This window comes from Atractosteus spatula, unplaced genomic scaffold (genome assembly GCF_055471065.1).
Source record: "Atractosteus spatula isolate fAtrSpa1 unplaced genomic scaffold, fAtrSpa1.hap1 Scaffold_147, whole genome shotgun sequence".
NCBI lineage: Eukaryota > Metazoa > Chordata > Actinopteri > Semionotiformes > Lepisosteidae > Atractosteus > Atractosteus spatula.
Window position 1 is genome coordinate 9,825 of NW_028296705.1, and position 70,869 is coordinate 80,693.

The following is a 70,869-nucleotide window of genomic DNA, read 5'->3' on the forward strand; positions in this document are numbered from 1 at the left end:
TTACTTTAGAATTCTACACATTCCTGTGTCCACAGCACGGAGGACAGTGTCCCAGATCTGAAGCAGGAAAATCAGACGCAACAGCTGGAATACAGATCGTATTGTACACTGTCACAAGAGGGGTTCCCGTGCGGATCCTATTCCTTCTGGAGGCAGACTCTGTCCTGAGGTTCCATAGTGTAGTGGTTATCACGTCTGCTTTACACGCAGTAGGGCCTGGGTTCGATCCCCAGTGGAACCAAGATCGTTGTTCCTCCTAACCCCGTCCCCCGAAAGCCATCGCATCCTTCCTTTAACGTGATGAGTAAAATAGTAAAGATGTCTCTACCGTGAAATACTTGCAGCGTTAATGGTGTCAGAGCAAGGTGATCGCTCGGACGTGGTCTACTCCTGCCTCGTGTGCGACTGCGCTTCCTAGCAAACACAAAGGGGCTGCTGGTCTCTCTCAAGTTTTCCACAGTTCCTGTTCATCTCCCAGAATCACCAATGCACACACTGACTAGAAAAAGACATGAATATCACACAAGTTCCCCTTTTATGTTCTAAGTACATCAACATTCACTATTACCCCAAGACACAGAAAACCAGCATCTGCAGCCCCAAAAGATACTTCCAAGGGCCACAATGGATTCCCACGGGTCAGCAGTCCTTTTAGGTAACAAAGAGAGGGCGTTAGAAAGTCTATGACGCTACAAAGAAGAGCAGCTGCACATAGAAGAGGGATGCCACACATCCAATTTCCCAAATCTCTCTTTGGGCTATGTGGGGAGTCCTCCTGCAGGCTGCACCATGCATTCCCCTCATTTCAATAGCGGTTCACCAGGCCAGTTTCTATGGTCCTTGCCTAGAGCTAATCAAAGTCTCTGCACAGTACCTCCATTCCACTGCCAATGGCTCTCGTGATCTGCAGTTCCTGGACCCATGGTTCCTCTCCTGTGTGGTCTCGCAGCCTGCGGTTTCCCTTGCGCTGCCTGTCCTGGGTCGAGGGCTTTGCGGAAAGAGAGAGTGCCCCTCTATTCAGGCTCCCATCTTCTTAGCCCTTCCGTTAGCCACTCCCCCCCCCCCACCCAGGGGGTTTTCCACTGCTTATCAGGAGGAGGCCTGGGTCGTTTGAGAACTGGGAGTATGCAGACCTTAGGTGTTATGGGCCCTATCACTTCTTTGTTTCCTGCCCCCTCCCCCTCTGCCCAAGGTGTGGTTCAAACTGGCTCAGCAGCCACTCACACCTCTGTGCCTCAGTACCTAAGGTGTGTTAATTGCTTCCTGTCAGGATGGCCAGTGTCTTCTTAACCTGTTGCTAATTGTGACCTGTTCGTCATCTGCATGAGGCGATCGTCAGTGCTCGCGGAACAAAAGAGAAGGGGGCGCTTTTAGGGCTTGGCGGTTGTGCTTCGACCAAAGCCATCTTCTGAGCACCTTAGAACACTCTCAGGCGCATCCAGTACACACCATAAGGAGAAACACGTTCCACAGCAGAGGGATGACACTTCTACTTGAAATGCGAGCTCTTTCAGAAAGAACGAGCACACTGCGAATTAGTGCAAAAGTCAACTCTGGTGGGACTCGAACCCACAACCTTTGAATGTTTTCACACACTCACCGTCTAGAAGTCCAATGCGCTATCCATTGCGCCACAGAGCCACTGCTCACCTCACCTTTCACCCGAACCTTTAACCCTACCGTTCTGTGACATCACCAGTTACTTTAGAATTCTACACATTCCTGTGTCCACAGCACGGAGGACAGTGTCCCAGATCTGAAGCAGGAAAATCAGACGCAACAGCTGGAATACAGATCGTATTGTACACTGTCACAAGAGGGGTTCCCGTGCGGATCCTATTCCTTCTGGAGGCAGACTTGGTCCTGAGGTTCCATAGTTTAGTGTTTATCACGTCTGCTTTACACGCAGTAGGGCCTGGGTTTGATCCCCAGTGGAACCAAGATCGTTGTTCCTCCTAACCCCGTCCCCCGAAAGCCATCGCATCCTTCCTTTAACGTGATGAGTAAAATAGTAAAGATGTCTCTACCGTGAAATACTTGCAGCGTTAATGGTGTCAGAGCAAGGTGATCGCTCGGACGTGGTCTACTCCTGCCTCGTGTGCGACTGCGCTTCCTAGCAAACACAAAGTGGCTGCTGGTCTCCCTCAAGTTTTCCACAGTTCCTGTTCATCTCCCAGAATCACCAATGCACACACTGACTAGAAAAAGACATGAATATCACACGAGTTCCCCTTTTATGTTCTAAGTACATCAACATTCACTATTACCCCAAGACACAGAAAACCAGCATCTGCAGCCCCAAAAGATACTTCCAAGGGCCACAATGGATTCCCACGGGTCAGCAGTCCTTTTAGGTAACAAAGAGAGGGCGTTAGAAAGTCTATGACGCTACAAAGAAGAGCAGCTGCACATAGAAGAGGGATGCCACACATCCAATTTCCCAAATCTCTCTTTGGGCTATGTGGGGAGTCCTCCTGCAGGCTGCACCATGCATTCCCCTCATTTCAATAGCGGTTCACCAGGCCAGTTTCTATGGTCCTTGCCTAGAGCTAATCAAAGTCTCTGCACAGTACCTCCATTCCACTGCCAATGGCTCTCGTGATCTGCAGTTCCTGGACCCATGGTTCCTCTCCTGTGTGGTCTCGCAGCCTGCGGTTTCCCTTGCGCTGCCTGTCCTGGGTCGAGGGCTTTGCGGAAAGAGAGAGTGCCCCTCTATTCAGGCTCCCATCTTCTTAGCCCTTCCGTTAGCCACTCCCCCCCCCCCACCCAGGGGGTTTTCCACTGCTTATCAGGAGGAGGCCTGGGTCGTTTGAGAACTGGGAGTATGCAGACCTTAGGTGTTATGGGCCCTATCACTTCTTTGTTTCCTGCCCCCTCCCCCTCTGCCCAAGGTGTGGTTCAAACTGGCTCAGCAGCCACTCACACCTCTGTGCCTCAGTACCTAAGGTGTGTTAATTGCTTCCTGTCAGGATGGCCAGTGTCTTCTTAACCTGTTGCTAATTGTGACCTGTTCGTCATCTGCATGAGGCGATCGTCAGTGCTCGCGGAACAAAAGAGAAGGGGGCGCTTTTAGGGCTTGGCGGTTGTGCTTCGACCAAAGCCATCTTCTGAGCACCTTAGAACACTCTCAGGCGCATCCAGTACACACCATAAGGAGAAACACGTTCCACAGCAGAGGGATGACACTTCTACTTGAAATGCGAGCTCTTTCAGAAAGAACGAGCACACTGCGAATTAGTGCAAAAGTCGACTCTGGTGGGACTCGAACCCACAACCTTTGAACATCTTCACACACTCATCGTCTAGAAGTCCAATGCGCTATCCATTGCGCCACAGAGCCACTGCTCACCTCACCTTTCACCCGAACCTTTAACCCTACCGTTCTGTGACATCACCAGTTACTTTAGAATTCTACACATTCCTGTGTCCACAGCACGGAGGACAGTGTCCCAGATCTGAAGCAGGAAAATCAGACGCAACAGCTGGAATACAGATCGTATTGTACACTGTCACAAGAGGGGTTCCCGTGCGGATCCTATTCCTTCTGGAGGCAGACTCTGTCCTGAGGTTCCATAGTGTAGTGGTTATCACGTCTGCTTTACACGCAGTAGGGCCTGGGTTCGATCCCCAGTGGAACCAAGATCGTTGTTCCTCCTAACCCCGTCCCCCGAAAGCCATCGCATCCTTCCTTTAACGTGATGAGTAAAATAGTAAAGATGTCTCTACCGTGAAATACTTGCAGCGTTAATGGTGTCAGAGCAAGGTGATCGCTCTGACGTGGTCTACTCCTGCCTCGTGTGCGACTGCGCTTCCTAGCAAACACAAAGGGGCTGCTGGTCTCTCTCAAGTTTTCCACAGTTCCTGTTCATCTCCCAGAATCACCAATGCACACACTGACTAGAAAAAGACATGAATATCACACAAGTTCCCCTTTTATGTTCTAAGTACATCAACATTCACTATTACCCCAAGACACAGAAAACCAGCATCTGCAGCCCCAAAAGATACTTCCAAGGGCCACAATGGATTCCCACGGGTCAGCAGTCCTTTTAGGTAACAAAGAGAGGGCGTTAGAAAGTCTATGACGCTACAAAGAAGAGCAGCTGCACATAGAAGAGGGATGCCACACATCCAATTTCCCAAATCTCTCTTTGGGCTATGTGGGGAGTCCTCCTGCAGGCTGCACCATGCATTCCCCTCATTTCAATAGCGGTTCACCAGGCCAGTTTCTATGGTCCTTGCCTAGAGCTAATCAAAGTCTCTGCACAGTACCTCCATTCCACTGCCAATGGCTCTCGTGATCTGCAGTTCCTGGACCCATGGTTCCTCTCCTGTGTGGTCTCGCAGCCTGCGGTTTCCCTTGCGCTGCCTGTCCTGGGTCGAGGGCTTTGCGGAAAGAGAGAGTGCCCCTCTATTCAGGCTCCCATCTTCTTAGCCCTTCCGTTAGCCACTCCCCCCCCCCCACCCAGGGGGTTTTCCACTGCTTATCAGGAGGAGGCCTGGGTCGTTTGAGAACTGGGAGTATGCAGACCTTAGGTGTTATGGGCCCTATCACTTCTTTGTTTCCTGCCCCCTCCCCCTCTGCCCAAGGTGTGGTTCAAACTGGCTCAGCAGCCACTCACACCTCTGTGCCTCAGTACCTAAGGTGTGTTAATTGCTTCCTGTCAGGATGGCCAGTGTCTTCTTAACCTGTTGCTAATTGTGACCTGTTCGTCATCTGCATGAGGCGATCGTCAGTGCTCGCGGAACAAAAGAGAAGGGGGCGCTTTTAGGGCTTGGCGGTTGTGCTTCGACCAAAGCCATCTTCTGAGCACCTTAGAACACTCTCAGGCGCATCCAGTACACACCATAAGGAGAAACACGTTCCACAGCAGAGGGATGACACTTCTACTTGAAATGCGAGCTCTTTCAGAAAGAACGAGCACACTGCGAATTAGTGCAAAAGTCAACTCTGGTGGGACTCGAACCCACAACCTTTGAATGTTTTCACACACTCACCGTCTAGAAGTCCAATGCGCTATCCATTGCGCCACAGAGCCACTGCTCACCTCACCTTTCACCCGAACCTTTAACCCTACCGTTCTGTGACATCACCAGTTACTTTAGAATTCTACACATTCCTGTGTCCACAGCACGGAGGACAGTGTCCCAGATCTGAAGCAGGAAAATCAGACGCAACAGCTGGAATACAGATCGTATTGTACACTGTCACAAGAGGGGTTCCCGTGCGGATCCTATTCCTTCTGGAGGCAGACTTGGTCCTGAGGTTCCATAGTTTAGTGTTTATCACGTCTGCTTTACACGCAGTAGGGCCTGGGTTTGATCCCCAGTGGAACCAAGATCGTTGTTCCTCCTAACCCCGTCCCCCGAAAGCCATCGCATCCTTCCTTTAACGTGATGAGTAAAATAGTAAAGATGTCTCTACCGTGAAATACTTGCAGCGTTAATGGTGTCAGAGCAAGGTGATCGCTCGGACGTGGTCTACTCCTGCCTCGTGTGCGACTGCGCTTCCTAGCAAACACAAAGTGGCTGCTGGTCTCCCTCAAGTTTTCCACAGTTCCTGTTCATCTCCCAGAATCACCAATGCACACACTGACTAGAAAAAGACATGAATATCACACGAGTTCCCCTTTTATGTTCTAAGTACATCAACATTCACTATTACCCCAAGACACAGAAAACCAGCATCTGCAGCCCCAAAAGATACTTCCAAGGGCCACAATGGATTCCCACGGGTCAGCAGTCCTTTTAGGTAACAAAGAGAGGGCGTTAGAAAGTCTATGACGCTACAAAGAAGAGCAGCTGCACATAGAAGAGGGATGCCACACATCCAATTTCCCAAATCTCTCTTTGGGCTATGTGGGGAGTCCTCCTGCAGGCTGCACCATGCATTCCCCTCATTTCAATAGCGGTTCACCAGGCCAGTTTCTATGGTCCTTGCCTAGAGCTAATCAAAGTCTCTGCACAGTACCTCCATTCCACTGCCAATGGCTCTCGTGATCTGCAGTTCCTGGACCCATGGTTCCTCTCCTGTGTGGTCTCGCAGCCTGCGGTTTCCCTTGCGCTGCCTGTCCTGGGTCGAGGGCTTTGCGGAAAGAGAGAGTGCCCCTCTATTCAGGCTCCCATCTTCTTAGCCCTTCCGTTAGCCACTCCCCCCCCCCCACCCAGGGGGTTTTCCACTGCTTATCAGGAGGAGGCCTGGGTCGTTTGAGAACTGGGAGTATGCAGACCTTAGGTGTTATGGGCCCTATCACTTCTTTGTTTCCTGCCCCCTCCCCCTCTGCCCAAGGTGTGGTTCAAACTGGCTCAGCAGCCACTCACACCTCTGTGCCTCAGTACCTTAGGTGTGTTAATTGCTTCCTGTCAGGATGGCCAGTGTCTTCTTAACCTGTTGCTAATTGTGACCTGTTCGTCATCTGCATGAGGCGATCGTCAGTGCTCGCGGAACAAAAGAGAAGGGGGCGCTTTTAGGGCTTGGCGGTTGTGCTTCGACCAAAGCCATCTTCTGAGCACCTTAGAACACTCTCAGGCGCATCCAGTACACACCATAAGGAGAAACACGTTCCACAGCAGAGGGATGACACTTCTACTTGAAATGCGAGCTCTTTCAGAAAGAACGAGCACACTGCGAATTAGTGCAAAAGTTGACTCTGGTGGGACTCGAACCCACAACCTTTGAATGTTTTTACACACTCACCGTCTAGAAGTCCAATGCGCTATCCATTGCGCCACAGAGCCACTGCTCACCTCACCTTTCACCCGAACCTTTAACCCTACCGTTCTGTGACATCACCAGTTACTTTAGAATTCTACACATTCCTGTGTCCACAGCACGGAGGACAGTGTCCCAGATCTGAAGCAGGAAAATCAGACGCAACAGCTGGAATACAGATCGTATTGTACACTGTCACAAGAGGGGTTCCCGTGCGGATCCTATTCCTTCTGGAGGCAGACTTGGTCCTGAGGTTCCATAGTTTAGTGTTTATCACGTCTGCTTTACACGCAGTAGGGCCTGGGTTTGATCCCCAGTGGAACCAAGATCGTTGTTCCTCCTAACCCCGTCCCCCGAAAGCCATCGCATCCTTCCTTTAACGTGATGAGTAAAATAGTAAAGATGTCTCTACCGTGAAATACTTGCAGCGTTAATGGTGTCAGAGCAAGGTGATCGCTCGGACGTGGTCTACTCCTGCCTCGTGTGCGACTGCGCTTCCTAGCAAACACAAAGTGGCTGCTGGTCTCCCTCAAGTTTTCCAAAGTTCCTGTTCAACTCCCAGAATCACCAATGCACACACTGACTAGAAAAAGACATGAATATCACACGAGTTCCCCTTTTATGTTCTAAGTACATCAACATTCACTATTACCCCAAGACACAGAAAACCAGCATCTGCAGCCCCAAAAGATACTTCCAAGGGCCACAATGGATTCCCACGGGTCAGCAGTCCTTTTAGGTAACAAAGAGAGGGCGTTAGAAAGTCTATGACGCTACAAAGAAGAGCAGCTGCACATAGAAGAGGGATGCCACACATCCAATTTCCCAAATCTCTCTTTGGGCTATGTGGGGAGTCCTCCTGCAGGCTGCACCATGCAATCCCCTCATTTCAATAGCGGTTCACCAGGCCAGTTTCTATGGTCCTTGCCTAGAGCTAATCAAAGTCTCTGCACAGTACCTCCATTCCACTGCCAATGGCTCGCGTGATCTGCAGTTCCTGGACCCATGGTTCCTCTCCTGTGTGGTCTCGCAGCCTGCGGTTTCCCTTGCGCTGCCTGTCCTGGGTCGAGGGCTTTGCGGAAAGAGAGAGTGCCCCTCTATTCAGGCTCCCATCTTCTTAGCCCTTCCGTTAGCCACTCCCCCCCCCCCACCCAGGGGGTTTTCCACTGCTTATCAGGAGGAGGCCTGGGTCGTTTGAGAACTGGGAGTATGCAGACCTTAGGTGTTATGGGCCCTATCACTTCTTTGTTTCCTGCCCCCTCCCCCTCTGCCCAAGGTGTGGTTCAAACTGGCTCAGCAGCCACTCACACCTCTGTGCCTCAGTACCTAAGGTGTGTTAATTGCTTCCTGTCAGGATGGCCAGTGTCTTCTTAACCTGCTGCTAATTGTGACCTGTTCGTCATCTGCATGAGGCGATCGTCAGTGCTCGCGGAACAAAAGAGAAGGGGGCGCTTTTAGGGCTTGGCGGTTGTGCTTCGACCAAAGCCATCTTCTGAGCACCTTAGAACACTCTCAGGCGCATCCAGTACACACCATAAGGAGAAACACGTTCCACAGCAGAGGGATGACACTTCTACTTGAAATGCGAGCTCTTTCAGAAAGAACGAGCACACTGCGAATTAGTGCAAAGGTCGACTCTGGTGGGACTCGAACCCACAACCTTTGAATGCCTTCACACACTCACCGTCTAGAAGTCCAATGCGCTATCCATTGCGCCACTGCTCACCTGACCTTTCACCCGAACCTTTAACCCTACCGTTCTGTGACATCACCAGTTACTTTAGAATTCTACACATTCCTGTGTCCACAGCACGGAGGACAGTGTCCCAGATCTGAAGCAGGAAAATCAGACGCAATACAGATCGTATTGTACACTGTCACAAGAGGGGTTCCCGTGCGGATCCTATTCCTTCTGGAGGCAGACTCTGTCCTGAGGTTCCATAGTGTAGTGGTTATCACGTCTGCTTTACACGCATTAGGGCCTGGGTTTGATCCCCAGTGGAACCAAGATCGTTGTTCCTCCTAACCCCGTCCCCCGAAAGCCATCGCATCCTTCCTTTAACGTGATGAGTAAAATAGTAAAGATGTCTCTACCGTGAAATACTTGCAGCGTTAATGGTGTCAGAGCAAGGTGATCGCTCGGACGTGGTCTACTCCTGCCTCGTGTGCGACTGCGCTTCCTAGCAAACACAAAGGGGCTGCTGGTCTCCCTCAAGTTTTCCACAGTTCCTGTTCATCTCCCAGAATCACCAATGCACACACTGACTAGAAAAAGACATGAATATCACACGAGTTCCCCTTTTATGTTCTAAGTACATCAACATTCACTATTACCCCAAGACACAGAAAACCAGCATCTGCAGCCCCAAAAGATACTTCCAAGGGCCACAATGGATTCCCACGGGTCAGCAGTCCTTTAAGGTAACAAAGAGAGGGCGTTAGAAAGTCTATGACGCTACAAAGAAGAGCAGCTGCACATAGAAGAGGGATGCCACACATCCAATTTCCCAAATCTCTCTTTGGGCTATGTGGGGAGTCCTCCTGCAGGCTGCACCATGCATTCCCCTCATTTCAATAGCGGTTCACCAGGCCAGTTTCTATGGTCCTTGCCTAGAGCTAATCAAAGTCTCTGCACAGTACCTCCATTCCACTGCCAATGGCTCGCGTGATCTGCAGTTCCTGGACCCATGGTTCCTCTCCTGTGTGGTCTCGCAGCCTGCGGTTTCCCTTGCGCTGCCTGTCCTGGGTCGAGGGCTTTGCGGAAAGAGAGAGTGCCCCTCTATTCAGGCTCCCATCTTCTTAGCCCTTCCGTTAGCCACTCCCCCCCCCCCACCCAGGGGGTTTTCCACTGCTTATCAGGAGGAGGCCTGGGTCGTTTGAGAACTGGGAGTATGCAGACCTTAGGTGTTATGGGCCCTATCACTTCTTTGTTTCCTGCCCCCTCCCCCTCTGCCCAAGGTGTGGTTCAAACTGGCTCAGCAGCCACTCACACCTCTGTGCCTCAGTACCTAAGGTGTGTTAATTGCTTCCTGTCAGGATGGCCAGTGTCTTCTTAACCTGCTGCTAATTGTGACCTGTTCGTCATCTGCATGAGGCGATCGTCAGTGCTCGCGGAACAAAAGAGAAGGGGGCGCTTTTAGGGCTTGGCGGTTGTGCTTCGACCAAAGCCATCTTCTGAGCACCTTAGAACACTCTCAGGCGCATCCAGTACACACCATAAGGAGAAACACGTTCCACAGCAGAGGGATGACACTTCTACTTGAAATGCGAGCTCTTTCAGAAAGAACGAGCACACTGCGAATTAGTGCAAAAGTCGACTCTGGTGGGACTCGAACCCACAACCTTTGAATGTCTTCACACACTCACCGTCTAGAAGTCCAATGCGCTATCCATTGCGCCACAGAGCCACTGCTCACCTCACCTTTCACCCGAACCTTTAACCCTACCGTTCTGTGACATCACCAGTTACTTTAGAATTCTACACATTCCTGTGTCCACAGCACGGAGGACAGTGTCCCAGATCTGAAGCAGGAAAATCAGACGCAATACAGATCGTATTGTACACTGTCACAAGAGGGGTTCCCGTGCGGATCCTATTCCTTCTGGAGGCAGACTCTGTCCTGAGGTTCCATAGTGTAGTGGTTATCACGTCTGCTTTACACGCAGTAGGGCCTGGGTTCGATCCCCAGTGGAACCAAGATCGTTGTTCCTCCTAACCCCGTCCCCCGAAAGCCATCGCATCCTTCCTTTAACGTGATGAGTAAAATAGTAAAGATGTCTCTACCGTGAAATACTTGCAGCGTTAATGGTGTCAGAGCAAGGTGATCGCTCGGACGTGGTTTACTCCTGCCTCGTGTGCGACTGCTCTTCCTAGTGTTAGAAAGTCTTTGACGCTACAAAGAAGAGCAGCTACACATAGAGGACCCCTATCAATTCTTTGTTTCCTGCCACCTCCACCTCTGCCCAAGGTGTGGTTCAAACTGGCTCAACAGCCACTCACACCTCTGTGCCTCAGTACCTAAGGTGTGTTAATTGCCTCCTGTCAGGATGGTCAGTGTGTTCTTATCCTGTTTCTAATTGTGCCCTGCTGTTGTTTGTTGTCTGCCTCAGAAAACTTGAAGTGTAAAATCTTGGGGTGGAGGCATACATTTCACAATCCTGGCTACTAACGCAACTTAATTAATCACAGCCTGTTCCTCCTTCTACAGTTTGCATTCTGTGACAATCTCAAATTCAAGCCACAGAGCTGTCTAAACCTTTACTCAGTGCGGTATGAGGTTTGATGTAAACTGTATTGACGGGAAAGTGTATTTTAAGGCCCACTGCCTAATGCCCTTACATTTCACTTAGGCGCTCGTTAGTGATCGCGGAAAAATAGAGAAGAAGGCACTTTTAGGGCTGGGGTCTTGGGTTTGCGCAGCCAAGTGGCATAAGGTGCTGATTTTTAGGTTTCAGGGGGGTGGGCTCGAATTCCACCGGTGTCAGAGCGCATTGCATCGCACGGGATGTGTTTTAAAGCAACTTCACAGAAAAATATCAGAAACAAGAGAGCCATGTAGAATCTTTCTAAAAGGAGGGCTTCTACACCAGGGAGGCTTTGCGTTTCTTTGGTCTTTCAGAGTCTTCGGGGCATTTTTTAAACTGCTGGTTAGATGACGCGATCAAGCTATCTAGTCACCAGGAATGATCCATTCAAACGCCAAAGTAGTGCATGGTAGTAGGTGACGGGGCAGAGAAGAAAAAAAGAACACTCCACAAGACTAAGCAGTCAGTAAAATAGTTTTTATTTGATTTCAGTTTGCCTCCCGACCTTTCTCTATTATGTCTTTAAATAAAATAAATGCAGTCTGACTACACCACCCTCAATACAGGTGAGGGAACTTTTTCTTATAATGCTCAGGTTCTTTTACTCCGCTGACCCATACTAATTCACAGGCAAGACACCAACTTGACTTAATCAGACATGTATTCAATTCAGATACACCAAACAACTCCTGCTACTGTAAGACTAAGAAGCAAATGCTTAAAATTAGATAGCGAAACAACCCACTTGCTCCTGAAGGACTGAATGCGTCGACCAAATCCATTTGTTGAGCACCTTAGAAGACTCTCAGATGCATCAAGTACGCACCATAAGGAGAAAGGCAAGTAACAGCAAACGGTGACACTTCTACTTGAAATACAAGCTCTTTAAGAAGAGCAAAGACACTGCAAGTTAGTGCAGAAGGTAACTCTGGGGGTATTTGAACCCACACCCTTTAGATGCCTTTTTTAACATCAATGTTCAGAAATCTAATGAGCTATTCATTGCCCCACAGAGCAATGCCTTTCCTGGTTTTTCACCTGACCTTTTAAACTTACCATTCTGTGACCTCACCAGTTACTTTAGAATTCTGTAAGCAGTTTTAATGTCTACTTTTGACGCAGAAGAGCCTGTTCAATCCCTGGTGTGAGCATGTTTGTTGCTCGTCATAACATTTTAATTCCATTTTAATCTCCACTGTCCAATCACATTACATCACAATCAGATGCTGATTAGTTCTTGAAGAAAAAGATAAGAAGGCACTTTCATGAGTGTACCTCAGGCTTAGTGTGGCCCAGTGGTCACGTTTGCTAGTTTTTTAACTTTAGTTCCTTCAAGTTAATGGGTTGGAATCCAACCACTGCCAAAGCACATTGCAATGCAAAGAAGCATTTTAATGATACTGTGCAGAAAAACGAATGAAAACAGAAAAAAGCCTGAAAGAAAGAAATCTTTTACACTCGTGAAAGCATGCAAATTTTGCATTTGTTAGATTACACATGTAATAATAATAATAATAATAATTTCTTACACGTATATAGCCCTTTTCTGGACACTCCACTCAAAGTGCTTTACAGGTATTGGGGATGCCCCTCCACCAATGCACAGCATCCACCTGGATGATGTGACGGCAGCCATAGTGCACCAGAATGCTCCCCACACATCAGCTATCAGTGGGGAAGAGAACAGAGTGATGAAGCCAATTCATAGATGGGGATTCTTAGGGGGCCATGATTGGTAAAGGCCAATGGGACGCTGGAGTTCCACCCCTATTCTTTTCAAGAAAAGCCCCAGGATTTTTAATGACCACTGAGAGGCAGGACCTTGACTTTACAACTCATCTAAAGAACAGCACCATTTTACAGTATAGTATCCCGCTCACTATACTGGGCCATTAGGACCCACACAGACAGCAGGGTGAGCACCCCCTGCTAGCCACACTAACACCTCTTCCAGCAGCAACTAGCTTTTTCCAGGAAGTCCCCCATTCAATTACTGACTAGGCTCACAACTGCTTAGCTTTAGGGGGTTGCCATTTTTGAGATGCAGGGTGATATGGCTTCTGGCGTTTACAGTACTCTATATAACTCTTAAAGGCTTTTAAAACATCTTGAACAAATTTTCTCATCACCAGAAATGATGCTTTCAAATACAGTTAGTATTGGAAGGTTGTATTTGCTCCTAACAAGTTCCAGATTTTCCAATTTCCTATGACAAAAGTTTAAGAGAGATTATCGCTCTCTACAGACAACAACAAAAAAACACAAGAAACACAAGGGACGTGTATTTATTGTGAGTCCAAGTTGGGCAGCACACACTTAAGGGTCTTTGCTGCAAGTGGATCCCCAATGTCACCACACCCCTTTCAGACCACTGGGCAAATTTTCTGCTCTACCATTGGAGCTAATTCCCCTTTTCATGTACTCTCCTCTGAGAGTAGTGCTGTATATGGCCCCCCTCCGGGCCTCTCTTCCATAGTAATACACTAAATGAGAGCCTTTTGGACTTTTTACCTGCCTTGTTATTGTTTTTGACACATTCCATCTAAATAATAGCTCGACTGAGGGTCTCTGACCCATATTATTTGCAGTTCCCAAAGCCCAGAGACCAGTCCGCCCAAGCTACACCACCCTTGACCAGTCCCCTGTACCAGCTCCACTCACTGTTTTGTCACTGTCTCAGCCCTGGCCTGTCACATGGACTTAGGTCATCATGGTATGGACAGATGCCTTATGGGAATAGGAGTTCTACTGCTACTAAGTCCCTTATGGGTAGTATCAGTGCCAGGATACCCTTCAATTTTGTGTCAGTTTTACAATATCTGTGTTGGTGTGACAGATGCACACCAACCTCTGTCAGTGTCTAGGTTCTGTAGTGTCCTCACTGCCATAGCAGCCACAGGCTAGGACTCTGGTACCTTCTGGTATCTCCTGAACCATAGCAGACACCTATCTCTATGGGCAGTGTACAGCACACATTTTACAAAGACTTCTGAGCCTTGGCTCAGCAAAGTCTTCACCTTTTGTGGTAGATACCCACATCTCTTGGTCTTTGACCTGAGTTTAACAAAAAAGTTTCAAGGAGAAATTCTTATATGCTACATAGTCCTATCTGTTCTGTTCTATATCATGTCCTATAAAAGAAAATCCAACGTGTTTCACCATTTCCAAATCTGTTCAGTCTTGTTATCTAGGTATGCTTCCTTCTGTCTCCCTGAGGAAGAAAGACAGCACAGTTCTTCGGTTGTCTGTAACATCCTTTTCAGTCTCCAGAGTCCTACACAACTTGTTCTTTTGTACTCCCTGGATAAGCTCTACAAAAATACAGGATAGAAAAAGAAAAGAGCCCCCATGTCTCCTTGCTCCAGCCTCTGAAATCTACTCTTCAGTGGCCAAAGCTTATATATCCCCTCTCAGACCAGAACTCTAGGGTTTGAATAAGGGGCCAGGGTCTCAAGGTGATCACAACAGGGAAGGAGTAAAGGGGAGACAGGCATCTTTCAAACCAAATAACTGTTAATGATCAGGAGGCACAGAGCACTGTCCCAGCTTCTCCAGGATAATCAGGTAGGATGCCTGGAAGGAGGTGTCAATGAAATACTGATCACACTGTACGGTGCCTCACTACGTTAGTGCATTGTAATGTGCAGGGCAATATGTACAAATTGCAAATACCTAACAATGAATTATCTGATTGCAAATATTGACAGTAGTATAGCAATGCACTGTAATATTGGTTGAAATCATAAGTGACAACAAAGGCAACCGCTGAGCTTGGATGAAAAGTGGCCTGTGGAAAAAGTGTTTACCCCAGTCTATGGAAGTAGGCATGAGAAGTTCAGTAAAGTCAGTTCACTCTGATAATCACACCATGTGGTGACAGTAGCCCAGGCAGCAGGAAGTGAATGTGTCAAACCAGTTTCTCAGTATCTGAGAACAGACAATGCTCTTCTGGATCTGAAGAGGTTTGTCCAAATGTAGGAGAGCTGAAGAGCCTTGATAGTTGTAACAGTTTATTAAGTATAGTTGTATAGCTATAGTTGTTGTTAAGGATTGTTGTAACAGTTTATTAAGCACTGGAAGTCTCAGGACATTCAAAGACATGACAGAGAACTGGTGTTTTAAGGTTTTATGCTTCTCTGCAACTTTGAACCTGGTGATTTGTGGTAAGCTTCCCCACGTTGTCTGAGAGATCTAAATGATGTGTCAACATAAACACTCAAACACACACTTAGATCCTCTTCTCGCTCTAAGCTTCCCCATTTGTTTTTAAAGTTTGTGCTTTCTACTGTTGTGGAATTTTATCGAAGAAGAGCCAGGAGAGGTATTCTCATTCACTCAGTAAGGTATTTATTCATATTGCAATATGGGAAAAAGCCATCGCCCGTCTGTGCAGAGAAGTGAAAGCTGATTCAAAAGCAAGCAGGGAGAGCCCTTGTTTTATATCTTTTTTAAGCTAATGCAACACTTCAAGGACAGGCAAAGCAGTAATTTTCCATTCCTTATAGGTTTCTGCTTTAAGCAAAGAAGAGCAGTTATTCAAATAGTTTCTCATACTCCCTTCTTCAAGCAGCAGAGATAAACATTATTAAAACATCCCGTGCCCTTGACGAGTTGGGTGCTATCACACTTTGTTCTAAGTATCCAGCTGCTTCTGCAGCACAGCTCTGTCCGTAAACAACATTTTTAGGATAAAACACCTTTTCTCAGTAACTTTCCATTACACTACCTACAGAACTAAGTGCATTTGTCTATACTAATAATAATCTGTCAGGTGTTAGACCAGTCTTGAATTTTATCTAAAAAAAATATTTTCATTTGCTGCTTCTATGGTATATGCAAATCCTCTTAATCAGGTGTCATCTGAAAAGTTGACTAGTTTAATAACTATCCATATCCATATCAAAATCCATATCTTTGGCATACATTAGGAATTAGCAGAGGTCTTAGTACATATCCCTGTGGTACATATCCCTCACCCCAATTTGAGCATTCTTCATTTATCTTTTTCCTTTATCTACATCTCCTGGTTTCCATTTCAGTAAATTTTTTGTGTGTCATTGGAGGAAAGCCTCAGTCGATGTATTTAACTATGACTAAACTTTTGGGAATAATTTAATTCCATTCATATATTGTTCTTTACAGAATCAGGTACACACAGTAGAAGAGAGAGTAGAGTACTTTACTTTATAAGAGTATAAACTTATTTTTCCTATGAGAAAATCCAATCTGCTATAGAGTAATTTATTTGGTTACTATGAACCAAAAGACAATACAGTAAATCCTAAAATCTTACAAATGCTTATATTAAATGAGGCATCATAGAAACAAAAAAACAGAAAGCAAGACTGTTGAGACCCCAAGTTTCTAGGGGTAAAGGGGTGTAACATTTAGGATGGATTTGGATGCAGGTGGATTTCTGGTGAGGACTTAGCAAGCGTGACAACAAGTTTGGTGCAAAAAGGATTTATTTTAAAGTGAATACGTGAGTGGTACGTAATAGGACACAATAACACACAGGGAAAGGGAACTAGAGTGGTGCAAAGAGAAGAAAATAACAAACAAAATGGAGCTGGCTAATAAAATGAGGGGAAGCTGATCTAACTACAAAACAAAACCCGAAGCATTCGGTCTTCTGTGTCTTCTAACACCCTAGCTAAACCTTCAGTAACTACTCAAAACCATACAAGACAAAAGGCACTCACCCGCCCTAAACTAGTGTTACTAATACAAAGATCAACTACGTGTGTACAATGTACCCAACAACCTAAACTAACCCTTAACACAAAAGTTCACACAAATACACAAGTGACTATGAATACAAATAAGTGAAAACAAAAGAAGACACAAGGAATAGGATACAAAGGAGCACAGAGGTTGATATAACACGTTTGGGCAAGGTAATGGCGAAATAAAGGAAAATACAAACAAACAAACGTACAAGGAGACAAATATAAAACAACAAAGCCGAAGCTGTACGAAAACACACACACACAAAGCGAAACGAACGAAAATGGAGAAGCGAAGCCGAAGCAAAACGAAAGTGAAATGAAGCTGAGCCGAGCAGAACCAAAGTCAAGCGAAAGGGCCCTTCATTCTGAAAACCTCCAAGTTAAATATTGAATAAGCTGACTTCTGGTTGGCCGAGAAGCTGATTGATGATGATGTAATACGGAAACAATGGTGTAATGATGGACCAGTGGGGAGGGAGAACAATCAAAGTCAGGAAGTGTGGAACATAGCGACAAAAACACACATGGACCACACACTGGAACGTAACAAAGACAATGAAAATAAAATGAAATAATTGCAGGTAAAATAGTAAAAAAATAAGGGACTGTTTTACTGAGAACGAAAAGAGAGTCACATACACCAACCATTTGCATTTACAATACCTGCTGAACATATTGGGATAGCAATTTGTATTTGTGATTATGAGATCCATATGAATGAGTACAATATATGTATTATTTTGCCAATTCCAGGCAAACGTGACCATCTTACAACAAAATCATAGTTGGTGTTCGACACAGTAACCATAACATCTAGAAAACGTTCACTTTAAATGCATTTCAGAAATTAAAAGTCACTGCAGAAACTTTGACGTCTTGTCTGTTCTTGGCATCTTCTTCCTTTAATTTTCTCTTCTGCTGTAAAATGCTGCTCAATTGGATTTTAATCTGGAGATCGGCTTGGCCAGTCTAAGGCATTCTAACATTTTTTCTGATAATATATAATATAATGTTTTTTAGCTCAAGTGAGCCATGTATGACATTATCTCCTCCATGCCTCTCAGATGAGCCAGTGTTTTTGGAAGATTTGCAATTCTTTTTTCTCCACACCCTAACTTCTCCATCACTTTGGTAGAGGTCTATCTTGGTCTCATATGTCCATGAAACATTATTCCAATGTTTTGTCTTAGTGTTTCCAACCAATCAGTACTACCGTGATAGGTTTAAATCATGTGATATATCCTTCTGCTGTCTTACTTTTCTAGGAACTTTGGTTTTAATAATAATAACTTTTATCTATAAAGCAAATTTCCAAACTCAAAGATGCTGTACATTGTGAGTAAAGAAAAAGACAAAAAAAGTACAATTAAAAGTAACCAAAGAAATAAATAAACAAGAGCATACAGGTTTTTATTGATGTGGGCGATCGGCCGTAAACCTGGAATGTGTTGATGAGCTGCTGATGAGGCAGCTTCAATTCGAAAGGAACAAACAGAATTTATCAACAGTAAATCCAGACTTTGCAAGAACTTCATTCAGATTATAGGAAAAACAGTTACATTACATTACAGGACTTTTCCATTAGCAAAAAGAGGATCAGTGGGAGTTGCTCCTTGAAAGACGAGAAGCTGAAGATAATAGAGTAGAGGTTCTTAAGGGCTGATGTAGAAAGGCTTAAATTGGTCATACGCAGATCTTATTTTACATTAATTTTACATTTGAGAAGAGGTGGAAGGATGGAAAACATCTTAAGGAAGTCCAGTAGGAACTGAGGGTGTGAGGTGCAAATATAGAGTAGTATTTTACATCAGCTGGAGGTAGTGATGGAAAGGGCGATACAGGGGAATACAAGATCTGAATAAGGATGACCTGGACGGGGATCTTGTTAGAATCCAGGGATAATATCCTAAACTTTGAAAACATGAAAGAGAAATCAGAAATATTATTGAAATTACATACAGGGATGTGAGCTGCACCAATTAGAAATTATTCTTAAGAGAAAGCCTTTGAGATGACTGAGGAATTTCATGATAAGTTTAGAAGATGTTTCTTTGTTAAGTATAAACGGCAACATTATATGACTTAATAAGCATTCATTGTTTCCAATTGTGGCCTCAAAAGAAGCATGTATGAAAGCTGGAAACTGTTTGAATAAAGAGGAGCAATGATAAGAAGGAGAGAGCTGTAGCTGTAAAAAACTTTTCGGAAAGAAGATTCATCATAAAAAACAACTCATTCCATTTTTTAAAAGAAGCACCACCACCAAAGTTTTACCTCAAATTGCAAAGTAGGACTGGGGTAAGGATCATACTAATGATGCAAGTTTGAGAAGATGTGAACTAAAAGGTATAGCCTGCATGGCATAGTTTAGGTGGCCCAGCAGAGACAGAAGTTCCTTACGTGCAAAATGTAACTGACAGCAAGGTGGGAAAATACAATGGGATGCAGTCACGAGGAAGGTAGGATGTCAGTCAGAGCTGGGGCTGAAGTGATGGCATCAGGAGCAGCAAGGGCTCTTTTTTAACTTTTCTGCGTGTTTTTCGGAGCACGGCCCGATGAATGTGAGGAGAGGCTCAGTCGGTCAGCAGGCAGACTCTTTGCATCTGATTGGATGACATCATCAGGTGATGCATAAGTTTACTGGAAGCCCAGGACTTGTTTGTTGGACACCTTTAATATGTAAAAAGCTGCAACTCTCCTAGTTGTATATTGTGAACAGATTTTGGGTTAAAGGAGAGTATGATGAGGGTTTTTCTAAATCCAGTTAATAAAGGCAGGAAAGGTCTCATCCACTTTGAAACATGATCTGCAAACGTCACAGCAGGTTTGTGTTCGTCCAGAGCAGCCTGGGTTTGCAGGAGAAATAAAAGAAGGGCTGTGAGGCTGGATTTTTTTATAGTGACTGAATGACAATGGCAAATTCCAGTCTTTCGAAAGGCATGGAATCTTGGAAAGGGACTGGGGGATGAGGCTGGATGAGGTTCATAAGCAAATGACTGAGATGGCAAAGCAGCAGATGAAGCACCTGCAGGTACAGGGAAAATGTGGATTATGATTGAGATCCAAAAATATTAATTGGAACAGCAAGCTGGAATATCCATTGCAAAGTGAAAATAAACAGCAGTATTAATAAAGGTAGGGAAAAACAGAGTTGCAGAAAGATGTATCCCAATGAGAGAAGGGGATTGTGTACAGTATTTCTAGTATTTTAGGTGAGATGATGTCACAAGTGATTGCGAATGACTGGCAGCTGAGACTGATTGAATTTGGTTATCATCCCTCCCGAACTTTCATTATAAACTCCATTTACTGATACAACCTTGTTCTCTTGGTCTCAGCAGTTAACCCATTTCCTGTCACCATTTACCAAAGGGACACAAACCCACCCAGTGCAGTGATGAAGAGCTCTGGTAACTTCTTTGTGAGCTGAGGGTCTGAGTCAAAGAGCCAAAGAACTCAATGGTCATTGATTATTAATTTGGCTCAACCTTTTATCAAAAGTGACTTCATGTGCACAGTCTGCAACTGTACTGCAAGCAACTGTGTTGCTAAAGGGTACAACAGTAATGCTCCTCCTGTGATCTGAACCCACAACTTACCAGTTATTAGTCCATTGCATGGATTATTAGTTCAGTCCTGCATAGATGGTGCTACAACTATTTAATAGCTCTGAATTTTAAATGTATTTGCATCTTTCAATACTGTGTTGATGATTAAAATACTGAAGGAATGGAAATCTAAAAGATTTTAATTCATTAACAGTCAGTTTAATGCCCTGCATATGTTAGTGAAGTAATCAACAATGCTCAGTCTTAGTTACAGTAAAGTACTACAGGGCTGGATGCTATCGTAAGCTAAAGAAGTGCTCTAAGCAGTAATCATTCACTTTGACATTAAACAGCTTTCACTGTTTATTTTCAGCTTCTGCTGTGTTATGTCAGATAATAATCAACTGTTTCCATATAGTTTAGATGGTAATATAATGATTTACACCTTAACAGCACTTAGTGCCGAAAACCACAACTTCCTGCAGTGACTATTTTTTTACTTTTGAAAGGTTAAATGGTATCAAGGCAGGAACTCAATTCACTATTTGCAACAGATGACTTTTAACAGGAGTGGAATTTGGAAGAAACATGGAGCGGTTAGCTTGTACACCACAACAGCCTTAGTTTGTGACTAAGAACCACATTCAGGCTCAGAGTTCTCACTGATCTGCTATCATGTTTCTTGTGCCTCAATGGACTAATTACTGGTTATTTGACTCACATGTTCCATGTGAGTCACTTTAAGACTTTGAAGAACACAAAACTAACGTTGTATTCTCTTTTTCACGCAAGAAGTTTCAACTAACAAATATGAATAATTGTAAAGGTTGGAATTTTACACTTAAATGAAATATTACATTTGTGATACTGAACATTATCATTGTGAGACAGGTCATGGTCAGAACTCTTTAGCCAATATCTGTTTTAATTTTAAAGTAGGAGTTACCTAACTTGTGCATAACCTTTGGGACACCACATTGCTCGATCAGCTCAGACTGCTTTTTAGGAACTTTGCTATCACAGCTCACCAAAGATATGAAAAGGATCCTTTAAACCATAGTTGTATAATGTCTTTATGACCTTTATAAATGTTGATTTCCAAAGCATTCTAATTTGACACTTCTGCTGAATATTTGCCTCTAGATCAGGTCAGGGATTTGCAAAACACATTGAATATTGTTACAGGCTGAGGTAGATGAAAATGAAGGTGTCTCTAAGAGTCTAGACACAATGGGTAATACCTACTGTAACCTAGTGTTGCTCCACTTCCACTTCTACTTCCCAGAGCTTCAAACCAAGAGATGTTTACTTAGTTGTGCTCAGTGTGAGACATACTGGTCAAAATAATCTTCTGGTTTACCTTAGTTATTTAAGTTCTGGGTAAATGGTTAAGTGTCAATCAACAGTCCAGACATATGAGATCAGATCAAGACAGAGAAAGGAGGGAAAAAAGAGAAGACCATGAGGGAAATACAGACTGCAAGAGAGAGATGAGACAAGAGCAGACAGAACTTAAAGCATGTGCCAGGCAAACGTTCCTCGTTCGACAACATCCAAAAACACCCAATTGAAACGAAGTATTTGAATCTTACTTAAGAGAGTTACTGTAGCTATGCTGTAATTTGTAGGGAACTTGGTGTTCCTGAGTGAAGAATTTGTCTGTTTAGACTGCTTCTCCTGCTTAGTGGGTGCATTTTAGAATAGGGAGATAGGCTCCAGGATATAACTTTGTGGCGTCCGGGTTAGAGAAAGACAGATTTAATTGTAGGTTATATTCTATTTAGTTTAGAAGTCAGTCTTGGGTGCCAACAGAAAACCTCTCCTGCGCATAGTCACTGTCTTGACCCTTCTCAAGAGTTCACCTCATTTAGTCTTCCACACTAGCAGTCAAGTGCCTGATTGATCTGCCACTTCATTCTCCACTACTATGTACCATTTACAAATGCCTAAAATTGAATTGTCTGATTAGTAATATTAACGTCACTGTAGCAATTCACTGTATCAGTAATATAGGTAACAACAAACGTGACTGCTGAGCTTGGATGAAAAGTGGACAGTGGAAAAGTGATTACCCCAGTATATGCGTACAGCAAGTAGGCTTGAGAAGTTCTGTAAAGCCTGTGCACTCTGATAATCACACCACGTGCTTATAGTGGAAAAAATAGCCCAGGCAGCAGGAAATGAATGTTTCAAGACAGTTTCTCAGTATCTGAGAAGAACAGACAATGCTCTGCTGGATCACCAGTGATTTATCTAAATATAGGAGAGCCTGGCTGACTCGGACAGTTGCCTTGTAACAGTTTAGTGAGCACTGAAAGTCTTGGGACTGTTGAAGACATGACAGAGAACTGGATAATTAAGATTTTATGCTGCTTTGCAGCTCTGAGTGTGGTGATTCATGGTAAGCCCATGTCTTTCTCAATATCCCAGGTGTATCTAAGATGTATATTGAATTCTCATGTACTTTTTGTGTTCCTTTGAGTTTAAACAGAGCACAAAAGACTTGTGATTTTCAAACTGGATTTAAAATGTTACTGTCAAGTATTTTGTTATTTTATGTTGGATTCTCATTAACAAAACATTTTTGACTTAGTATATTTTAAGTATTTGAGGTGCATGAAACATCTCAGTAAATCAATATGTATATCAAAGCTCAGTGTCCCATAAAATTTACTGTTTCTTCACAATGACATTTTAGAGGAATGGTCACAAACCAGAGGGGACCATTTGACCCATCTAGCCCATTTGGTAGTGAGAAGTTAATTGATCTGAGGAACTCATCCTGAACCAGAGGGTATCAGCTTTACAATATGCCTGGGCAACTTGTTCTACACTCCCCTCAACCCTTTGTGTAAAGTCCACTGTTTTGACTTTTTCTGTGACTTTGATGATTTTGAAAACTTGTATGACTTCCCCTCATAGTTTCCTCTGTTGAAGACAGTTATTTCAGAAAGTCAGTGTAGGATATTCCTTAAAGTCCCTTAATACAATTGTTTGCTCTTTACTGGACTGATTCCAGAGCACCATCATCATTATTGTAACCTGGTAACCAAAATATTAACATTCTAAAACTCTAGAATATTCAAAATATAGCAAATTCTAAATGAGGCCTGTCTAGTGCATTGTACAATTGTAACACGGTATCCCTTAATTTGAATTACATACTATTGACCATATAGCCTAACAGTTTGTTTGCCTTTTATTGCTTCCCCATATTGTCTGGGAAATGGAAATGATGTGTCAACATAAACCCTGAAGTGTCTTTTTGTTTTTCATAAGTAGCCTCTTTTAGCTCAAAGCTTCCCACTTTGTATTTATTGTTTTTGTGTTGTACTTGCAAAACTCATTGAAAAACTTGCATTTTTCTACATAAAAAATAATCTGTCAGGTGTTTGACCAGTCTTGACTTTTAGCTAAATGTTTTGGATTTTCATTTGCAGCTTATACAGTGCTTGCTATTCGACTTAATCAGGTATCATCTGATAAAATGACTAGTTGAATAACTATACCAGAATCTATAACAGAGATATAAATTAGGGAAACAGCAGAGGTCCTAGTAAATATCTGTGTGGTACTCCACTAATTACATCACCTTCATCCCTCATCTACACCCTCTGTTTTTATGTATTAACCATTTTAAAACCAAATGCATACATTTCCCTTCCTGTTGTGAGTTTTAAATGTACTTCCAAATAGTTTTCACTGGTGTCCCCTAGTTCATGTTTCACTGTTGATTCTGAAGATGTCCACTTGGTCAGCTTTGACTAATATTGATTTCCCTTGTAGGCGATGCTGCTAATGTCACTGAAGAAAAGCTACAGTCAACACCCATAACATCAACTAAACCATTGGGAGTAATGGGTAATCTTTCATTCCATTCACATGCTTTTATTTGCAGTATCAGTCATATACAGTAAAATGTAATGAATTTTCCCCTCAAAAGAAAAAATTGTTATGTTTATGAATTTATTTTAATGTGAAAATAGAATATGTTATAAGGTAATTCATGACAACAGAAACTAAATCAAGTAATTTCAGATTTAAAAAATAGGGACTGTTTTAATGAGAAAGAAAACAGTCACATTACATTTACACTGACAATTTGCATTTACATTGCCAACCAAACATATTGGGATAGCAATTTGTATTTGTGATTATTACATCAATATAAGCAATATAAATGAGTACAATATTTATTTTATTATTGGCAATTCCAGGCATACTTGTGACCATATCACAACAAAATCAAACTTGCTGTTCAACACAGTGACCATAACAACTAGAACACTTTCACTTTAAATACATTTCAGAATGTAAAAGTCATTGCAGATATTTTGACTTCTTATCTGATCTTGACATGTTTTGCCTTCAGTTTTCTCTTCAGCCTGTAATATACTACTCAATCAAATTTAAATCTGGAGATGGATCTGGACAGTATAATATTTTCTAATATATTTTCCTAATGAATATAAGTGAGCTATGCATTACATTACCTCCTCCATTACCTCCATTACCTCCTCCAAACTCCTCCAGTGTTTTTTTGGAGCATCTGCAGTTCCTTTTTTTCTCCACACCCTAACTGTAATGTGAGCCAGTCCAGGCTCCCATGAAGCGTAGTTCAGGATGTAAGTAAGAAAGTGGAGAAGGACATCAGGGGAAGGTTCAACAGGATAAGATGGGTAGACAGACAGGGGGGTGTGACGACAGTGATCCGGTGCTTGAGGGGTGTGGTAAGTGCAAACAAATCCAGACAGTCCAAAGGGGGAATCCGGGGCGCAGTCCAAAGTCCAAAACCGGGGGATCCATCCAAGACGATACAAACAAGGTTAAAATCCGGAACAGGATCCAGAACAGGGACAGGGAATAAAACCAAGGTAACGAGGCCAGGCGCTCCGAGCCCCAAATGGTCAGGACACAGTGATGAACCTACGCCGTCGGGTCTCTCCTGGACCCGCTGGTAGGCGGGCTTCCGGACGACCGTCTTCCAATGAAGAGCGGGGAATAGCGAGAGCACCAGGCTTAAATAAGGAGGCAGAACAGGGGGCAGGTGCACGTAATCAACTGAAATACGAAAGGGCAGGAGCGCCCTTAAGAGGAGGGATAATGATCATGACACTAACTTCTCCATCGCTTTTGTAGAGGTCTGTCTTGGTCTCATATGTCCATGAAACATATTCATCTTAGTGTTTCCAACCAATCAGTACTATCATAAGAGGTTTAAATCATGTGATGTGTGCATTATAGTTCTACTGTCTCAGTTTTCTATGAACTGTGGTTTTAATAATAATAACATTTATTTATAAAGTGCCTTTCCAAACCCAAGGACGCTGTATATTGTGAATAAAGAAAAAGACAAAAAAAGTACAATTAAAAGTAAACAAAAAACAAACAAGAGCATACAGGTTTTTATAGATGTAGGCAATCAGACATAGACCTTGGTAAAAATGTCAATTTTCAGTTTGGATTTGAAGAGAGTTAAAGAAGTTGTCTTTTGTAGAGTCTGAGGAAGGTCATTCCATAACACTGGAGCAGTGAGAGAAAAGGCACGGTCACCAAAAGTCTGTAATTTAGTCCTGAATACAGTGAGTAGAGGACCAGCCTCAACTGAATGGGGCCTACGGGAGGGAGTGTATACATGGAGAAGGTCGGAGATGTATGATGGAGCCAGATTGTTTAGAGCCTTGAAAATCAGTAACAAGATCTTATATTGAATACTGTATGTGACTTTATAGACCCACTCCTAGTGTAGGAGTCATATGTTGCCAGGGTCCAGTGTGAGTTAGTATTCTAGCTGCAGTTTTGAACATATTGCAACTTGTTGAGAAGAGAGGTTTGGATCCCATAGAGCAGTGGTTCTCAAACCTTTTGGACCAAGTACCACCCCTGATCAAAGCATCCAAGTACCATCTACAAGTCATCTTCTCATATGAACTAAAGAAAATCTCAATGACCAACATGAGCACGCTCACACACTCACACACACATATAATAAAAATAGTACTGAGCACTAATTTAATTAATATCGTACCACCTTGTAGCCATTTTCTGACACTTGCTAACACTAGCAGTGCTGTCTGTGTCAGGTTCAGTGCAAGAGCTAGTGTCCATGGCCAATAGGGTTACCATACATCTGGATTTTCCTGGCCATGTCCTCTATTTTGATCCTTATATCTCCGTCTGGGGGGAATTTTCAAATATGCAGAAACGTCCGGGATTTCAACCCCATTATTTTCACCATGAAGAATAATTAACAAAAGTTATAAAGATAGTTAAAAAGAGAGAATTTCTTAACTTCTCTAGTTCACTTCACAACCTATGTTATCAGTCAGTTTTCGTCCTGTACGTGTATGATTATGTCATGAGAGAGCGAATTTGTGCATCAATATCAGTGTCTTTACTCAGTCTCTGCAGTGCAGAAGCATTCCCTCGAAAGGCTCCCTATTTTGTTTCTCATTTTCCTACTCTCAAACACAATGTAAGTGTAAATTCACAGCAGAACTAAAAATAACATTTCCATGTTGTCAAAGTGGCAGAGAAGACTGGGAAGCTGAATGTTTGGTGTGTAAGCCTTGTACTTTTGTCTCCGTGACAGATAAAGGTGTACTTGACTTGCAAGCTCATGTTGACTCAGAAAAACACATAAAGGCAATTCGAGGAGAGAGTTTGTCAACTAAATTAACAGATTATTTTGTAAAATCTGGCAGCAAAACAGAGGATACTGCTATTGCAGCAGAGGGGACTTATGCATTTCACACAGTTAAACATCATCACAGTTACTTTACCAATGAACATAAAACATGGGATATTTTGAAAACCCTCTTCATCCCATCCCTCTTCCCAGATAAGCCATTAGGAAAGTTTCTCAGGGTGTTCTCTTTTTCTGATGTTCAAATATGGTAACCCTAGTGGCCGATGTATAATCCTCCTCGTTCTCAATGGGTGTGCATGATCTATCGGAGCTGGCGTCAGTACTCTTGGCATCTATTCCTTTCAGCCATGACATAATACTTGATTTTTGCGAGGTATTCATTTTCGATCACTTGTTCTGTTGGCGAATGTGGCTCTAAGCTGCGTCTCTGAAAGCTCGAGAGGAGTATGAACGCTCAAGTATTAGGGCGTGCTGTATCAACGTAGCTAAGTACGTAGACTGCGTATTTGACACATAAACCAATTTTATTAAAACAGAAAATATGAAAACCCGTCTCAAGCTTTCTGAAACCAATTAAGTAAACTACAGTTAAAAAATGTACATAATTTTTAATTATTCAATTTTTAATTCCCAATTTTTCAGTGCACACGACAAATTTCCAGGGTCATTTGGTGTACCACCAGGGGGCGCTCCACGTACGACAGTTCGAGAACACCTGCCTAGAGTAGAGTTGATTTTGATACCTTCATTCCACATTCTGGAGTTTTTGGTGATTTCTGGGACAGGTGTTTTAAGTTTTTCCCTTACAGCTATGACAATTTTCCTGTTATCAATTGCAAAAGCTGCAGGATATTCCAAATTTTTCATTTTTTGTATTTTCACTTTGACTTTGGACATGAAACACTGAAGTCAAAGAATAAACAGATTTATAGAAAGGTTAACAACCCAACAATGAACACCGGTCCATCAAGAGACATCTATCAGCCAATTGTCCCAATATATGCGCTCTTTCAAAATAACAGTTCAATGCAGTTAATTTATTTAATCAGCCCAAGTGGATAGAAGTGAATTGATTTAAAACTAGAAGAGTACAGTATTCATTGTGTAGGTTCCAGTTTAACATTCACTCTTTCAATACTTTTGGAGAGCACTGTACTTTATGTTAAGCTTTATGTTAGTGCTGCACTAAGTGAAATATCAGTAATGTAATGGTGCAGATAAAGTCCAGAATATTAATATTATGAGTGCATGAGATGCACAGTAATTGCAAACTGTACAACAAAAGTACAACAAGGAGAGATCATTTCCCTGCTCATTGATAAGAATTTTACAGTTTTACATAATGTGGCTTTTTTGTTTTTACATATTACTGTATATGCAAATTCCACTACAAAAATATATTAACTCCTCTGACAAAACTACTCCAGCACAACCTACAGCCTTGCCTCCCAGCATGCCTTGCAGCAATTGGACAGCTGAGATTGGGCCAGTGAGCTCTGGTGATGTCCAGGTCCCATTGCACCCAAACAGAGTGACCTTCTTGTTCAAAGAAAGGTTGGTCTCCTGATTCCCACAATAAATCAATGCATGAAAAAGTGCTAAGACCACTCATCATGATGCTAATTACAGTGGCCAAACAGAGATGCCAGTAAGCTTTAACACCTTTCTGACACTCCAGGGATCCCGTGGAAATACACAGAAATTGTAAATAGGAAGAAAGAAGCAGGAAAATCCATCCAAGAAATTCATTGTTCAAACATCTGATGGTTCTTCAGTACCTGCAGTACACGTACATCACAAGTCAGTTGATCACCTGACTAAGAGAAGCCCTTTATGATGATTTTTAATGTGAGTTACCAAGCTGGCTAGTATGAATAAAAGCAAGACAGCAGTGTAATAATGAAGAATGGTCTAAAAGACTGCAGATCGAGTCTCACTTTGTACAGAAAACTTGGAGAAAGATGAATCTGTAATACAAAAAAGAGAAAAGACATGGACAAGACACACCTAATTGCTTAATAAAAAGACAAGGAGATTAAAGCAGTGCAACATTAAGGAGCAGAAGTTACAGAAGTGTTTTGTAACAATTATAATAATATTAAAAAATATTATTTGTTCTGTGTAAATATATTACAAATGTCATCCCAAGAATAAAATGAAATCTAAAAACAACCATCATATGTCTTGAAAGTAGCTATTTATCAGGCAGCCTTCACTCTCTTACTTTTAATACTGTGACCATTGCCAATAACTATTATATTTTCTCATATTGATAATTTGTCAACTTTTCGTTGATGTCAGTAATATGATAATTACTGAAAATTAAATAATTATAATTGAATACTACAAAACACTTGTTGCCTTTTAGTCAAAACACTGAGACAAATACATTTTTTCGTCTTCCTAATTTAGTGTTTTAAGCACAAATTTGTTTTTACTAAGGAAGGACAGTGAACACCAGTCCATCCCGGGCACACACAGACACATGCAACACACCAGGTCCAATATTCCCAAAAGCCAATTAATCTACTGTACTAGTACTGTATGTCTTTCGACTGTGGGAGGAGACCAGCGCACCAGGAGGAAAACATTCAAAATCCACAAAGTTGGCACCCCAGTTCACTCTTCCTAGTGCCCCAGTGCTGAGAGGCAGCAAAGCTAACCACTGTGCCACCATGGTAGCTGAAGTCATGTGTTATTAATTCCATTTTATTTACACAGAACACAGAAGTGAGATTGTTGAACTGGACAGGAGTGTTGATCTGATGTGCACAAACCAGACCTGGAACAACATGATGTTTGTTGTCTGGAAGAAAAAGAAAGAAGGGAAAGAGGAGTGTAATATAGCAAAGAGTACCAGTGAGCCAGAAGTTAATTCCTGTAAGGATGGAAAAAGGATACAAAACAGACAGAATGGAACATATCTGCACATCCCTCATTTTCAGTACAAGGATGAAGGGATTTACTACTGTGAGGTAGTTTATAAGGGAGGCTTGCACGCTTCACAGATCAACGTGTCTGCTAGAGGTAAGAAAAATCTCTCTAATCGACGGATTTTAATAAAGTGTCTCCACAAATTGTAGGTTTTACTGTGACATTATGATGGAATGGAATACTTAGAAATGATTTGAAAGTTTTTGTTTTGTAAAAAATAACACTGTTCCTCACAGATCAGATTCCAGTTGTTTATGAACATACTTATCATCATTACAACCATCTCCATCACATTTCAGTATGCAAAGATAAATTATTCTGGAACTAAAACTCACGCATCCCACTGCAGTGCTTTCTGCACCTGCTTTGGAAAGCCTGAAATGTGACATTTAGCTGACATATTTAAATGCATTTCAAGGCGTAAGAAAGTTCTGTTCTTCTTGAAGGCAGTTCCACTGTGGTATGTACAGTAGTTATGTTGAACAGCCCTCAGAGTTCAACAGCTCAACGGGATTCTGGAAACTCCAGTGGTCAGTTAGAAAGACTGAACTTTTAAATGTTCATTTCACCTTACACAAGTGAATTGTAAGTATAATTTATTATGTTTTGAAAGCAGCTTTCCACAATAATGAAATGGACTGTATAAGATATTGTGAGAAAGCAGTTAGTCCAGATAAAATGGAGATTCCTATATGGACTTTCTGTGTTGCTCATTTGATGAGTCTGCAATCTGGAGGTCAGAAGGCAGATACTCTGTGCATGCTACTAGCCTGAGGGAGAAGAGCTGAGCAGGTACCTAAAGAACTAAGAGTTTTTGAGAACATTCAGTCAGTAGCTTATAGAGGAACGTAGGTTTTTTTTTGGTGTTTGTTTGGTTTGTGATGTCTTTTTTTGTTCCCTGCCCTGTAAACAGAATAGCTCTGGTTTTAACCTTACAGCTATTATAGCTATATGTGTGTCTATTGTCCTTGACCATGTGATCTAAACCCTATGTTAAAGATCCTGCTACAACAAGCCCAGTGGGCTGTCACAATATATTCATCTTTAGAACATATATTCAGAATATCCAGATGTGAACATTTTCTGGGGTAAGTTTTGAATTGACAGCTATCTTGCCTCTCTTCCTCAAGTTCCACCGAAGATAAATTTGGTGTATGACATCATCCAGAAGATGGCCACTTGTACAGCAGCGAACAGTAAACCAGCTGCCAACATTTCCTGGATTGGAGTGTCGAACTGGACCCAGAAAACCACCAAGAATTCAGATCACACGTACACTGTGGAGAGCTCGGCCAGCATCCCTGACAACACATCCCTGCAGAATGTGTCCTGTTTAGTTGAGCACCCAGTTTGGAAGAAGGGTGTACATAAGACCCTCGGACTACTTCTTGAAAGTATGTCACATGCTACTAAAAACTTTACAGTGAAGAGAATTGCTTAGTCTGTCATTAGTTTGTATATTGCAAGTTTAGAAGCAAACAAGAAGTTGATGAAAAGGAGTGAGATGACTTTTAATAGCACAAGTGTCACAGGGCTCAAATTACAAAGTACAGTAAAGTCACAAGTCTTTCAGTTTACCACTTTAATTTAATTTCTCAGTGTTTGAGTTTAATATGGGTTAGATTTATTATTAGTCTGTGTTTCTTATTCTGTACATTAGACACTGGAAAGTGCATTTGTGAGATTACGGAGTAATTCTTTCTCAAGGAAATTGTCAAAGGGATTAAGAAAGTGAAAATGTACAGGAAACAAATCCTAACCCTTCTATCAGTGTCACTTGTTCTGTGAGTCATTTTGACTCTATTATTTTTGGTGCTGAGAGACAAATCTGCAAAGAAACTAAAATGAGTTATAGCCAAAACCTTTCCAGGTTCTGAAATGTATTACCTTTTTCCACACAAGGAAAGAAAAATATCAACAATTAGTTACTTAATTCAACTTTGAAATATCCAAATAAATTGCATTTTTTTTTGGGGGGGGGCAGCACATATGTTGCCGTGTAGCGCTCGATACCTCCGTGCTAGCTGTGTGGAGTTGGTTCTCCCAGTGTTCACATGGGTTTCCTCCGGGTGCTCTGATTTCCTCCCACATTCTAAAGACAAACTGGTAGGTTAATTGACTTCTGGTGTGAGTGCATGTGTGTGCCCTGTGGTGGACTGGCAGCCCACCCATGGTGTATTCTGTCTTCCACCCATTGCTAGTCAGGTTAGAATCCAGCTTCGGCACAACCTTGTATTAAATAAAACATTTTTTTTTTAGAAAATGGCCAAATGTTTGTTGATGCAGCAATGACAAAGTACATTTTCTTTTAGATCTGGGTTTGTCTTTCTCATCTTTCCCTCTCACATGGACGATCATTTCTGTAAGCTTATCCAGCTTAGTAGTTCTTAGTCTTGCAGTGTCCTTCTTTGTGAGAAATCATCTGAGCAAAACCAGGTGTGTATCATTAGCCTTTTTTACACATTTAATTTATTATTTAAATTAGCATTCCTGTGAAACTGCTGCATGCTGCAAACTGTAAATGTAAAACCCATATCAGTTTGTGACGTAACAAACGTATTATCTTATTATTATTATACTGTTCTTGCAAGAGATCTATTTTCTTTTCATGGTTTGCAATTTCCCACAAAGGCAAAGCTGTCATTGGGTGACTCTGGCCCCATAACTGCAATTAATCCTCTTTAAGGAGGTCCATAGAATGTAAGATTTTGACCTGAAATGGGGTCTACATACTGTATACAGCAACAAAACAGAATGAAAGGGGGGAAACTGCTTGTTGTTTGCCAGAGATATATGGTTAAGTGCTTGCAAAAGGCTGTTTCTCCACTGTTCATTCTGTTTTGTCACTGTACTCCCTAAAGTGCTGCTGCTGTGATCATCTGCACATGTGTCAGTAAACCTTACCAACATGGATCTGAACTGCGTGACACTGGAATTTAATTTGTTCAACACTTTGTAATAACAAGTAAAGAAAACTGCCTTTAGTTTTTCCTAATTTGCAATATGTTATGTGCTACCATTTGCTAGTACAGTCCTGGTCCCGAAGTCCAGCAAGCTGCCGGTTTTCATTCCAGCCCAACTTAATTGTTCAGCTCTGAAGCCTTATGTGAACTTTTAAGTTGGAATTTTTTTTTTTTACTTCATACATGCAATAGTTAAAAGCCAACTTCTAACATATTTAAAAACAGAAAACAGTCAAACAATTCAATTCCCATTATTCAGTCCACTAAGGGTGCACACTCTGCAGGACAATCTGCTGGTGAACTCCAGGTCTGGATCAGCATTTTTTGGTTGCATTTGGAGTAATTTCTCCCTCTCATAAATAATGGAGGCATCAACTTGTCATGATCGTCATCCCTCCTCAAGGACGCTCCGACCCTTTCAAATTTTAGTTAATTATGTGCACCTGCCTGTTATTATTTAAGCCTGGCGCTTTCGCTATTCCTCGCTTAGCATTGGAAGATCGACGCCACAAGGCTTGCCTATTCCCCGGACTCGCGGGTAGCCCGTGGGTAGGCCTTATTCCCTGGCGTCCTGACCATCTGAGTCTGGGGCTGGGAGCGCCTGGCCTCGTTATCCTGTTTTTAACTCCCTTTTCCTGTTCCGGATCCCGTTCCAGATTTTAACCTTGTCTGTCTTGGATGGTTCTCGCGGCACCTTGACCCTGGACTGCGCCCCAGTTTCCTTTTTGGACTGTTTGGACTTTTTCGCTTGTGCCAAGCCCCCCAAATACTGGATCACCATCCTCACGACCCCTGTCTAACATCCTGTCCTGATCCTTCAGCGTTTTTTCCCAGTTGTCCTTTTCCAGTTATAATGGATATTAAAAGTCTACACACCCTTATTCAAATTGCAGGTTTTTCTGATGTAAAGCCAGAAATCAAGATAAATCATGTCAGACATTTTTCCATCTTTAATATAACCTTGCAACCAACAAAATTCAGGAGAAAAACAAACAGATAATTATTAGGAAAAATAATTGAAATTAAAAACCTACAACACCCTGGTTGCATAAGTGTGCACCCCCCAACTAATACTTTGTGGAAGCACCTTTTGCATTTAACACAGCAGTAAGTCTTTGTGAATAAGTCTCTATCAACTTAAGTCTCTATCAACACCTGGACTTTGCAATTTTATCCCACTCTTCCTTGTAAAAAAGTTCAAGCTCCTTCATATTGCCAGGGTATCTCCTGTGCACAGCCCTCTTTAGGTCATTCTAGGTTTTCTATGGGATTGAGGTCTGGTCTGATTGAGCCATTCCAAGACTTTGATCTTCCCTTTCTGAAGCCATTCCTTGGTTGACTTGGATGTGTGCTTTGGGTCGTTATCATGTTGGAAGGTATAATTCCTCTTCATCTTCAGCTTTCTGACAGAGGCCAGCAGGTTTTGTGCCAAAATATCTTGATATTTTGAGCTATTCATTATCCCATCTATCTTGACTAGAGCCCCTGTCCCAGCTGAAGAGAAGCAGCCCCAAAGCATGATTCTGCCACCACCATGCTTCATAGTAGGTATGGTGTTCTTTGGATGATGAGCTGTGTTGTCTTTGCACCAAACATATCTTTTAGAATTAAGGCCAAAAAGTTCACCCTTTTTCTCATCAGACCATAAGACATTTTCTCCATGTACCTATGTCAGAAAGCCATAGGTAAACTAGCTGGTGCTAAATTACAAATAACCAGAGGCGGAGTCGTAATCCATAAGGAAGCCGAGAGTCAAAACCAGAACGAGAGCAGAAGTACCAAAACCGAAACCAGGAGACGTAGATGGAGAACAAACCAGGGTCAGGCAGCCAAAAACCAAGTAGTAAATAACAATAAGACTGGGAGTAGCTCTAGCCAGGAAAATCCTACGTCCGTCTCCTGAGAGCATAGGCCTCATCCCCGACACCTCCCACTTCCTGAGCCCGGGGTCTGGAGGATCTCGCCCCGTCACCCTTGGGCCTCCATCTTTTGGCTGTGTTCGTGTTTTCCCCCTTCCCGGGGATTTTAACCTTGTCGCGTCCCAGGATGGATTACTCGCTGCTGGACTCCCAGACTGTGCCCTGACCTGCCTTTGGACCCGTTTGGGTTTGGATGCCATTCTTTGTCTCCCCCGTTCACTGTCTCACGGATTGTCACTATTATTTTTTGCACTATTAAACCCCTGTGTGTTTCCTTTTACCACGCCTCCTGTTTTCTCCAGCTCTTACAGCATCACATCATACAAGACCTGGCACGGATCTCAGTTCGTGGCCGTAACATTATTTTTCCTAATAATTATCTATTTGTTTTTCTCTTGAATTTTGTTGCTTGCAAGATCACATTAAAGATGGAAAAATGTCTGACATGGTTTATCTTGATTTCTGGCTTTTCATCACAAAAACCTGCAATTTCAATAAGGGTGTTTAGACTTTTTATATCCACTGTACTTCTGGATTATACTGTACCATGTCCATAGGGTCCTAAGCTATGCACTTCACGGGAGCCTGGACCAGCACCCGTAACACAACTATTGTAACAAAATATATAAACACAACCATCAACAACAAAAACACTGTAATGCTGCCATTACCAGTCAGTTCTTACAGCTCATGTCACTGTAGATAGCGCTGCTAATATAGTATTAACAGTTTCTTACAGCGCATGTTCATCACTTTACTGCAAAACATTTTCATAAATTTCCCTGCATTTCTAAAAAATAATCTGCAAGTACAGAAAACTAGCTCTTGAAATTGATGGAGAAATTGAAATGGAAAATAATGGCCACTTTGCTGACCTTCTAAATAATCAGGACTTTGCTACAGCAACCTACTGTGGTCATATCATAAAAGCTGAAACTTTCGTAACTAGACAAAACAGAAACGAAATCTGCTACTATCTATAGAGTTCCCCTGTTAACACACGGGGGGACTGAAACCACTGTGAATTAGCACTCTGATGTACAATTAGTCTGAAACTTAGTGTGTAAGTATTAGATCTTTAATCCTGGACTTTTCCTGAATGTTGGAAAAAACATATACCAATAGCAGTTGCATGTTCCTCTAATTAATTTAAATACAGGTATCAAAAGAATCATTTTTGCTGTCACAAGATGTTTTAAATGCATGGAGATAAAAACTTTTCTTCCATTAAGTGTGCCCTGCATTGCTACAGAGCTGTAATGAGCCTTCAGGTTCTCAATTTACCTGGAATAATTACTAATTGATAGTTAATTATTATTGCTATCTAATGTCCGAGCCCCCAACACAGAGCTCGTTCTAAGGCTTAATTGGATACAAAAGGTAAGATGGTATAGCAGCTCATCACTAAAATTAAACTCACAAAAATTAGAACACGGGATCTTACAAACTCTCGGAGTAAGGACGAATAGTAGCTTGTTTTTGTTTTTGCAGCTACTGAAGAAATTGGACCACTTCCTGATTTGATTACTGAAGTCAGTGGCTGTTTCCTTCTGATTTTACCACTGAAGACACATTGAGTTTGAAAGTTGGAGAGTACATGAGTTGCACTGACTGCTTTACTCAGGAAAATTGTTTTTACATTCAGTCTTTAATTATAGTAGATGTACTACTATTGTTGATGAAAATTATTTTTAAATTTGTATGTTAAAAAGTTGATTTTATTTATTTTCCAAATAAATATAATGATATCAGACTAATAGCACATAAAAATGGTGTTTGTATGAAAAAACACAGTTTAGAATAGAAAACGAGAAGCATCTTTACTTGAAAAAAAAAGAATTTTAGTTCATTTCTTGATATGGCACTTTCGCCATCAACGTCGGCATTCACCAAGGATCAGCCCTTTCGCCCCTGCTCTTTGTGCTCTGCATGGAGACGGCGACGGCCGACCTCCAGGCACCTCACCCGTGGTCGCTGCTTTACGCCGATGATGTCTTCTTGGCGGATGAAGAACGTTCATTATAATAAAGAACTTGTGCTGACATTCAGTGATGTGATTAAGGTATTCTCACACTGGGCACCTCTTTTCTTCTTTTGAAACATAAATACAGCACATGTTTAGGTTGGTTTTGGTAACCAGTCCTGGTTATGTTAGAACCTAAGGTGTGCAATTCATTTCGCAGTGGAACCTGGAACTCAATCCTCCAGAAGCCCAGGATAGAAAGGCAAGAAGCAGCCAAGTGTTTATCTTGCAGAACACTTCTGTAGTAACTGCACTTTCCTGCAAGGACTCACCCTGTTCACTCACTGTTTTGGTATAGTGATGCACTCCGCTGGGGGATTTTATTGCAGATGGCCTCAGTGTCTCAACACTGACCTCATCTCTTCTGATACAAGGAGAGATGGGCATCCAACAGGACTGCAAGAGGCTGAAATGAGACAGTATTGAAGAATTGGAGAGTAGGAGAAGGCAGTAACTCTGCTTAAATCCCATCCAGCACATTGGAGTTCAGTACATGGTGATCTAACGTTTACATTGGCCCAGCTGGAGAGCATTGAGGAAGATTACATTTTTGACAAAATTTCTGCTGAAAGGGATACCATCACCTGCCACCACCAGGCCCTCTGAGAGCACATGGGAGTTCTGATGAATCCAGTGCAAAGAGACACCTTTATCTTATACCTTCATCTTTAAACTCCCTCACTATGTTCCCTTACTCTACAACGTATTAGGCAGGAGCATTGTCATCGTACAGCCTGATCTTTATAGATGTCAGCAACTAAGCAGAACAAGGCCATGTCAGTAGTGGGTTACCATTAATGCCTTAAGCAATAATACTGAATGATAGTGATCAATTCAAAAGTACATTGAACATGAACCTAACAGTCCTGTAAATTTCCTGTGAGCTTCACCAAACCTTTGGTTATGCCTCTAAAAATTAAATTATCTGTACTCTTTTTCTTTTTACTCTTGATTTGTGAATATTGCTACACATCTACAACACATGGAAGAGAGTCGAAGATTGTACTGGAGACAAATCCGGAGCTGCAATACAATTCTTGTAAGATATAAGTTTTAAAGAGGCATTGGGGATGGCAGTGAATTGCAGAGACAACAAATTTGGGAAAGTAACAATGACTGCTTCACTGAGGCTGCTTTCACTTTAAATGATGCTTTAATTTATGGAAGGTGATACCCGTGGAAATTAAAATTAGAGAGACCCAACCCAAATGAGAAAACAATTGGAAAATGTGTGGTTTCGTGCCAGCTTCTTCTGGGGGGTGGCAATTTATCAGAATGATGGTAGCTTCTGTTTCTAACACAGTTGCTTTCATTTCTTGTTTTGTTCAGAAGCACAGTACAGAAAACTGTGTACTACCTTTGTTTTCGTCTTTTTTGGGCACACAGTCAAGAGTCTGAGCAAACCTGAAGCATGAGGCTATTAGAGGTTACGTAAAGTGAGAACCACAGTTTTCTTGAGCAGGACGTTCAAATTTCTATTCTGTCTGATGGCTTACATTTACTTTTATAGAGTCCAGTGACGGAGAAGCACTGAGGTCACACTGTGACTTGCCTGTGCAGTAGCCCTGTGCAGGGGTACGAGCTCCTGCTGTAAACTGTATGTCTCTTTTAATTCTGCAGTCACACAGCATGCGAGTGGACACAGTTGTCTGTGCTTTTGTTCTACTGCTGAGACAAATTCAAACTCAAGGTAAGAGAAACACCAGCTCCAGTAAATAGTAATAACAGAAAATATCTGTAGGAAGGTAGTAGCCTTATCATTGCTGTTAAGAGCAGACAGTACTGTATGGTTTTTAGCACTGCCCTTGGTCATGCTCATGTCTTTGCATAGCACAATATGGCAGAACTTGGTGAAACATAAAAGGAACTTCATAATTTAGAATAATGCAAGCACTGTTAATTAAAACTCAAAGGAAAATCTTGCCAAAAGACACAATTATTAAAATGTGCTCCCTTAAATGTCCAGAGGGAACACTGGAACTACACTGATAATTATATTTAAATGTTTATTTATTATTTCTTAATACTTATTTTGGTCACAATTCAAGTGTCCTTGCCATTTATACTCTATACTTTACACAAGAGAGATGTGCATTTAAAAACTGTTTTAGCAAAAAGACTGTGGGAGTCTGGAACACAGTACTTGCCATTTTGTTAAAGCCAATACTATGGTATCTTTCAAGAAAAGGCTGAATGAGATCTGTAGATCAATTAGTCACTAATTACCTAATGGGCTAACGGAACATTCGGCCCAAGTAGTCAATCAGGTTGATAGCAGTTAAATACTAAACTCCTCCCATTTGCAACATTACAAAAGTTATCAATTTGTTATCAATTTTTTCAACTTTCATTTTTAGTTCGTTTTTGGAGGAGATCATCATAAATTGCAGTCTAGCTCATAAACAAATGGTACATAATGGAAACGTTTAATTATGTCACAAAACTCTTTTTCGAAAACAATGTTTAAATTATTTTTTACAGAATTTCAGCATGTAAGTTTTATCACGGGGAAGGATGTGTCTCTACAATGTTTGAACTGGACAGTTAAGGGACTATGGCTTGAAGAATGGGTTTTCAACAGGACCAGCGGGACTGAGCGTTCAGTGCTTTTCCGGTCTGACAACAATACTGTAAACAGCAGTTGTGGTGATTCCAGAATAACAATAATGAAGAAGCACGACGGTCATGTTCTTCACATATCACACTTTCAGAGTTCTGATGAAGGGAGTTACAGGTGTCAGATTATTGACACTAATGGGATACATACGATGCATTTTAAAGTATCTGCACAGGGTGAGTAGAACACCATTTGTAAAAAGATTGTTGACACTTGACAATACCAAATACTCTGTGTGGTGATTGGCAATTGTTATTTTTTCTCTATAAACGGCACATCATTTTCTGAAGTCACATTCATAACCAAGAAATTGAGAAAACAATGGACACTCTAATAAAATACATTTTAGTTTAGATGAATGCAGCAGAGCATATGGATGAGACTTACAAAGTTAAAAATAACACACAAACACTGTTGTATTTTTTTTTCTGGCTGCACTACCTGAATGCAGAAAGGAGACCCACTGCTTTGACCCCTTAGACTCCTTGGCCTGGGACTGTATACTCAGTTACACTGTGTCATCAGTGTACATCACAAAACTTTTTATTTCATTACCCTGTCTTTCCTAGTACCTTGTGTGTAAAAGAAGTTTAAAAATGTTCATAGTAAGTTAAAGACAAGTCCATGTTTATGGGTAAAGATTTTAACAAAATTCAAAAAGTGTAATCTCAGAGTGTAAAGACAAAAGAATTCAGCGCTTAATCAAGACATATTTAGAAGATATTACAGAGTGACACATTGACATGAGTGTGTTTATAGGCCAACAATACAGGCAGTATGCCTACATTAGTACAATACAGGCAGTATGTGGTACAAAAAAAAGTATTAATCAGATCTGTTCACGACTTGGTTTGTATCATTCAAGGTGGTTTCCTTCCTGTGCTCAAAGAAAAGCAAATTAAGAAACAAATAAAAAATCACTTTTGAAATCTGAAATTGAAGTGTGTGTACATTATATACACCCATTAAAATCTGCTGTCCACATGTCCAGTTAGATTAACATGGCTGGCTTCCTTCCCCACAGGCAGAAACAGATGAAAAGTCTTGGATGGTTTAAGACAGGGGTGTCCAAACTTTGTTTATTGGGGGCCAGTTGGAGAACAAAATATGGTGCGGCGGGCCACAGGCTACCTCTAATAATAAAAATAAACAAATAATACCTGATATAAGTGCATTCCAATAGTCAAATTGCCATTTAATTTAGGGGACTACCCTAATAGGTGAATGTTACGCATTTTGTACTTTAAGGTTGAAATGACCTATCTAAATAATAATATTATTTACTTTTTATATACCAGTAAGATTTCACAAAGTTTACTAACTAGTGATGACTCTACTAATGGGAACAGTGATGCTGTGCCTTGGACTGCAGAATCGCTATTGAGTCAGGTGTGAGTGTTGTTGTGGAGATTCGGAGCACATCACAGACACTCTTGCCTCTGAACTCAGGGGAAAAGTATTAATTTTATCAGCGTGGCTGGAATCTCCTGCATTCGCTGTCAATTTTTTTGATTCTTTGGTTCTGCGATTTTGAAAAGCTTGCTAACCTTAAGGTACAGAAATAAAGTTTTGAAGAGGGTAAAGAGGAGGAGGGGGGTAGCTAATCAGTTTTGAGATTTGATTTTATGTGATGGTGACACTTAGTGTTCCAAATAGGAACTGCATATTTTACTTAATACTGGGCCAAATATAATTATAGTTTTTGTGGGCCATTTCAGTAACGGTGGCAGGCCGCAACTGGCCCATGGGCCATAGATTTAAGACTTCGGTCCAAGCTACTCAAATTGTAGTCAAATCCAACCCTTAACATTTCACTTTCTCAATCATTTAGTGCTCAAGTGTCCAATAACCATAGAGTGTTTCTACAATTGCAGTATCGTCTTACGGTTTGTGAATTTATCTACAAAATAAGAGTTGGGTGCCTTGACTCTACTTTTTTTTTCTTCAGGTAATGAAAGTGATGGAATAGTATTCAGTGAAACCAGTTCGGATGCACGATGGAGGATATATGCTTCTGCTGGAGTTATAAGTGTTGCATTGATTTTAGCCATAATTTTCCAGAGAAATATAAAAGCAGGTTAGAAATTCAGATTTGATTTTGATTAACAATTAAGTGATTTCTAACTTAACATGGTGTTTAAATGTTTGCGTGTACTAGAACACACAATGAACCTGTTACGGCCCGGACGTCCAGAACAAGACGAAGACAGAGGCGCTAATTACTTAACCTACCACCTTGCTCAATCACTCTCTCCCTATTAAAGTATTTAAGCAATATTCCTTTTGAGCTTTCTACCTGCTTTGGTGTTCTCTCTCAGTCTACACGGCTCCTGATCTTTCACGTTTCGAACTACTCTCCTTGGATCACGATCTGGCCTGAGGTTTGCACATTCCCTCAAGGTAAAGGACTTCTGACTCCCGTTTTCGACAACTCTTTAGATTGTGACTTTGTTTTGGCTGCTGTCTCGCCTCCTGAACTGGCACAGGATCCTACTCCATCTGCTCTGTAAACCCATCCGCAACAGAACCCTATTCTCAATTGTTCAATATTAACGATAATTGGTTGTAATGGAAAGTTACTGAGAAGAAGTGTTTTATCCTAAAAATGTTGTTTACGGGCAGAGCTGTGTTGCAGAAGCAGCTGGATTCTTAGAACAAAGTGTGATTGCACCCAGCGAGTCAAGGGCACGGGATGTTTTAATAACGTTTATCTCTGCCGCCTGAAAAAGGCGGATGAGAAACCATTTGCGTAACTACTCTCTTTCTTTGCTTAAAGCAGAAACCTATAAGGAATGGAAAATTCCTGCTTCTCCAATCCTTGAAGTGTTGTATCAGCAAAAGATATAAAACAAGGCACCCTCCCGACGCGCTTTGAATCCGCTTCCACTGTCTGCACAGTCAGGAGGTTGCTGTTCCCATATTGCAGTATGAATAAATGCCTTACTGAATGAATGAGAACACCTCTCCTGTCTCTTCTTTGATAAAATTCCACGACACAGTTCTCCCCTGGAATGCTGATTTAAAATTGAATAATGAAATTTACTCTCTTTGCAAAACAGCATTAGAATCCCTTCTTTCAGTTTAATTCAAATTTTGTATTAATGTTTAATGTATTAATTTAAATTACATTAACATATTAATGATGCATGCCTCACCTAATAGATTGCTTGACTGCATTTGTTGTCTTTTCATATTGCATAAGGAATCAAATGCATGTTTTGAAGCCTCAATCCATGATAATACTGGTCCTGAAAAACAAAACAGGCACATAGTTGGGCCTAAAGAGGAAATCAGATAAAATACCCATTGCTTAAACTGTAACAAATATATTACTATTGTTTAATGTCATTCTTAAATGACAATGTGAAAGCTGGAGATTTAGTTGGAATGTAAAGTGTTTTAAGAGCAAGAGATTGCAGCATCAAATCCATAGTGTGTGACCTACTGACAGCACTTAATTTTTTCAAGTACACTCCAAGCAGAATCAGCCAAGGAATATCAAAACCCTCTAAGCAGTGTTCGTCAAAGCAAAAACTGGTGATGGAATAGTTGCTGTAAGCAGAATAAAGAATCTTACGTTTGCAATAAAATACACAGATAGGATTATAGACTTGGATCTCCCCTGGAGGTCTGCCCTGAAAGGATGTTTTTCAGTAGAAACACAAGACATTAAAACCAATAATGAAAAGAAAAGAAAATAGTTTGATTATACATTCAATTATACATTCAAACCCTTAAGCAATTAATACTTAATACTTAAGAATTACAGCTGTATTACAACTGTAGTTGGAAATCTACGATTATCCAGGGGATAACTGAGTGAGATTCTACAATGAGACTGCACTGCCATGATAACAGTGAATTACTAATCTTACATTACTGATTAAGAAGCTGCATAATTATGTGTAATGTATCTCTCTGAAATATTTTGTGGCTGAAAGGTAAGGGAAACAGAAATGCTCCATATCTCCTTATTAAACTCAGGGCTGAAAGGCGGTAGCGGTTAGATACAGCTTAAGTGCTGAAACAACATAAAAGGCGCAAAATATAGAAAGCTCACTGGCGAAAAAAATATGAAGTAGCAAATGCACAGCAGATCAGCTAATGACAGAGCCCTGAGTGAAGGGTGGGGGAAGTATTTCAAGGAAATGGAAGTAATAAAGAAATAATAAACTAGTCAGAAGACCATTGTTAAAGTCTGCCTGAGTATGTTCTAACAGCTACAGAGGTGTGTGGTCCCACATGAGCAAGCGGGACTGATTAGCGGCACACACCCGGACATGACATAATTGTGAGGTTTCTGTAAAGATTATACTTTTCTGCTTTATATTAGATTCTTTTTCTTCGTGGAATGCCAATACAAAGTACTGTACTAGAGAGCTTTTTGGTAATCAAATTTCAGTTCCAACTGGTGAGAAAGCTGTTAATAATGAATAATGAAGATAGAAAAAGTAAAAAATTATGTTACCAAAATAATTTTAAAAACTCATTAAAACTCATTTAAAAAGATCAGCTGTGTTTTAAGTGTGATCCAAGACTGCAAGTGCGTCTAAATGCTTCAAGGTCAGTTTTTCATATTGAACTTCCACAACTTGTCAACAATCCCAGTGATGCTTCCTCTGAGAGTGCTCAGTGGGTGGTGTGCTGATTTTGTTGAAAATACTGTGATTTTTGCTGAATGTAAGCATGTTACTTTGATAAAATTGAACTATTGTAAATTTAAAGAGCAAATATAAATTCTTATACGGTATGATCAGTAGGAAGACAGTGCACCCAGAATTTACTGCTTGTAAAACTGGCTGTATGTGGAGGATCTCTCCACTATGCACATCATTTCCATACCTCCTCCCTCCTCATCCAAATTCTCTGGTTCCCTTCTCTCCAGCTTCTCTCTTCTTGACTCAGCATCCCTCAACAAACTAGTTACACGCATGAAACCCACCACATCTATCTTAGATCCCATTCCCACCACTTTATTCCAGTGCTGTTTCTTTTCTCTCTGACCCATTGTCCTCAATATTTTACATGAATCCTTGAGCACTGGCGTTGTACCAACGGTCCTCAAAACTGCTGCCATTACCCCCGTGCCAAAAAAGCCTAACATGGCTCTCGACAATCTTAACAATTTTCGCCCCATCTCCAACTTACCCTTTCTTTATAAAATTCTGGAACGTGCTGTCACACTTCAGTTACATAACCACCTCATGACAAACAACCTTTTTGAACCCCTCCAATCTGGCTTCCGTCAACTTCACAGCACAGAAATGGCCCTTGTCAAAGTCACCAACGATCTTCTAATAGCTTCTGATTCTGGTTCTCTTTCTATACTCATCCTTCTTGATCTCAGTGCTGCTTTTGACACTGTTGACCATAACATCTTACTCTCCCGTCTTGAGACTGTGTTTGGAGTTTCTGACACTCCCCTCAAATGGGTTTCTATACTCATCCTTCTTGATCTCAGTGCTGCTTTTGACACTGTTGACCATAACATCTTACTCTCCCGTCTTGAGACTGTGTTTGGAGTTTCTGACACTCCCCTCAAATGGTTCAAATCTTACCTCACTGATCGCTGTCTCTCTTAACGGGTACAGGTCTGAAATTGGTCTTGTTTAAGTCTGGTGTCCCTCAGGGCTCAATACTGGGCCCCTTGCTCTTCAGCATTTACATGTTCCCTCTTGGTCAGCTTTTAAGATCACATGGACTCAACTTTCATTTTTACGCTGATGATACTCAAATATACATCCATACCAAACCTGACACTGACATGGCTGTCTCTATTCTATCTAATTGCACCTCTGACATAAACATTTGGATGACTCAAAACTTCCTTCATCTCAACTGTGACAAGACTGAAGTCATGCTTATCGGTACCCCCCATCAACTTCGTAAAGCCAGTCCTGTTACCCTTTCTGTAGATGGCTCTGTACTTGAGCTTCAATCAAAATTGAAAAACCTTGGGGCTATATTCGATTCTGGCTTAACATTCGACCCACATGTGCAGCGTACTGTCAAAACATCTTTTTTTCACCTTAGAAATATCGCAAAACTACGCCCTATGCTATCATTAACTGTGGCTGAAAAGCTGATCAACACATTTGTATTCTCTCGAATTGACTACTGTAATGCTCTACTCGCAGGGGTATCAAAATCTACTCTGAACAAACTGCAGTATGTCCAAAATTCAGCAGCCAGAATCCTGACCAGGTCTAGTGCAAGTGTTCACATTACTCCTGTCCTGGAGTCCTTGCACTGGCTTCCGGTCAAATTCCGTGTAGACTTTAAAATCCTCATGCTCACCTATAAGGCTCTGCATGGCTTGGCACCTCAATACCTGTCTGAACTATTATCGCCCTACTCCCCACCTCGCAACCTCCGCTCTTCAAATTCTGCCCTCCTTACTGTCCCCCAAGCCCGTCTACATTGTATGGGTGACAGGGCCTTCTCCTATTATGCCCCCAAGCTCTAGAACTCTTTGCCCAAGGATATCAGAGAGTCACCCTGTCTAAACTCCTTCAAATCCAGACTCAAAACCCTCTTCTTCAGAAAAGCCTTTACTTAACTGCTTCCATTCTTCACCCCTCTGCTCTTCTTAGTACCACCATCCACAGTCTCCCCTATATATTGTAATTGTGTCTTATCTTGTGTATTCTCCTTATTTATTGTTATACTCTTATTTATTGTTATTGTCATCCTGTAAAGCGCTTTGAGAAGCCACCTTTAAGGCGCTATATAAAATAAAGTTTATTATTTATTATTATTATTATTATTATTATATGCACAAACTCCCTTTAATACAGGGAATATGGAACCAGGGCTGAGCCTGCACCAACCCTAGTCTGGACCTGCAAACTACTTGCCTTTATGTTTCCCCTCAAGTCTGAAACCTCTGACCTGATCTCTATTTGTCAGTGACACAGCAGGTGTTGGCTTGTACTTTATTTCTCACCATAAGACTGAACCTTTTCTCTGTATACTGTCTAGCTACAAGACCTGTCTGTCCCAAAACCAGACCAGATAACTCTTTCCAAGATTTGGACTTTCTGTACCCATAGGCTTGTGGTAGTGTGTTGATGGTGATACTCTGATTTTCATCAAGAAACTGCTGGATTCTTGTATAAATTAATTACCAACTACCAAATGGACTATGTGGACTGAATAAACTCCTATATATGACATTTTTTTTATCAGATTGCAATCAATGGATTTATCTCCTAACTTGGAACAATGTGAAAATCTAATTTCGTTCTCTCCCTGGACTATACCTCAACTGCCCTCTATTGGCGTAAACCAGCATTGACAATTCAGATCCAGCAGCTCTGTTACACTAGACGTCTAATCCCGTTTTTGCTTCAGTTGTGTGTGTGTTGATGTACAGCATTTTCAGGTGTAAAGCATTCTTAAATCAAATTATTTTATTATCAGTCATAAGCTTAATTAACTTACTAGAATAAGAACATGGATAGAAAACTTGTTAATAATCAGGAAACCTAAGATCATCTTAGAGACACAACCCTCAGTTGGGGTGGTGTAAGTAGTGGTGTGCTGCAGGGATCTGTTCTGGGCTTACTCATTTTTCTAGATTGATCTTTATCCGAGATGCTGATGAAAAATAAATTAAATTTTCAGATGATGCAAACATAGAGGTAGTGGCAAACAGAAATTGCAGTAAGGGAATTATAGAAAGTCTTAGATATAATCAAGTAGTGTACAAACAATGCAAGAGGAATTTAACTGTAATCTGTCAGAAGTGATCAACACAGTAGACAATACTGAAGATTTTGAAGATTTTACTGTGTACTTATTTCTATATCCTTCTGTGTCCAATTATTTTGGGGAAAGAAATATACTGTATAAGCAAACAGACTGATTCAACAAATAACAAGAAGTTTGGAATTTAATTCCAGACAAGTTATGCAAGTTCTACAATGCACTAGTAAAACATTATTTAGACTGTTGTGCTCTGCTTTGATCACCAGGCTCAAACTTTTTAAAATAAAATTATTTTGAGTTTTTTCCATGGTGTTGTGCCACACATGTTTTGAAGCTCTGCATTGTTGCCACCAACAATTCTTCCATACTGCCCATTTTACTTTTCTAATCTCTAATCATCTGTGCAGTTTTCCTACACTTTGACTTTAGAGTGTCCCCACAAAAAGTCACAAATCTGTTTTTGAAATCACTCAGTCCTCAAATTGGATCAAAAGTTTTGGTGTGAAACCTTTAGTGTTCCTATGCAAAAAGCAGATCAGCTCTTTCAATAGGACAAAATAAGCGGTTCGCTGTTTTCTTGTATCCTGTATGTAAAAAAGACACATGAAAGCACATCCCAGAATAAAGACTGCACCATCTGTGCAACCACTAGGTTCTTTTAACCATGTCCTCACACTAGTGTACATAAAACCACAAGCTGAGTACTTCCTCCTTTAAGAGGACAGTGTTCTGCAAAAGCATGCATCATTGAAGTAAACTTTTCTCCAGATTGAGCAGCTCTGCTGAGCAGACACCTACAACCTTCTTCTATCTTCAAAGACCTGTCACTAGCCACAGTCTCTACCAAGTGTAATCTCCAGGCCAATATAGGCTATTGCTTAGCCAATAACTTGCTGTGCTGGGCTCAATAACTGCACTCCACCCTAATCAAAGGCATTTTCTTAAATAATATGCAAGACAGGAGGCCAAGCTAAAAAGCAATACTGTTTTCCTGAGGCCGCTTGGTGGTTTTATTATTCCACGGCATTCTGGAAGTACACAACAGGAAGATAAAACATTTTATAAAAGACAATGGATTGCTGTGAGTTACATGACAGTTGTCATGAGAATTAATCTGCAAGTCTGCATGATTTCTGAGGCGAGAGCTGTCCAAAGATCACATGACATAAACGAAACCAAGTAGGTTTTCATTCTGTAACTGAGGTAGAGTTAAAGCTGACTTTGCCTGCAGCAGCACCTGTGGTCTGCAAATTACTTTATCTGCCTCATGAGGTGTGATCGCAGGTTTGCTAGTGTACTTGTATAAACAGTGTTTTAAAGTGTTTTCTTGCTTTATTCTTTCTCACTTGGAGATGGAAGGCCAGGGGAAGAGCTGGGCATTTTCATTGGAGGAGAGAAAGACACTCTGTAGAAATCACTTGATGATAAACAACTATTTGTGAAATCATTAAAAAAGAATTGAAAGGCTTAAGCAAACAGCAGAATTGTGCTGCTCATGTATTGCTGTTGTTTTATTTGGTTTGACCGACCCCTAAAAAATCATTAAAAAGTATTTTGCCTAAAGGCAAGTGCATAGATATGCAGAATAATGTAAGCAGCAATAACTATATCTTCATTTGCTTGTTGCTTTCATTGAGTGGTTAGTGAAGGGTCGAGTCACTTTAATTCTCTCCTCAAGGATATTGATTTAGACTAGAATCTATGAAAGAAGAGAGATACAACATGTTTCATACAACATGCATCAGTTAGAAACTGCTGATTTGGAGAAATAAGAAAATGCCCATTGCTTCCTTATTTATGGTTTATGGGTCTTTATGTATTTCATGCATTATAATCAGTGCATTTTAATTTAATTGCAGATTTGTTCAATCGATACAAGGAGCCCTTGGCGCAGCTCATTGCAATAAGAAGGGGATTTGCCAGTCCCACTAGGGTGAAATGATAAGAGAATGGCCACTAGAGGCCACCCAAGTTTGCCTAATTTGAAAACTCAATGTAATGTTAGACAGCTACAGTTACAATACACTATGTGCATTCACAGTTTCCGTTCACTGGAATGCAAGGAGGAAGAAATAGCAGAAAGAGATTACTGGGCTCATATTAACTAATGAATTGCAGCTAAGTAGGGGAGGTTTGAGCTCTTTTTTAACATGGGTGCTCAACTCCAGGAGGTTTAAATCTTCACCTCCACCTTTTTTTTGAGCAAAGAAAAGGCTTTTCAGATTGTAAGAAAAGCAGTAATCTTCTGTCCCCCCAGGAATCCCAGGATTGACGTTGTGCAACCCTGGTTTGTAAGCTCAGAGCTCTCTAGATCAGGGGTTCCCAGTCCTGGTCCCGAAGTCCAGCAAGCTGCCGGTTTTCATTCCAGCCCAACTTAATTGTTCAGCTCTGAAGCCTTATGTGAACTTTTAAGTTGGAATTTTTTTTTTTTACTTCATACATGCAATAGTTAAAAGCCAACTTCTAACATATTTAAAAACAGAAAACAGTCAAACAATTCAATTCCCATTATTCAGTCCACTAAGGGTGCACACTCTGCAGGACAATCTGCTGGTGAACTCCAGGTCTGGATCAGCATTTTTTGGTTGCATTTGGAGTAATTTCTCCCTCTCATAAATAATGGAGGCATCAACTTGTCATGATCGTCATCCCTCCTCAAGGACGCTCCGACCCTTTCAAATTTTAGTTAATTATGTGCACCTGCCTGTTATTATTTAAGCCTGGCGCTTTCGCTATTCCTCGCTTAGCATTGGAAGATCGACGCCACAAGGCTTGCCTATTCCCCGGACTCGCGGGTAGCCCGTGGGTAGGCCTTATTCCCTGGCGTCCTGACCATCTGAGTCTGGGGCTGGGAGCGCCTGGCCTCGTTATCCTGTTTTTAACTCCCTTTTCCTGTTCCGGATCCCGTTCCAGATTTTAACCTTGTCTGTCTTGGATGGTTCTCGCGGCACCTTGACCCTGGACTGCGCCCCAGTTTCCTTTTTGGACTGTTTGGACTTTTTCGCTTGTGCCAAGCCCCCCAAATACTGGATCACCATCCTCACGACCCCTGTCTAACATCCTGTCCTGATCCTTCAGCGTTTTTTCCCAGTTGTCCTTTTCCAGTTATAATGGATATTAAAAGTCTACACACCCTTATTCAAATTGCAGGTTTTTCTGATGTAAAGCCAGAAATCAAGATAAATCATGTCAGACATTTTTCCATCTTTAATATAACCTTGCAACCAACAAAATTCAGGAGAAAAACAAACAGATAATTATTAGGAAAAATAATTGAAATTAAAAACCTACAACACCCTGGTTGCATAAGTGTGCACCCCCCAACTAATACTTTGTGGAAGCACCTTTTGCATTTAACACAGCAGTAAGTCTTTGTGAATAAGTCTCTATCAACTTAAGTCTCTATCAACACCTGGACTTTGCAATTTTATCCCACTCTTCCTTGTAAAAAAGTTCAAGCTCCTTCATATTGCCAGGGTATCTCCTGTGCACAGCCCTCTTTAGGTCATTCTAGGTTTTCTATGGGATTGAGGTCTGGTCTGATTGAGCCATTCCAAGACTTTGATCTTCCCTTTCTGAAGCCATTCCTTGGTTGACTTGGATGTGTGCTTTGGGTCGTTATCATGTTGGAAGGTATAATTCCTCTTCATCTTCAGCTTTCTGACAGAGGCCAGCAGGTTTTGTGCCAAAATATCTTGATATTTTGAGCTATTCATTATCCCATCTATCTTGACTAGAGCCCCTGTCCCAGCTGAAGAGAAGCAGCCCCAAAGCATGATGCTGCCACCACCATGCTTCATAGTAGGTATGGTGTTCTTTGGATGATGAGCTGTGTTGTCTTTGCACCAAACATATCTTTTAGAATTAAGGCCAAAAAGTTCACCCTTTTTCTCATCAGACCATAAGACATTTTCTCCATGTACCTATGTCAGAAAGCCATAGGTAAACTAGCTGGTGCTAAATTACAAATAACCAGAGGCGGAGTCGTAATCCATAAGGAAGCCGAGAGTCAAAACCAGAACGAGAGCAGAAGTACCAAAACCGAAACCAGGAGACGTAGATGGAGAACAAACCAGGGTCAGGCAGCCAAAAACCAAGTAGTAAATAACAATAAGACTGGGAGTAGCTCTAGCCAGGAAAATCCTACGTCCGTCTCCTGAGAGCATAGGCCTCATCCCCGACACCTCCCACTTCCTGAGCCCGGGGTCTGGAGGATCTCGCCCCGTCACCCTTGGGCCTCCATCTTTTGGCTGTGTTCGTGTTTTCCCCCTTCCCGGGGATTTTAACCTTGTCGCGTCCCAGGATGGATTACTCGCTGCTGGACTCCCAGACTGTGCCCTGACCTGCCTTTGGACCCGTTTGGGTTTGGATGCCATTCTTTGTCTCCCCCGTTCACTGTCTCATGGATTGTCACTATTATTTTTTGCACTATTAAACCCCTGTGTGTTTCCTTTTACCACGCCTCCTGTTTTCTCCAGCTCTTACAGCATCACATCATACAAGACCTGGCACGGATCTCAGTTCGTGGCCGTAACATTATTTTTCCTAATAATTATCTATTTGTTTTTCTCTTGAATTTTGTTGCTTGCAAGATCACATTAAAGATGGAAAAATGTCTGACATGGTTTATCTTGATTTCTGGCTTTTCATCACAAAAACCTGCAATTTCAATAAGGGTGTTTAGACTTTTTATATCCACTGTACTTCTGGATTATACTGTACCATGTCCATAGGGTCCTAAGCTATGCACTTCACGGGAGCCTGGACCAGCACCCGTAACACAACTATTGTAACAAAATATATAAACACAACCATCAACAACAAAAACACTGTAATGCTGCCATTACCAGTCAGTTCTTACAGCTCATGTCACTGTAGATAGCGCTGCTAATATAGTATTAACAGTTTCTTACAGCGCATGTTCATCACTTTACTGCAAAACATTTTCATAAATTTCCCTGCATTTCTAAAAAATAATCTGCAAGTACAGAAAACTAGCTCTTGAAATTGATGGAGAAATTGAAATGGAAAATAATGGCCACTTTGCTGACCTTCTAAATAATCAGGACTTTGCTACAGCAACCTACTGTGGTCATATCATAAAAGCTGAAACTTTCGTAACTAGACAAAACAGAAACGAAATCTGCTACTATCTATAGAGTTCCCCTGTTAACACACGGGGGGACTGAAACCACTGTGAATTAGCACTCTGATGTACAATTAGTCTGAAACTTAGTGTGTAAGTATTAGATCTTTAATCCTGGACTTTTCCTGAATGTTGGAAAAAACATATACCAATAGCAGTTGCATGTTCCTCTAATTAATTTAAATACAGGTATCAAAAGAATCATTTTTGCTGTCACAAGATGTTTTAAATGCATGGAGATAAAAACTTTTCTTCCATTAAGTGTGCCCTGCATTGCTACAGAGCTGTAATGAGCCTTCAGGTTCTCAATTTACCTGGAATAATTACTAATTGATAGTTAATTATTATTGCTATCTAATGTCCGAGCCCCCAACACAGAGCTCGTTCTAAGGCTTAATTGGATACAAAAGGTAAGATGGTATAGCAGCTCATCACTAAAATTAAACTCACAAAAATTAGAACACGGGATCTTACAAACTCTCGGAGTAAGGACGAATAGTAGCTTGTTTTTGTTTTTGCAGCTACTGAAGAAATTGGAACACTTCCTGATTTGATTACTGAAGTCAGTGGCTGTTTCCTTCTGATTTTACCACTGAAGACACATTGAGTTTATTATTTTTAAATTTGTATGTTAAAAAGTTGATTTTATTTATTTTCCAAATAAATATAATGATATCAGACTAATTGCACATAAAAATGATGTTTGTATGAAAAAACACAGTTTAGAATAGAAAACGAGAAGCATCTTTACTTGAAAAAAAAAGAATTTTAGTTCATTTCTTGATATGGCACTTTCGCCATCAACGTCGGCATTCACCAAGGATCGGCCCTTTCGCCCCTGCTCTTTGTGCTCTGTATGGACACGGCGACGGCCGACCTCCAGGCACCTCACCCGTGGTCGCTGCTTTACGCCGACGATGTCTTCTTGGCGGATGAAGAACGTTCATTGTAATAAAGACCTTGTGCTGACATTCCGTGATGTGATTAAGGTATTCTCACACTGGGCACCTCTTTTCTTCTTTTGAAACATAAATACAGCACATGTTTAGTTTGGTTTTGGTAACCAGTCCTGGTTATGTTAGAACCTAAGGTGTGCAATTCATTTCGCAGTGGAACCTGGAACTCAATCCTCCAGAAGCCCAGGATAGAAAGGCAAGAAGCAGCCAAGTGTTTATCTTGCAGAACACTTCTGTAGTAACTGCACTTTCCTGCAAGGACTCACCCTGTTCACTCACTGTTTTGGTATAGTGATGCACTCCGCTGGGGGATTTTATTGCAGATGGCCTCAGTGTCTCAACACTGACCTCATCTCTTCTGATACAAGGAGAGATGGGCATCCAACAGGACTGCAAGAGGCTGAAATGAGACAGTATTGAAGAATTGAAGAGTAGGAGAAGGCAGTAACTCTGCTTAAATCCCATCCAGCACATTGGAGTTCAGTACAAGGTGATCTAACGTTTACATTGGCCCAGCTGGAGAGCATTGAGGAAGATTACATTTTGACACAATTTCTGCTGAAAGGGATACCATCACCTGCCACCACCAGGCCCTCTGAGAGCACATGGGAGTTCTGATGAATACAGTGCAAAGAGATACCTTTATCTTATACCTTCATCTTTAAACTCCCTCACTATGCTCCCTTACTCTACAACGTATTAGGCAGGAGCATTGTCATCGTACAGCCTGATCTTTATAGATCTCAGCAACTAAGCAGAACAAGGCCATGTCAGTAGTGGGTTACCATTAATGCCTTAAGCAATAATACTGAATGATAGTGATCAATTCAGAAGTACATTGAACATGAACCTAACAGTCCTGTAAATTTCCTGTGAGCTTCACCAAACCTTTGGTTATGCCTCTAACAATTAAATTATCTGTACTCTTTTTCTTTTTACTCTTGATTTGTGAACATTGCTACACATCTACAACACATGGAAGAGAGTCAAAGTTCGTACTGGAGACAAATCCGGAGCTGCGATACAATTCTTGTAAGATATAAGTTTTAAAGAGGCATTGGGGATGACAGTAAATTGCAGAGACAACAAATTTGGGAAAGTAACAATGACTGCTTCACTGAGGCTGCTTTCACTTTAAATGATGCTTTAATTTATGGAAGGTGATACCCGTGGAAATTAAAATTAGAGAGACCCAACCCAAATGAGAAAACAATTGGAAAATGTGTGGTTTCGTGCCAGCTTCTTCTGGGGGGTGGCAATTTATCAGAATGATGGTAGCTTCTGTTTCTAACACAGTTGCTTTCATTTCTTGTTTTGTTCAGAAGCACAGTACAGAAAACTGTGTACTACCTTTGTTTTCGTCTTTTTTGGGCACACAGTCAAGAGTCTGAGCAAACCTGAAGCATGAGGCTATTAGAGGTTACGTAAAGTGAGAACCACAGTTTCCTTGAGCAGGACATTCAAATTTCTATTCTGTCTGCTGGCTTACATTTACTTTTATAGAGTCCAGTGACGGAGAAGCAGTGAGGTGACACTGTGACTTGCCTGTGCAGTAGCCCTGTGCAGGGGTACGAGCTCCTGCTGTAAACTGTATGTCTCTTTTAATTCTGCAGTCACACAGCATGCAAGTGGACACAGTTGTCTGTGCTTTTGTTCTACTGCTGAGACAAATTCAAACTCAATGTAAGAGAAACACCAGCTCCAGTAAATAGTAATAACAGAAAATATCTGTAGGAAGGTAGTAGCCTTACCATTGCTGTTAAGAGCAGACAGTACTGTATGGTTTTTAGCACTGCCCTTGGTCATGCTCATGTCTTTCCATAGCACAATATGGCAGAACTTGGTGAAACATAAAAGGAACTTCATAATTTAGAATAATGCAAGCACTGTTAATTAAAACTCAAAGGAAAATCTTGCCAAAAGACACAATTATTAAAATGTGCTCCCTTAAATGTACAGAGAGAACACTGGAACTACACTGATAATTATATTTAAACGTTTATTTATTATTTCTTAATACTTATTTTGGTCACAATTCAAGTGTCCTTGCCATTTATACTCTATACTTTACACAAGAGAGATGCACATTTAAAAACTGTTTTAGCAAAAAGACTGTGGGAGTCTGGAACACAGTACTTGCCATTTTGTTAAAGCCAATACTATGGAATCTTTCAAGAAAAGGCTGAATGAGATCTGTAGATAAATTAGTCACTAATTACCTAATGGACTAAGGGAACATTCGGCCCAAGTAGTCAATCAGGTTGATAGCAGTTAAATACTAAACTCCTCCCATTTGCAACATTACAAAAGTTATCAATTTGTTATCAATTTTTTCAACTTTCATTTTTAGTTCGTTTTTGGAGGAGATCATCATAAATTGCAGTCTAGCTCATAAACAAATGGTACATAATGGAAACGTTTAATTATGTCACAAAACTCTTTCTCGAAAACAATGTTTAAATTATTTTTTACAGAATTTGTAATGTAAGTTTTATCACGGGGAAAGATGTGTCTCTACAATGTTTGAACTGGACAGCTAAGGGACTATGGCTTGAAAAATGGGAATTCAACAGGACCAATGGGACTGAGTTTTGGGTGCTTTTCCGGTCTGACAAGAATACTGTAAAGAGCAGTTGTGGTGATTCCAGAATCACAATAATGAAGAAGCACGGCAGTCATTTTCTTCACATATCACACTTTCAGAGTTCTGATGAAGGGAGTTACAGGTGTCAGATTGCTGAGACTAATGGGATGCATACGATGCATTTTAAAGTATCTGCACAAGGTGAGTAAAAAGATTGCTGACACTTGACAATACCAAATACTCTGTGTGTGGTGTGTGTTTTTTTTCTTTATAAACAGCGCATCATTTTCTAAAGTCACATTCATGACCAAGAAATTGAGAAAACAATGGAGACTCTAATAAAATAAAATTTAGTTTAGATGAATGCAGCAGAGCATATGGATCTGACTAACAAAGTTAACAATAACACACAAACACTGTTGTATTTATTTTCTGGCTGCACTACCTGAATGGAGAAAGGAGACCCACTGCTTTGACCCCTTAGACTCCTCGGCCTAGAACTGCATACTCAGCTACACTGTGTCATCAGTGTACATCACAAAACCTTTTATTTAACTACCTTGTCCTACCTAGTACCTTGTGTGTAAAAAATGTTCATAGCAAGTTAAAGACAAGTGCACGATTATGGGTAAAGATTTTAACAAAATTCAAAAAGTGTAATCTCAGTCTGTAACTGACAAAAGAATTCAGTGCTTAATCAAGACATATTTAGAAGAAGATATTACAGAGCGACACATTGACATGAGTGACTGTTTATAGGCCAACAATACAGGCAGTATGCGGTACAAAAAAGTATTCATCAGATCTGTTCACGACTTGGTTTGTATCATTCAAGGTGGTTTCCTTCCCGTGTTCAAAGAAAAGCAAATTAAGAAACAAATAAAAAATCACTTTTGAAATCTGAAATTGAAGTGAGTGTACATTATATACACCCATTCAACTCTCCTGTCCACATGTTCACTGAGTTAGATTAACATGGCTGGCTTCCTTCCTCACAGGCAGAAACACGTGAAAAGTCTTGGATGGTTTAAGACAGGGGTGTCCAAACTTTTTTTATTGTAGGCCAGATGGAAAACAAAATATAGAGTGGCAGGCCACAGGCTACCCCTAATAATAAAAATAAACAATACCCGATATAAGTGCATTCCAATAACCAAATTGCCTTTTAATTTAGGATACCACCCTAATAGGTGAGTTTTAAGCATTTTGTACTGTAAGCTTGAAATGACCTATATAAATAATAATATTATCTAATTTTTATATACCTGTAAGATTTCACAACGTTTACTAACTAGTGATGACTCTACTAATGGGAGGTTTTTTCTACTAAGTCAGGTGTGAGTGTTGTTGTGGAGATTCGGAGCACATCAGACACACTTGCCTCTGAACTCGGGGGAAAAGTATCGAGTTAAGGGCGGTAAGGGCTGAAGGAAACAGGGGGCGTAATTCGGGGGGAAAAACACACAGGGTTTTAATAGTGCAACAAAGTATCTGTGACAGTTCCTGAAACTGGCCCCCAAATCCGAGCGGGTCTGAAGGAGGGTCAGTGCACAGTCCATGAGTCCAAAGCCATCAGATCCTCAGGCATTCAGCAGCCTGGTGATAGGCGGGGCCTCGCGACATCCGAACCCTAATGCTGAGCCATGACCACTGGAGGCACTGGGAATAAATAGAGGGAGACAAAACAAGGCACACCTGGAGAATATACCAGCAATCACGCAGAGCTAATGATGGGAGAAGTGGAGCATCCTCTTGGGGAGGGATGTCGACTATGACATTTGTGTTCAAATTTGTATTTGTTGTTACTTTTAATACAATGGTGAATATAATTGAGGTTCTACCTTTTAGTTTAAGCTTTGAAAATCATGCAATGTTTAAGTTAGGCAGGGACATGTCATTGTTTCTTATTTTTGATTTTCTTTAAAAATTGTTTTAAAAATCAGCTTCCCACTTCTACCTTGCCGTAACTATAGTGGGGATGTTCAGGATCTTTGATTTGTTTTGTGGAGCCACTCTTTTTCCTTAGTTCACGCATGCTGCACTTGGGGTTGTTAATAATATTACTTATTATTATTGTTAGATATTAGTTGTATTAAGGGTAACTGTGGTGTCCATCATGGCATTCGGTTCATTTTACTCTGCGCCCAACTTTGGAGCAGTTTGAGAAATGTCGCAAGCCAGATGTTTTATCAATAGCAGGTTTTAGTCTCTCGGTTTACTGGGGATGTATCAGATGTTAAACTGAGGAATCGATATACCCCCACGCCCCAGAAAGGTAAAGGTGATAAAGGTGATAAAAATACATTCAAAAGTGTGCAGTATGTTAACACAAACTCTAACAGAGCCACTTGTGAGAGCAAGGTGACTTTCTGCTCAATTACGTGAGAGCTACAGCACAGTCAGATAGATCTTAAATTCTTTAAGCAACATTAGCTGTTTGCCAAATTCACCTACTTTGCACAGTACACGACTTCTGAGAAGATATCTTTTTCTCTCGTGCAATTTCACCCAAGGTTTATTTTTTATAATTCTGAAACTTGGCCAATTTGCCTCAGGGACTCATTCATAGTCTAATCAAAATAACCCCCCCTCCGGGTCTCATCTCCCTCTGTTCCATGAATCCATGAAGTCAGATCCACAGATATACCGAAACAGTAGTGCACACGGCAATGAATGGCAGTGAGTTCATATACTGTATAAATATACTGTATATACAGTATGAGACAGTACTATACAGTATATGTGAAATATTTTTTCTTAATCCAAATTTAAAGTTAAATAATATAACTGCAATGTAAAAAATATAGCCAAAAGGATCACTCTAAAGGTGAAATTCCAAGCTAAAAAGACAACTCAACGTGTCTTCTCTGTAACACTTCAGTTTACAGCTCGTCCATGGTCATTCATTATTAATAATATATTGCCTTTAAATTGGAACATTTTTACATATATAAAGAGGTGATACACAACGTGTCTCCTCTATAACTCTTCAGTTTACAGAATATATGGTTTAAAGTTTTAAATTTAAAGTTAAATTGTTAAATTCTGAAATTTGGATTAAGACAGAATATAGATTTTCTCAATTCGGATGTAAACCTCAAAGAGATACATCACATTTACAACAAGCTATAATAGTGGACTATTTTTATCTATTCAGCTATGTAAGAAACAAACCAAAAGTAATTCTCTGATCGGGCTTTGATTGGCCTGGGTGCAGCACGCTACATTACAGTCTATTGCCCATTACTACTATAAGGACAATAAAAGCTTTTTTTAAAAAAACAAATGTGAAAATGTTTCCAAAACATCCATTTTACCTGCTTAATTACATGAATCCATATTAGTATTACTATCAAGTGGTATCTTTTTTTTTACAATAATACAGTAACAGCAAGTGGTGTTCTTACTACGTATTCTTAGAAAAGGATAAAACGTTATAACTTTTTATGAAGTACAGTATAAACTTTATAATGTTAGAACAAGTACATTAAAACCATAACCCACTGTAAGTCACCAAGTTAAAGACTTTGATGCATAAAGTATTTATGAAGAAAGTGGAATACTGGTGTGTACTTTTTTATATTTAGCTACCACTACCATCTACTGTGTGTACATTAGGTACGTATTACTTTATACTACTGTTTTTATTTTCAGCTACCAAAATTTACCTTTGGATTTTCTGCAAGTGGAGGTAAACCTGAAAGAGGCACATCATGGATAATAATAAACTTTTTTTTATATATCCAACTGAGCAATCTTGCTTTTATAAAATATACCTACTTTTAATTAGTGTTTAATTAATGTTTAACATGCTGTAATACACAGTTTAGTAAAACTAATAAAAGTCTAAGCAGTATACAACTTAAATTCTTTAATTGGAAAAAGATTGTCCGGGATATGAAACCTGGTGTTTTCTGGCGAAAGCCCAAATTCTTCACATGCCACGTTAAGCTTTCACTGCTCCACCTGGCGGTTTTACAAAGTAGTGCAACCCTATTTGAAAAAACTGTGGTACCCGCAGCCCCTGAACTGCAAACTACTGCAGTATTCCCTGTGCATTTTGAATGGCTGGATCTGTACTTATTACAAGTGAAAATTATCCCTTTAGTTGAGCAATATCTCCAGCTCATTGATAAGACCTGAGTGCCGAATTCATGTTATCTCCCAAGGGGGTTGCTTTCTATTAGCAACATGCTAGAACAATTCTGGATATACTGTCCTTAAATATGCAAATAAAATCACTGCACTATAAAGATAACTTACAAATCCATATATAAAGTCACAACTATGATCACGTGCTCTGTTGACTTGGAAATTATGTCTCTTTTGGAAAAATCTCTGTCTTTAAAGTCAGCATTGACCTTATACAAGTAACATGGTTGAACATGTCTGTGCTAAAGGTCTTGAGCACTCAAGTTAAAGACATTTAGTAATCTTTACATCTCTAATGAAAATTATGTTTTTTTTCTTTCTTGCAGGATCTGCCTTACATTGAACCATAATATGTATATGTGGAAAAGACCAATACAATCTACAACAGGTCATTTTTGGCTGTGATTAAATCTTTCCTGCCTGATACTGTGCATCAAACAGCCTTGGTTTATCATTAAATACCACATTCAAGCTTATACTGCAGTTCTCACTGACTTGCTCTCTTGTTCCTTGAGTACTAATGGACTAGTTTTCACTTATTGACTGTTATGTTAAAAGAGTCTCATATTTAAAATTTGGAGCATGTGAAACAAATTTCCTAGTTTTTTAACTAGTAATTTTATTTTTCAATTAAGTAATAGATCTGTGGAACACGGCCCTTCCTGTCAATTTGATGTCAAATGGCTGGATGAAACAGAACGTTATCTCAGTACATTGGTCATGGTCAGAAAGATATCTGTTTCAGTCTTAAAGAAGTAGCTCACCACAGATAGGAAAATGATTCTTTAAGCACCTAGAAAAAGGAAAATACAGGAATCTACTTTGAGCTTCAAGAAGGAAATGTGACTATTTTCAGCAAATGGTAGCATTTCTTTGAAAGTTGCAGACACCATAGCTAGAGGCTTTCAGGAGTCTTTCCAGAAACTGATTTTGTTCAATCTGGCAGCACATGTAACAATTCACAAGACAGGTTAAGAGGAGCTAACGAGTCTGAAGTTCACTGAATCCGTAATTTGTTTCAGCAGACTAGAAGTGCTGAAGGTGTGGGGATTTATTGTGCAGTAACTGTTCACAGCTCTTATGTTATAAATATATAAAGTAGCTCTTTACTTGAACATGTTAAATGTTGTATAATAATAATAATAATAATTAATAATTGCTTACACTTATATAGCGCTTTTCTGGACACTCCACTCAAAGCGCTTTACAGGTAATGGGGACTCCCCTCCACCACCACCAATGTGCTGCATCCGCCTGGATGTATCATCGTTTGGATGGGAAATTGCATTTAAAGGCCCACTGCCCAATTCATTTACATCTTAATCAGATTTGGTTGTACTCAGACATGGGATTTAGGTTCCAGTCCCTTTGGGGGCATGGGTTTGTAATGCCACCGCTGCTAGAGTGCATTGCAGTGCACGGGATGTGTTTAAAAGCCACTTTGCAGAAAAATAGCAGGAAGAAGAGAGGCACGTAGAAGCCTTCTAACAGGAGGGCTTCTATGCTGGTGAGAGCACACTGGCTTAGAGTTTCTTAGGTCTTTCAGACTCTTTGGGGTGTTTTCTAACCTGCTGGTTGGAAGACTTGATCAAGCTGTCTAATCACCAGGAATGATCCTGTCAAACGCCATAAGTAGTGCATGGTTGTATTTGTGAAAGGTGACGGGGCAGAGAAGAAAAAAAACACTCCACAAAACTAAGCATTCAGTGAAATAATTTTAATTTGATTTCAGTTTGCCTCCCGACCTTTCTCTATTATGTCTTTAAGTAAAATATATGCAGTCTGACTACACCACCCTCAATACAGGTGAGGGAACCTTTTCTTATAATGCTCAGGTTCTTTTACTCCCAGACTAATTCACAGGCAAGACACCAACATGGCTTAATCAGACATGTATTCAATTCAGATAGGACAAAAGTACTAAACAACTCCAGCCCCATTAGGTGAATGCCTGTACACGAACACCAAGGAACAAAGAGTTACATGTGACTAATAAGCAAATGCTCTAAATAAAATAGCAAAACAACCCACTTGATCCACTTCAAAAAGGCTACCCAGTAATATTTTTGTTGTAAGGCCAGCCACACCAAATTAAACCAGAATAAGTTACAATCTCCAGCCACTTTCAGTTTATGTACGTAAAAAAGAACTAAAATGGAATTAAATTTGTACAAAAATCCCCAACAACAAACATTAAACCTCAATTACGATTTCAGCCTTATCCGTACAGAGAACAATAAAAACGGCATACTAAAAGGGACCATGAAATACAGAGAACCTGAACAGAGAGGGAAGGAAGTCCCGGAAACTGTCACTATAAAAAACTCCAAACCATCTGCTGTAATACTTGATCAATCCAAGCGGGAAGAAAATAAAACTAAATACATTACTGATGCCCGTCTTTCTCAGCACTCATCCAGTACACTCTCCCACCTCAAGTTCTTACAACAAAAATAGATGCAGGCCAGCAATTGCAAGACACAGATCCGTTCTACCCCGCTCAGTCAACTCCAGCTTTAAAATCTGCCATCACAACTTAAAAAAAGCCAGCCGTAGTAAAAACACAATCGATCCTGTGGCCACTCATATTCAGAAAAAACACCACAAAGAAAAAGCTACTGATTTCACTTGATTTCCCATTACAAGTGATCTTAAAGAGCTGTGGATTTTCAAATCTATTGCAAAACGCTTGTGGGGAGATGACAAATGATGACACTGAATCACTGTTCTCCTGACCTTTCACCCGAACCTATAACCCTACCGTTCTGTGACATCACCAGTTACTTTAGAATTCTACACATTCCTGTGTCCACAGCACGGAGGACAGTGTCCCAGATCTGAAGCAGCAAAATCAGACGCAACAGCTGGAATACAGATCGTATTGTACACTGTCACAAGAGGGGTTCCCGTGCGGATCCTATTCCTTCTGGAGGCAGACTCTGTCCTAAGGTTCCATAGTGTAGTGGTTATCACGTCTGCTTTACACGCTGTAGGGCCTGGGTTCGATCCCCAGTGGAACCAAGATCGTTGTTCCTCCTAACCCCGTCCCCCAAAAGCCATCGCATCCTTCCTTTAACGTGATGAGTAAAATAGTAAAGATGTCTCTACCGTGAAATACTTGCAGCGTTAATGGTGTCAGAGCAAGGTGATCGCTCGGACGTGGTCTACTCCTGCCTCGTGTGCGACTGCGCTTCCTAGCAAACACAAAGGGGCTGCTGGTCTCCCTCAAGTTTTCCACAGTTCCTGTTCATCTCCCAGAATCACCAATGCACACACTGACTAGAAAAAGACATGAATATCACACGAGTTCCCCTTTTATGTTCTAAGTACATCAACATTCACTATTACCCCAAGACACAGAAAACCAGCATCTGCAGCCCCAAAAGATACTTCCAAGGGCCACAATGGATTCCCACGGGTCAGCAGTCCTTTTAGGTAACAAAGAGAGGGCGTTAGAAAGTCTATGACGCTACAAAGAAGAGCAGCTGCACATAGAAGAGGGATGCCACACATCCAATTTCCCAAATCTCTCTTTGGGCTATGTGGGGAGTCCTCCTGCAGGCTGCACCATGCATTCCCCTCATTTCAATAGCGGTTCACCAGGCCAGTTTCTATGGTCCTTGCCTAGAGCTAATCAAAGTCTCTGCACAGTACCTCCATTCCACTGCCAATGGCTCGCGTGATCTGCAGTTCCTGGACCCATGGTTCCTCTCCTGTGTGGTCTCGCAGCCTGCGGTTTCCCTTGCGCTGCCTGTCCTGGGTCGAGGGCTTTGCGGAAAGAGAGAGTGCCCCTCTATTCAGGCTCCCATCTTCTTAGCCCTTCCGTTAGCCACTCCCCCCCCCCCACCCAGGGGGTTTTCCACTGCTTATCAGGAGGAGGCCTGGGTCGTTTGAGAACTGGGAGTATGCAGACCTTAGGTGTTATGGGCCCTATCACTTCTTTGTTTCCTGCCCCCTCCCCCTCTGCCCAAGGTGTGGTTCAAACTGGCTCAGCAGCCACTCACACCTCTGTGCCTCAGTACCTAAGGTGTGTTAATTGCTTCCTGTCAGGATGGCCAGTGTCTTCTTAACCTGCTGCTAATTGTGACCTGTTCGTCATCTGCATGAGGCGATCGTCAGTGCTCGCGGAACAAAAGAGAAGGGGGCGCTTTTAGGGCTTGGCGGTTGTGCTTCGACCAAAGCCATCTTCTGAGCACCTTAGAACACTCTCAGGCGCATCCAGTACACACCATAAGGAGAAACACGTTCCACAGCAGAGGGATGACACTTCTACTTGAAATGCGAGCTCTTTCAGAAAGAACGAGCACACTGCGAATTAGTGCAAAGGTCGACTCTGGTGGGACTCGAACCCACAACCTTTGAATGCCTTCACACACTCACCGTCTAGAAGTCCAATGCGCTATCCATTGCGCCACAGAGCCACTGCTCACCTGACCTTTCACCCGAACCTTTAACCCTACCGTTCTGTGACATCACCAGTTACTTTAGAATTCTACACATTCCTGTGTCCACAGCACGGAGGACAGTGTCCCAGATCTGAAGCAGGAAAATCAGACGCAATACAGATCGTATTGTACACTGTCACAAGAGGGGTTCCCGTGCGGATCCTATTCCTTCTGGAGGCAGACTCTGTCCTGAGGTTCCATAGTGTAGTGGTTATCACGTCTGCTTTACACGCAGTAGGGCCTGGGTTTGATCCCCAGTGGAACCAAGATCGTTGTTCCTCCTAACCCCGTCCCCCGAAAGCCATCGCATCCTTCCTTTAACGTGATGAGTAAAATAGTAAAGATGTCTCTACCGTGAAATACTTGCAGCGTTAATGGTGTCAGAGCAAGGTGATCGCTCGGACGTGGTCTACTCCTGCCTCGTGTGCGACTGCGCTTCCTAGCAAACACAAAGGGGCTGCTGGTCTCTCTCAAGTTTTCCACAGTTCCTGTTCATCTCCCAGAATCACCAATGCACACACTGACTAGAAAAAGACATGAATATCACACGAGTTCCCCTTTTATGTTCTAAGTACATCAACATTCACTATTACCCCAAGACACAGAAAACCAGCATCTGCAGCCCCAAAAGATACTTCCAAGGGCCACAATGGATTCCCATGGGTCAGCAGTCCTTTTAGGTAACAAAGAGAGGGCGTTAGAAAGTCTATGACGCTACAAAGAAGAGCAGCTGCACATAGAAGAGGGATGCCACACATCCAATTTCCCAAATCTCTCTTTGGGCTATGTGGGGAGTCCTCCTGCAGGCTGCACCATGCATTCCCCTCATTTCAATAGCGGTTCACCAGGCCAGTTTCTATGGTCCTTGCCTAGAGCTAATCAAAGTCTCTGCACAGTACCTCCATTCCACTGCCAATGGCTCGCGTGATCTGCAGTTCCTGGACCCGTGGTTCCTCTCCTGTGTGGTCTCGCAGCCTGCGGTTTCCCTTGCGCTGCCTGCCCTGGGTCGAGGGCTTTGCGGAAAGAGAGAGTGCCCCTCTATTCAGGCTCCCATCTTCTTAGCCCTTCCGTTAGCCACTCCCCCCCCCCACCCAGGGGGTTTTCCACTGCTTATCAGGAGGAGGCCTGGGTCGTTTGAGAACTGGGAGTATGCAGACCTTAGGTGTTATGGGCCCTATCACTTCTTTGTTTCCTACCCCCTCCCCCTCTGCCCAAGGTGTGGTTCAAACTGGCTCAGCAGCCACTCACACCTCTGTGCCTCAGTACCTAAGGTGTGTTAATTGCTTCCTGTCAGGATGGCCAGTGTCTTCTTAACCTGTTGCTAATTGTGACCTGTTCGTCATCTGCATGAGGCGATCGTCAGTGCTCGCGGAACAAAAGAGAAGGGGGCGCTTTTAGGGCTTGGCGGTTGTGCTTCGACCAAAGCCATCTTCTGAGCACCTTAGAACACTCTCAGGCGCATCCAGTACACACCATAAGGAGAAACACGTTCCACAGCAGAGGGATGACACTTCTACTTGAAATGCGAGCTCTTTCAGAAAGACCGAGCACACTGCGAATTAGTGCAAAAGTCGACTCTGGTGGGACTCGAACCCACAACCTTTGAATGTCTTCACACACTCACCGTCTAGAAGTCCAATGCGCTATCCATTGCGCCACAGAGCCACTGCTCACGTGACCTTTCACCCGAACCTTTAACCCTACCGTTCTGTGACATCACCAGTTACTTTAGAATTCTACACATTCCTGTGTCCACAGCACGGAGGACAGTGTCCCAGATCTGAAGCAGGAAAATCAGACGCAATACAGATCGTATTGTACACTGTCACAAGAGGGGTTCCCGTGCGGATCCTATTCCTTCTGGAGGCAGACTCTGTCCTGAGGTTCCATAGTGTAGTGGTTATCACGTCTGCTTTACACGCAGTAGGGCCTGGGTTCGATCCCCAGTGGAACCAAGATCGTTGTTCCTCCTAACCCCGTCCCCCGAAAGCCATCGCATCCTTCCTTTAACGTGATGAGTAAAATAGTAAAGATGTCTCTACCGTGAAATACTTGCAGCGTTAATGGTGTCAGAGCAAGGTGATCGCTCGGACGTGGTTTACTCCTGCCTCGTGTGCGACTGCTCTTCCTAGTGTTAGAAAGTCTTTGACGCTACAAAGAAGAGCAGCTACACATAGAGGACCCCTATCAATTCTTTGTTTCCTGCCACCTCCACCTCTGCCCAAGGTGTGGTTCAAACTGGCTCAACAGCCACTCACACCTCTGTGCCTCAGTACCTAAGGTGTGTTAATTGCCTCCTGTCAGGATGGTCAGTGTGTTCTTATCCTGTTTCTAATTGTGCCCTGCTGTTGTTTGTTGTCTGCCTCAGAAAACTTGAAGTGTAAAATCTTGGGGTGGAGGCATACATTTCACAATCCTGGCTACTAACGCAACTTAATTAATCACAGCCTGTTCCTCCTTCTACAGTTTGCATTCTGTGACAATCTCAAATTCAAGCCACAGAGCTGTCTAAACCTTTACTCAGTGCGGTATGAGGTTTGATGTAAACTGTATTGACGGGAAAGTGTATTTTAAGGCCCACTGCCTAATGCCCTTACATTTCACTTAGGCGCTCGTTAGTGATCGCGGAAAAATAGAGAAGAAGGCACTTTTAGGGCTGGGGTCTTGGGTTTGCGCAGCCAAGTGGCATAAGGTGCTGATTTTTAGGTTTCAGGGGGGTGGGCTCGAATTCCACCGGTGTCAGAGCGCATTGCATCGCACGGGATGTGTTTTAAAGCAACTTCACAGAAAAATATCAGAAACAAGAGAGCCATGTAGAATCTTTCTAAAAGGAGGGCTTCTACACCAGGGAGGCTTTGCGTTTCTTTGGTCTTTCAGAGTCTTCGGGGCATTTTTTAAACTGCTGGTTAGATGACGCGATCAAGCTATCTAGTCACCAGGAATGATCCATTCAAACGCCAAAGTAGTGCATGGTAGTAGGTGACGGGGCAGAGAAGAAAAAAAGAACACTCCACAAGACTAAGCAGTCAGTAAAATAGTTTTTATTTGATTTCAGTTTGCCTCCCGACCTTTCTCTATTATGTCTTTAAATAAAATAAATGCAGTCTGACTACACCACCCTCAATACAGGTGAGGGAACTTTTTCTTATAATGCTCAGGTTCTTTTACTCCGCTGACCCATACTAATTCACAGGCAAGACACCAACTTGACTTAATCAGACATGTATTCAATTCAGATACACCAAACAACTCCTGCTACTGTAAGACTAAGAAGCAAATGCTTAAAATTAGATAGCGAAACAACCCACTTGCTCCTGAAGGACTGAATGCGTCGACCAAATCCATTTGTTGAGCACCTTAGAAGACTCTCAGATGCATCAAGTACGCACCATAAGGAGAAAGGCAAGTAACAGCAAACGGTGACACTTCTACTTGAAATACAAGCTCTTTAAGAAGAGCAAAGACACTGCAAGTTAGTGCAGAAGGTAACTCTGGGGGTATTTGAACCCACACCCTTTAGATGCCTTTTTTAACATCAATGTTCAGAAATCTAATGAGCTATTCATTGCCCCACAGAGCAATGCCTTTCCTGGTTTTTCACCTGACCTTTTAAACTTACCATTCTGTGACCTCACCAGTTACTTTAGAATTCTGTAAGCAGTTTTAATGTCTACTTTTGACGCAGAAGAGCCTGTTCAATCCCTGGTGTGAGCATGTTTGTTGCTCGTCATAACATTTTAATTCCATTTTAATCTCCACTGTCCAATCACATTACATCACAATCAGATGCTGATTAGTTCTTGAAGAAAAAGATAAGAAGGCACTTTCATGAGTGTACCTCAGGCTTAGTGTGGCCCAGTGGTCACGTTTGCTAGTTTTTTAACTTTAGTTCCTTCAAGTTAATGGGTTGGAATCCAACCACTGCCAAAGCACATTGCAATGCAAAGAAGCATTTTAATGATACTGTGCAGAAAAACGAATGAAAACAGAACAAAACAGAAAAAAGCCTGAAAGAAAGAAATCTTTTACACTCGTGAAAGCATGCAAATTTTGCATTTGTTAGATTACACATGTAATAATAATAATAATAATAATTTCTTACACGTATATAGCCCTTTTCTGGACACTCCACTCAAAGTGCTTTACAGGTATTGGGGATGCCCCTCCACCAATGCACAGCATCCACCTGGATGATGTGACGGCAGCCATAGTGCACCAGAATGCTCCCCACACATCAGCTATCAGTGGGGAAGAGAACAGAGTGATGAAGCCAATTCATAGATGGGGATTCTTAGGGGGCCATGATTGGTAAAGGCCAATGGGACGCTGGAGTTCCACCCCTATTCTTTTCAAGAAAAGCCCCAGGATTTTTAATGACCACTGAGAGGCAGGACCTTGACTTTACAACTCATCTAAAGAACAGCACCATTTTACAGTATAGTATCCCGCTCACTATACTGGGCCATTAGGACCCACACAGACAGCAGGGTGAGCACCCCCTGCTAGCCACACTAACACCTCTTCCAGCAGCAACTAGCTTTTTCCAGGAAGTCCCCCATTCAATTACTGACTAGGCTCACAACTGCTTAGCTTTAGGGGGTTGCCATTTTTGAGATGCAGGGTGATATGGCTTCTGGCGTTTACAGTACTCTATATAACTCTTAAAGGCTTTTAAAACATCTTGAACAAATTTTCTCATCACCAGAAATGATGCTTTCAAATACAGTTAGTATTGGAAGGTTGTATTTGCTCCTAACAAGTTCCAGATTTTCCAATTTCCTATGACAAAAGTTTAAGAGAGATTATCGCTCTCTACAGACAACAACAAAAAAACACAAGAAACACAAGGGACGTGTATTTATTGTGAGTCCAAGTTGGGCAGCACACACTTAAGGGTCTTTGCTGCAAGTGGATCCCCAATGTCACCACACCCCTTTCAGACCACTGGGCAAATTTTCTGCTCTACCATTGGAGCTAATTCCCCTTTTCATGTACTCTCCTCTGAGAGTAGTGCTGTATATGGCCCCCCTCCGGGCCTCTCTTCCATAGTAATACACTAAATGAGAGCCTTTTGGACTTTTTACCTGCCTTGTTATTGTTTTTGACACATTCCATCTAAATAATAGCTCGACTGAGGGTCTCTGACCCATATTATTTGCAGTTCCCAAAGCCCAGAGACCAGTCCGCCCAAGCTACACCACCCTTGACCAGTCCCCTGTACCAGCTCCACTCACTGTTTTGTCACTGTCTCAGCCCTGGCCTGTCACATGGACTTAGGTCATCATGGTATGGACAGATGCCTTATGGGAATAGGAGTTCTACTGCTACTAAGTCCCTTATGGGTAGTATCAGTGCCAGGATACCCTTCAATTTTGTGTCAGTTTTACAATATCTGTGTTGGTGTGACAGATGCACACCAACCTCTGTCAGTGTCTAGGTTCTGTAGTGTCCTCACTGCCATAGCAGCCACAGGCTAGGACTCTGGTACCTTCTGGTATCTCCTGAACCATAGCAGACACCTATCTCTATGGGCAGTGTACAGCACACATTTTACAAAGACTTCTGAGCCTTGGCTCAGCAAAGTCTTCACCTTTTGTGGTAGATACCCACATCTCTTGGTCTTTGACCTGAGTTTAACAAAAAAGTTTCAAGGAGAAATTCTTATATGCTACATAGTCCTATCTGTTCTGTTCTATATCATGTCCTATAAAAGAAAATCCAACGTGTTTCACCATTTCCAAATCTGTTCAGTCTTGTTATCTAGGTATGCTTCCTTCTGTCTCCCTGAGGAAGAAAGACAGCACAGTTCTTCGGTTGTCTGTAACATCCTTTTCAGTCTCCAGAGTCCTACACAACTTGTTCTTTTGTACTCCCTGGATAAGCTCTACAAAAATACAGGATAGAAAAAGAAAAGAGCCCCCATGTCTCCTTGCTCCAGCCTCTGAAATCTACTCTTCAGTGGCCAAAGCTTATATATCCCCTCTCAGACCAGAACTCTAGGGTTTGAATAAGGGGCCAGGGTCTCAAGGTGATCACAACAGGGAAGGAGTAAAGGGGAGACAGGCATCTTTCAAACCAAATAACTGTTAATGATCAGGAGGCACAGAGCACTGTCCCAGCTTCTCCAGGATAATCAGGTAGGATGCCTGGAAGGAGGTGTCAATGAAATACTGATCACACTGTACGGTGCCTCACTACGTTAGTGCATTGTAATGTGCAGGGCAATATGTACAAATTGCAAATACCTAACAATGAATTATCTGATTGCAAATATTGACAGTAGTATAGCAATGCACTGTAATATTGGTTGAAATCATAAGTGACAACAAAGGCAACCGCTGAGCTTGGATGAAAAGTGGCCTGTGGAAAAAGTGTTTACCCCAGTCTATGGAAGTAGGCATGAGAAGTTCAGTAAAGTCAGTTCACTCTGATAATCACACCATGTGGTGACAGTAGCCCAGGCAGCAGGAAGTGAAT

General features: G+C 41.7%; 1 protein-coding gene, 1 long non-coding RNA gene and 14 other non-coding genes across 16 annotated transcripts; 9 read left to right on the forward strand and 7 right to left on the reverse strand.

The window, feature by feature from the left end:
- The first annotated feature begins 168 nt into the window (after nt 1–168).
- Nucleotides 169–241, forward strand: trnav-uac (transfer RNA valine (anticodon UAC)). The gene has a single exon. It is a non-coding gene; the product is annotated as a tRNA-Val (tRNA).
- A 1,307-nt stretch (nt 242–1,548) lies between these two features.
- Nucleotides 1,549–1,641, reverse strand: trnar-ucu (transfer RNA arginine (anticodon UCU)). The gene is made up of 2 exons: nt 1,605–1,641; nt 1,549–1,584 (listed from the first exon to the last, which is right to left on the reverse strand). It is a non-coding gene; the product is annotated as a tRNA-Arg (tRNA).
- Nucleotides 1,642–3,247: 1,606 nt separating this feature from the next.
- On the reverse strand, nt 3,248–3,340 carry trnar-ucu (transfer RNA arginine (anticodon UCU)). Its single transcript has 2 exons — nt 3,304–3,340; nt 3,248–3,283 (listed from the first exon to the last, which is right to left on the reverse strand). It is a non-coding gene; the product is annotated as a tRNA-Arg (tRNA).
- A 226-nt stretch (nt 3,341–3,566) lies between these two features.
- On the forward strand, nt 3,567–3,639 carry trnav-uac (transfer RNA valine (anticodon UAC)). The gene has a single exon. It is a non-coding gene; the product is annotated as a tRNA-Val (tRNA).
- Nucleotides 3,640–4,946: 1,307 nt separating this feature from the next.
- trnar-ucu (transfer RNA arginine (anticodon UCU)) lies at nt 4,947–5,039 on the reverse strand. Its single transcript has 2 exons — nt 5,003–5,039; nt 4,947–4,982 (listed from the first exon to the last, which is right to left on the reverse strand). It is a non-coding gene; the product is annotated as a tRNA-Arg (tRNA).
- A 1,606-nt stretch (nt 5,040–6,645) lies between these two features.
- On the reverse strand, nt 6,646–6,738 carry trnar-ucu (transfer RNA arginine (anticodon UCU)). The gene is made up of 2 exons: nt 6,702–6,738; nt 6,646–6,681 (listed from the first exon to the last, which is right to left on the reverse strand). It is a non-coding gene; the product is annotated as a tRNA-Arg (tRNA).
- A 1,908-nt stretch (nt 6,739–8,646) lies between these two features.
- On the forward strand, nt 8,647–8,719 carry trnav-uac (transfer RNA valine (anticodon UAC)). The gene has a single exon. It is a non-coding gene; the product is annotated as a tRNA-Val (tRNA).
- A 1,307-nt stretch (nt 8,720–10,026) lies between these two features.
- trnar-ucu (transfer RNA arginine (anticodon UCU)) lies at nt 10,027–10,119 on the reverse strand. Its single transcript has 2 exons — nt 10,083–10,119; nt 10,027–10,062 (listed from the first exon to the last, which is right to left on the reverse strand). It is a non-coding gene; the product is annotated as a tRNA-Arg (tRNA).
- A 217-nt stretch (nt 10,120–10,336) lies between these two features.
- trnav-uac (transfer RNA valine (anticodon UAC)) lies at nt 10,337–10,409 on the forward strand. The gene has a single exon. It is a non-coding gene; the product is annotated as a tRNA-Val (tRNA).
- A 12,098-nt stretch (nt 10,410–22,507) lies between these two features.
- Nucleotides 22,508–32,796, forward strand: LOC148809335 (cell surface glycoprotein CD200 receptor 1-B-like). The gene is made up of 4 exons (XM_088909280.1): nt 22,508–22,695; nt 24,081–24,155; nt 29,665–29,970; nt 31,008–32,796. The coding sequence occupies exons 1-4, from the start codon at nt 22,632–22,634 to the stop codon at nt 31,316–31,318; spliced, it is 756 nt and encodes a 251-aa protein (XP_088765406.1). The 5' UTR covers nt 22,508–22,631; the 3' UTR covers nt 31,319–32,796.
- Nucleotides 32,797–38,089: 5,293 nt separating this feature from the next.
- LOC148809336 (uncharacterized) lies at nt 38,090–42,351 on the forward strand. The gene is made up of 3 exons (XR_016087544.1): nt 38,090–38,472; nt 39,264–39,575; nt 41,348–42,351. It is a non-coding gene; the product is annotated as an uncharacterized LOC148809336 (long non-coding RNA).
- Nucleotides 42,352–62,895: 20,544 nt separating this feature from the next.
- trnav-uac (transfer RNA valine (anticodon UAC)) lies at nt 62,896–62,968 on the forward strand. The gene has a single exon. It is a non-coding gene; the product is annotated as a tRNA-Val (tRNA).
- A 1,307-nt stretch (nt 62,969–64,275) lies between these two features.
- On the reverse strand, nt 64,276–64,368 carry trnar-ucu (transfer RNA arginine (anticodon UCU)). Its single transcript has 2 exons — nt 64,332–64,368; nt 64,276–64,311 (listed from the first exon to the last, which is right to left on the reverse strand). It is a non-coding gene; the product is annotated as a tRNA-Arg (tRNA).
- A 217-nt stretch (nt 64,369–64,585) lies between these two features.
- Nucleotides 64,586–64,658, forward strand: trnav-uac (transfer RNA valine (anticodon UAC)). Its single transcript has one exon. It is a non-coding gene; the product is annotated as a tRNA-Val (tRNA).
- A 1,306-nt stretch (nt 64,659–65,964) lies between these two features.
- On the reverse strand, nt 65,965–66,057 carry trnar-ucu (transfer RNA arginine (anticodon UCU)). Its single transcript has 2 exons — nt 66,021–66,057; nt 65,965–66,000 (listed from the first exon to the last, which is right to left on the reverse strand). It is a non-coding gene; the product is annotated as a tRNA-Arg (tRNA).
- Nucleotides 66,058–66,274: 217 nt separating this feature from the next.
- Nucleotides 66,275–66,347, forward strand: trnav-uac (transfer RNA valine (anticodon UAC)). Its single transcript has one exon. It is a non-coding gene; the product is annotated as a tRNA-Val (tRNA).
- Nucleotides 66,348–70,869: the final 4,522 nt, after the last annotated feature.

What these genes read in the sequence shown, in the direction of transcription:
- LOC148809335 (XM_088909280.1), top strand. Translation starts at nt 22,632, where the DNA reads ATGACAGAGAACTGGATAATTAAGATTTTATGCTGCTTTGCAGCTCTG. An exon ending in TCTGAGTGTGGTGATTCATG is followed by an intron (nt 22,696 to 24,080) that starts GTAAGCCCATGT and finishes TTTCCCTTGTAG; the next exon opens with GCGATGCTGCTAATGTCACT. An exon ending in TAAACCATTGGGAGTAATGG is followed by an intron (nt 24,156 to 29,664) that starts GTAATCTTTCAT and finishes TTATTTACACAG; the next exon opens with AACACAGAAGTGAGATTGTT.